The 72,089-nt window shown below is 40.4% G+C and overlaps 1 protein-coding gene across 1 annotated transcript; it reads left to right on the top strand.

The window, feature by feature from the left end:
• Nucleotides 1–42,348: 42,348 nt before the first annotated feature.
• On the top strand, nucleotides 42,349–69,455 carry LOC136874755 (general odorant-binding protein 19d). The gene is made up of 6 exons (XM_067148425.2): nucleotides 42,349–42,497; nucleotides 57,212–57,314; nucleotides 58,947–58,999; nucleotides 61,729–61,885; nucleotides 65,707–65,788; nucleotides 69,284–69,455. The coding sequence occupies exons 1-5, from the start codon at nucleotides 42,444–42,446 to the stop codon at nucleotides 65,775–65,777; spliced, it is 438 nt and encodes a 145-aa protein (XP_067004526.2). The 5' UTR covers nucleotides 42,349–42,443; the 3' UTR covers nucleotides 65,778–65,788; nucleotides 69,284–69,455.
• The last annotated feature ends 2,634 nt before the right edge of the window (nucleotides 69,456–72,089 follow it).

Raw genomic sequence — 72,089 nt, 5'->3', positions numbered from 1 at the left:
TGGGAGCTCGAGAGGTTTAAGCACTCTCTATCCCGATATGCACTTTAAAGATAGAATAGATACCAAGGGTCTTTACATTTTAAGTAAGGTTACATTATGGAAAAACTTCGGACCCGCCCCGAGAGTTAAACTGCTGAGCTAGCAAAGAAAGAAGTTATTTATCGGCCATTATCTTGTTGTTGACCGCTGCCGAAGAAAGAGGCGCTTCCCGCCCCCTGCTATGTACTTTACACACTGAAAGATGGTACAGAAGTGGCGCAGAGACCCAAAAATCAGCAGTTTATATACTCTCGCGGAAAGTTCGAGGCGTTTCAGGGAAGAAAACACCCGCCCAAAATCACTTTATTGGTTAGGGATAAGCAGCATATTCAAGTTGGGGGAAGATACATCAGATTGGTCAGAAATTAATTAAAGAAATTCGGGATTGGCTAAATACAAAACAAGGGGAAAGAGAGGGGTATACAGCCAACTTAAACAATAACAGAAAAAACATTTAACAAGAAACAAACTTTTGAAATAAAAATTTCTCCAAAAATAGTTCTTTCACATCGCACTAGGGTGCACCATTGTAGTTTTTCAGTAGTGTCCTCTAGAAGAGAAAGTTCACACTTCTTACTACCGGTAAAACAAAAATACATCAAAAGTGGCACAGTTCAAAAACTCCAAACTTCCCACGTAGTGACATCTTCTGAGAAACTTGAAAATTAATACCGTCAATAAAGTTCAGACTTCCTCCAGCAGAGGAGTTTCAACTGGCGCACATTTTAAATTGGCGGGGTGGAGGTGTACCGCCCGGTACACAAACATTATCCTGTTTCTACTATGCTTTTCATAAATCATGCACACAACTTCAAACCCTAATTCATTCATGAGTTTTAGAACCTCCATCGAGTTTCAAAAGTGTTTCTGCATTTAGTTTTGTTGCCGAGAATGGACCAGTAACATCTTTGTGGTCAGAAAGTATTAAAGGGGACATAAAAACCTCAATGGTAGTAGCTGGATCCAGCTCAGAACTATTTTCTGCCACTCCTAAAATCTTTCCAGCTTTATAGACTATGTCAATTTAGAACTGACAACGACTTCATCCGACAACAATGTCACAGTTTAATCATTGTGTTGGAAAAGTTTAGCCTTCTCTTTCAACAATGGTTCATGAGAAGGCCCAATGCCAGTGCTATTTGGACCTATTTTTGTCAAAAAGTGTCCTAAATAGACAGGATGTGGTGAAGTCATCACATGTGTATTCCTCAACATGCGATAAGCCCCAGGAAAAAAATACTAAAAAGTATCTGCACATATTAGCAACTCAGAAGTATATCTCAGTTGCTTCAGTAAACTAAGTTCCAACTGTTCTACTGCAAACTTAATTTTATTGTGTTTCATTTTTCTTTTTCACAATCTTTCACAAGCTTTTCTCAGAAAGTTCACCAAAATGAATATTCTTTTTTTTTTGCTAGGGGTTTTACGTCGCACCGACACAGATAGGTCTTATGGCGACGATGGGATAGGAATGGCCTAGGAATTGGAAGGAAGCGGCCGTGGCCTTAATTAAGGTACAGCCCCAGCATTTGCCTGGTGTGAAAATGGGAAACCACGGAAAACCATCTTCAGAGCTGCCGATAGTGGGATTCGAACCTACTATCTCCCGGATGCAAGCTCACAGCCGCGCGCCTCTACGCGCACGGTCAACTCACCCGGTGAATGAATATTCTATCACTCAGTTCAATACCACTTTCTTCATAATTACCAAGATGACTTACCAGAGTTTCGAATTTGCTCCATCTGTCACACTTCAGGCCATCCTGTCCTTCACATCCTAATATGAACCTTAATTATTTTGCAGGTAAAGAATGTTTTTAAAATCCGCTTTTACTTTTAGGTCACTCATCACTTTAAAACTCACCACTATTGATGAAATATCTTCGTCTTGAAGTTTTAAAAATGGTGGGTTCACATTTCTGCTCTTCACTTCTGTCGTGAAAACCTGAAAATTATTTATCTTGTTCTCTTCACACCAACGTTTAAACGCTTCATCGTCTCTCTGTAGCAATCGCTGTTTTCGCTCTTCAGGGTCCTTTCTTTTTCGAGGTAAACTTATGGTATTATACGAAGGCTTGTTAAATATGGTTGGATAGGCATCAGGTGCTAATTTAGGATTCTTCCTAGGGATGCGAATCGGTTCACCATTCTCAACGGGAAAAACATCTTCACGCACAATAAGCTTGGGGTCAAAAGTTTGATGCAGACAACAGTCTTATTGTTTACAGTGAAATTTTCGCGATGAATGCAACGAATCCATTTCTCTCGTAAGACTTTGTCCTTCGGAAATGTGGAGGTAGAAATCCCCGAAGAATTGCCATAATTAGACTTACAGAGAGGTACACAACACGATCGACCCATGTTCATCTAAAATATGTACATAGCATTCTAAAACCACACTAATAGTATTAACAGTAACACACGAACACAAATATAAATAAACACATAACCTATACTATACTTAGTATATTAAACTTCCAGAAAAAAAGAACCGGACGACTCCTATACTATTGAAAGCTATTGAAAGCAGACCCGGAATACTTCAGTCGCAACGATAACTTTAAACTGGCATTCACGATCAAACTGAAGTAATTCATGGCCCGCTCTCGCCGCCATCTTGCCACTAATCGAAACTTGCCTTGAGGTCTGAGTAATGGAGTTAGTCTTGGGCGGGACCAACGCACGATATCACCATTGGGCCCATCCACTCGTTCAAGCTACTCCACTCATGTTCGCTATTATTTTTTTTTTCGCTAATGGCTTTACGTCGCAGCGACGCAGATAGGTCTTATGGCGACGATGGGATAGGAATGGCCTAGGAATTGGAAGGAAGCGGCCGTGGCCTTAATTAAGGTACAGCCCCAGCATTTGCCTGGTGTGAAAATGGAAAACCACGGAAAACCATCTTGAGGACTGTGGAATTTTAACCCACTATCTCCCGGATGCAAGCTCACAGCCGCGTGCTCCTAACCGCACGGCCAACTCGCCTGGCACTCATATTCGGGCTTAGGTGCAAAACCGGCCCCCTCTCTTTTTATCGCCCGTTGCTGCGCGGCGTAAGAACTATGGAAATTACGAGACAATTAACCTGGAGTCTTCCATCCCCGTCTCCGGACTGTTCTGGAACGACTGGTCCAGATATATAAGAAGGGAGTGAATTTCCATTGAGGGCAGTTGGTGTAATGAGTTTACTTACTTCGAGTTGCTAGTTAGTGGTCGAGTGTGAACGACAGTCTGAGTTAAACGTGCCAGTCTTTTGGAGCTGAGGACTCGTTCGGTATGCCTGTCGTCGTTTATGTGCCTCTTGGTCCAGCAGCTAGAAAAGGTCGTAAAGTGTTCTGGTGCAGCGTGGAGGAAAATATCGGATTTTGGCATGGGGGTTGTGAGAGGAGTGCCACGAATATGTGTATGGACAGTGAGAGTGACGTGTGTACTCTGTGAACTGTATACCGTGACGCGACAATGAAGTAGCTGAGTGAATGAGTAATACTGTAGTTCTAGTGAACATAGTCTGTGTGTATTAATGAGAATAAGTCTGGCTCCATGGCTAAATGGTTAGCGTGCTGGCCTCTGGTCACAGGGTTCCTGGGTTCGATTCCCGGCAGGGTCGGGAATTTTAACCAGAATTGGTTAATTCCGCTGACACTGGGGCTGGGTATATGTGTCGTCCTTATCATCATTTCATCCTCATCATGACGCGCAGGTCACCTACGGGCGTCAAATAATAAGACCTGCACCTGGCGAGCCGAACTTGTCCTCGGACACTCCCGGCACTAAAAGCCATACGCCATTTCAATGAGAATAAGAGGGAGAGCGCGAACTCTGTAAATGTGTGTCCTGTTCTATGAGTGTGTGTTCTAGGTAAGCCTGTATGTTAAAATGTAAAATGATCAACTAGATCATAAATTTGTGAAGTAGAACGCTACTAGTTTCTGTACTCATTTATTTACCCCGCGTATGCGTTACAATAATATTATAGCTGTCTTTATCAGATTCTGTATAAATAATACTATATTACTGTTATCTGATTGAACATTTTCTTTACTTTTACAAATAATAATGTTATATTCTTTACGTCCCACTAACTACTTTTACGATTTTTGGAGACGCCAAGGTGCTGGAATTTAGTCCCGCGGAAGTTCTTTTACGTGAGAGTAAGTCTACGACACGAGGCTATCGTATTTGAGCACTTTTAAATACCACCGGACTGAGCCAGAATCGAACCTGTAAAGTTGGGGTCAGAAGGCCAGCGCCTCAACCATCTGAGCCACTCAGTCTGGCTTTTTGCTTTTACATATTACTGTTATGCATAAAATTAATGAACATATTATAACAAGTACAAATTCTGCACTGCACAGCAAATATAATAAACACATAATTGTCACTGTCTCCAGAAATGTAATGATGTAATTCATTAAAAAATAATACCTCATTTGGCTAAATTTCAAATAGTGGACAAATTATTTGTATTAAATGCCTTACTAGAATTCTGAAATCAAATACGCTTATGATACTTGTTTCAAGGATACCGTGGTTTACAGAGGTGAAAGTAGGTGCTGACATGAATGGGTGGATATACGAACATTGAAAGATTGATTTAAAACTTTAAAATTGGGAGTGTTTATTTCTTTTCTTAACCTTCCCCCTCCCCCCTTTTTCCTTTCAGATTCTTAACCTTCCCCCCCTCCCTTTTTCTTTTCAGATGTTGAATTTTAACAAAAAGAATTCGCTAAACGAACAAAATATATTAATAGTTTGCCAAGTAATTGATAATTGTTAGAGAACAATTTTACAGGCTGAGCTTTAAGCTCCCAATTACAAATTTTACCCGATCACTACGGCTCCTTTAAATCACTAGTCAAGGACAAGGATCTCCCAATTTCTTTTACATCACTAGAAGACGGAGCATCCAAAATATGCTATCTTACAAGAGCACCTTTGCTCCACAACATTTATCTAAGAGACTACTCTCCCAACATTATACTATTCCAATCTTCCAAGGCACCATTCAACCTTTACATTCATAGGAAGAGCGTCTTTGCTCTATAATTTTACACTTAGGAATCTATTTTCGAAAATTCACACTTTCCAGGCATATCAAAGGCACAACGTACATTTAACAAAATTAATCAGCGTTCGCTGTCTTATATGCTCAACAGTCTGAATATCTTTAATGTGAAATTAATGAAACAGAGGTTAACAGGGGTAACAAGTAGGCCTACCCATACTACATGGCTTTTGGTGAAAACAGAAGGATTAAATTACTGGCCGAAAAACCAAAATGGTGAGGAGGCAAACACTTGTGCTCCTTAAAATTTACATTAAATGCATAAAACCCTATTTGGGCTTATGGTCCGACGTTACAGAGGCTAAGCCTATACTACGGAGTTGACTAGATGCAGAAAAATGTTTAGGTTACAGAATTTACAAGAGAGAAAATGTTACAAAATCATAGTCACCTCACAATCGAGTTGAGAGGGAACAGAAGAGGGTACATCACTATCTATTCCCTGATTTCGGTTAAGTCCTTTTGGCTCGTTTGAAATTTACATTTAGAGTTTGAAATATACATTTTAGAAACTTAAGTTACATTACTCAAGATTTTAAACCTTCCCCTCGAGCTAGCTTTGAAAGACTATCAGATTTTAAAACGGATCTGCCATTACCTTGAGCTGGTGGTCCTCCCAAGGATAGACGAGGCGCATCCACCTCCCTTACGAACACACACTAGACGTAGACTGGAGCGATCATAAAGAACACCTGGTCCGAAAATGTGCCAGCTTTTATAGCCGAGGGGAAACTTCCAGAAATCTCTTGGCTAAGGCCCTGACACACCCCTAATTCTCATTGGATAATCAAATAAATACCAGGAGGTTTTAATTGGTAGAAAAATAAATGCACACAATTTTTCATTGGCCAACATCTTAAGTTGGCGGGAAGAGATAGAAATGTTGCAAACTTTAACACACCAAAAACAAAGTATGAACAATTCAGTTCAGGAAACCTTAACATACCAAATTACTCTGGAATTTTAATATTTCATCTTCACACCAGAGTTCACAACATAAGTTTATAGTAGTGACATCTGTTGAGAAATGTTCAAACTTCTTGTAATAGTCGTTTCCAGCTTTACTTTCCAGAGGCCCTTATCCAAGGCGCTTAATTTAAATGTACGGGGCGGGTGTACCTTCGGTACAACACTTATTGCTGATTAACAGCACTTATATATAAAAATACAAAGTGAATATGACAGTTCACCATTTCCATTATGTTATCACTAATTTGACACAATGTTCATATTCTCTTTTAATACTATTCTTCTTTCAAAAAAAGTTATCTACATATTAACAACATTTATGAAAATTAAAGTCAGTCAGTCCGGCCATTCTATCCGGTCAGTTTCCTTCATTTTTTAAACTGAAAGGTATTCATACACAGATTTGTCATCAGGCACTACATAGTAGGCTATAAATCACTTAACTTCCGCCTTCCTCAAATTATTTGATTTTTTCAATTTTTGTCTCTTTGAAGCAATCATATCTTTGGTTCTAATTGAGGTACAGAGTTCGTTTTGGCCTAAGAACACTCCGTGGATCAAGCTCTTTCATTTCAGCTCTTAAATACACTGACTGACAGAGCAAATGCAACACCAAGAAGGAGTGGTCAGAACTTTATGCCAATTGCAGGGTAGACTGACGTCACTGAGGTATGCTCATGATGTGAAATGCGCCGCTGTGCTGCTCACGTAGCGAACGATAAATGGGACACGGCGTTGGCGAATGGCCCACTTCGTACCGTGATTTCTCAGCCGACAGTCATTGTAGAACGTGTTGTCGTGTGCCACAGGACACGTGTATAGCTAAGAATGCCAGGCCGCCGTCAACGGAGGCATTTCCAGCAGACAGACGACTTTACGAGGGGTATGGTGATCGGGCTGAGAAGGGCAGGTTGGTCGCTTCGTCAAATCGCAGCCGATACCCATAGGGATGTGTCCACGGTGCAGCGCCTGTGGCGAAGATGGTTGGCGCAGGGACATGTGGCACGTGCGAGGGGTCCAGGCGCAGCCCGAGTGACGTCAGCACGCGAGGATCGGCGCATCCGCCGCCAAGCGGTGGCAGCCCCGCACGCCACGTCAACCGCCATTCTTCAGCATGTGCAAGACACCCTGGCTGTTCCAATATCGACCAGAACAATTTCCCGTCGATTGGTTGAAGGAGGCCTGCACTCCCGGCGTCCGCTCAGATGACTACCATTGACTCCACAGCATAGACGTGCACGCCTGGCATGGTGCCGGGCTAGAGCGACTTGGATGAGGGAATGGCGGAACGTCGTGTTCTCCGATGAGTCACGCTTCTGTTCTGTCAGTGATAGTCACCGCAGACGAGTGTGGCGTCGGCGTGGAGAAAGGTCAAATCCGGCAGTAACTGTGGAGCGCCCTACCGCTAGACAACGCGGCATCATGGTTTGGGGCGCTATTGCGTATGATTCCACGTCACCTCTAGTGCGTATTCAAGGCACGTTAAATGCCCACCGCTACGTGCAGCATGTGCTGCGGCCGGTGGCACTCCCGTACCTTCAGGGGCTGCCCAATGCTCTGTTTCAGCAGGATAATGCCCGCCCACACACTGCTCGCATCTCCCAACAGGCTCTACGAGGTGTGCAGATGCTTCCGTGGCCAGCGTACTCTCCGGATCTCTCACCAATCGAACACGTGTGGGATCTCATTGGACGCCGTTTGCAAACTCTGCCCCAGCCTCGTACGGACGACCAACTGTGGCAAATGGTTGACGGAGAATGGAGAACCATCCCTCAGGACACCATCCGCACTCTTCTTGACTCTGTACCTCGACGTGTTTCTGCGTGCATCGCCGATCGCGGTGGTCCTACATCCTACTGAGTCGATGCCGTGCGCATTGTGTAACCTGCATATCGGTTTGAAATAAACATCAATTATTCGTCCGTGCCGTCTCTTTTTTTCCCCAACTTTCATCCCTTTCGAACCACTCCTTCTTGGTGTTGCATTTGCTCTGTCAGTCAGTGTATTTACATTAGTTGATTCTGAGGAAAGTTATGAGTGCACATTCAATTTGACGTCTCATTTCTTTAACATGTTTTCTCGTTGAAGCAATGATATCTTTCGTTCTATTTAAGGTACGCAGTTCGTTTTGGTCTAAAAACCCTCAGTGGATCAAGCGCTTCTTTTGAGGCAATAAATACTTAAATTGGTAGATTCTGAGAAAAGTTATGAGTACATTTGTCTCCATGACGAAGATATTTGAAGGACCTTTTAACAGTTCGGTGCGTAGTGTTGTTCCAAGGAACGTTTAATTCAATTTCTTTCTGTGATGCATTTTCAAGTGTTTTGTTGACACAATATCACATTGGATTACCACAGCAGATTATGTGCTTTATTTCATTAACTCGAAATTTTCAAATACAGGGTCACCAGATCCATAATAGGCTGTATTCAGGAAATCTGTTAGGAATGTACGAGATTTCCGTGGATTTTTCGATGATATAGACCACTATCTGATCTGTAGTGAACTAAGTATCTCTAGGCCTAGGGTAGAGAAAGTGAAATCTGTCTGCAAACGAAGGGTAGAAAAACTCCAGGACGAGGAAATTAGACAGAAATACATGGATATGATTAGTGAGAAGTTTCGAATAGCAGACAGTAAGCAGGTTCAGGATATAGAAAGTGAATGGGTGGCATACAGAGATGCTGTAGTAGAAACAGCAAGGGAATGCCTAGGAAGAACTGTGTGTGAAGATGGGTAAAGGCGAACATCTTGGTGGAATGATGAAATGAGAGCAGCTTGTAAACGTAAAAAGAAGGCTTATCAGAAATGGCTCCAAACAAGGGCCCAGGCAGACAGTGATTTGTGCGTAGATGAAAGAAACAGAGCGAAACAAATAGTTGTTGAATTCAAAAAGAAGTCGTGGGAAGATTTTGGTAATAATAATCTGGAAAGGCTAGGTCAAGCAGCAGCAGGGAAACCTTTCTGGACAGTAATAAAGAATCTTAGGAAGGGAGGGAAAAAGGAAATGAACATTGCTTTGAGTAATTCAGGTGAACTCAATAGATCCCAGGGAATCACTAGAGAGGTGGAGGAAATATTTTGAACATCTTCTCAATGTAAAAGGAAATCATCCTGGTGGTGCTGCGAGCAGCCAAGCTCATGGGCAGGAGGAAAATTATGTTGGTGAAATCACGCTTGAGGAAGTCATTGTCATAAAGCGGCAGGAATAGATGAAATTAGACCTGAAATGGTGAAGTATAGTGGGAAGGCAGGGATGAAATGGCTTCATAGCGTAGTAAGATTAGCATGGAATATTGGTAAGGTACCTTCAGATTGGACAAAATCAGTAATTGCACCTATCTATAAGCAAGGGAACAGGAAGGATTGCAACAACTATCGAGGTATCTCATTGATTAGTATACCAGGCAAAGTATTTACTGGCATCTTGGAAGGGAGGGTGCGATCAGTCGTTGAGAGGAAATTGGATGAAAACCAGTGTGGTTTCAGACCACAGAGAGGCTGTCAGGATCAAATTTTCAGTATGCGCCAGGTAACTGAAAAATGCTACGAGAGGAATAGGCAGTTGTGTTTATGTTTCGTAGATCTAGAGAAAGCATATGACAGGGTACCGAGGGAAAAGGTGTTCGCTATACTGGGGACTATGGAATTAAAGGTAGATTATTAAAATCAATCAAAGGCATTTATGTTGACAATTGGGCTTCAGTGAGAATTGATGGTAGAATGAGTTCTTGGTTCAGGGTACTTACAGGAGTTAGACAAGGCTGTAATCTTTCACCGTTGCTGTTTGCAGTTTACATGGATCATATGCTGAAAGGTATAAAATGGCAGGGAGGGATTCAGTTAGGTGGATATGTAGTAAGCAGTTTGGCCTATGCTGACAACTTGGCCTTAATGGCAGACTGTGCCGAAAGCCTGCAGTCTAACATCTTGGAACTTGAAAATAGGTGCAATGAGTATGGTATGAAAATTAGCCTCTCGAAGACTAAATTGATGTCAGTAGGTAAGAAATTCAACAGAATTGAATGTCAGATTGGTGATACAAAGCTAGAACAGGTCGATAATTTCAAGTATTTAGGTTGTGTGTTTTCCCAGAATGGTAATATAGTAAGTGAGATTGAATCAAGGTGTCGTAAAGCTAATGCAATGAACTCGCAGTTGCGATCAACAGTATACTGTAAGAAGGAAATCAGCTCCCAGACGAAACTATCTTTACATCGGTCTGTTTTCAGACCAACTTTGCTTTACGGGAGCGAAAGCTGGGTGGACACAGGATATCTTATTCATAAGTTAGAAGTAACAGACACGAAGGTAGAAAGAATGATTGCTGGTACAAACAGGTGGGAATAATGGCAGGAGGGTTCTCGGAATGAGGAGATAAAGGCTAATTTGGGAATGAACTCGATGGATGAAGCTGTACGCATAAACCGGCTTCGGTGGTGGGGTCATGTGAGGCGAATGGAGGAGGATAGGTTACTTAGGAGAATAATGGACTCTGTTATGGAGGCTACGAGAAGTAGAGGTAGACCAAGACGACGATGGTTAGACTCGGTTTCTAACGATTTAAAGATAAAAGGTATATAACTAAATGAGGCCACAACACTAGTTGCAAATCGAGGATCGTGGCGACGTTTAGTAAATTCACAGAGGCTTGCAGACTGAACGCTGAAAGGCATAACAGTCTATAATGATAATGATAATGATAATGAATGAATGAATGAATGAATGAATGAATGAATGAATGAATGAATGAATGAATGAATGAATGAATGAATGAATGAAATCAAATACATCCGTGAGGATAGTAACGAAGACACCATACTTTGTACATTGCAGGCGGAGCCAGCGGGAACTGCTAGTCTAAAATTTATTTTCTCAAGGTGTAATGTTGCTTTTGCTGACGAAACCTACTGTTTACAGTGCACTATGTGTTCTGATATGGGATAGATCAATTTCTAACTTTCACTGACCTATCTCAGTCTCATCCTTGGCTTTGACGACGTGAAAGTGACTTGAGGTCTGAACGATGCTAATAATGACATTCCCACTATCGGCAGCCCTGAAGATGGTTTTCCGTGGTTTCCCATTTTCACACCAGGCAAATGCTGGGGCTGTACCTTAATTAAGGCCACGGCCGATTCCTTCCAACTCCTAGGCCTTTCCTATCCCATCGTCGCCATAAGACCTATCTGTGTCGGTGCCCCTAGCAAAAAAAAAAAAAAAAAAAAACATTCCTTACGCAGCCAGTCCTTGCTATAAATAGTGTGAAAATTTCCTTCATAGGGTCGTTTGGTTCATCAACTGCAGTAGGCTTGGCAGATGGGTATGTAATAACAACTTCTGTCTCGGAGATAAAAGCGACGGAAAACTACTTCACTCGTCATTTCCCTAGTATGCCGTTTTCAGTGACGTCTAGGCCATCTATAACAGCTGATGGCGATGCTTTTGAGGATCAAACCAGCCTTCGGGCTGAATACTCAACATACATACATACATACATACATACATACATACATACATACATACATACATACATACATACATACATACATACTGTACCCGTCAGAATGGTACATTGTGTTATTAAAATGAAAATTGGGGCTCAGTCGGTAAACATGAGGTATCTAGAGGTGGAACGTTCATGTTTGACGAATACTATTTTTCAGGGCAATCATATAATGTGAAATAAGAAAGTTCAGGGTAGGAAAAACGCAATTCCAAGTGTAGGAATACCATGTAGTGAAAGGTAGAAATTTTATTTTGATTAAGAGCTCAAAGGCAGTTGTAAGAACAACATTATAAATGATTATTTTGTTATTTTCAGGATTTAGGTTCATGATAGTGTTATCTGAAGTATGGAAGAGCTAACGAATGTGAATTTAAATTTTTATGGAAGATTTATTCACTCTTAAATTAATGTTCTGTTAATTTGATTTCCAGTCGCTTATCTATCTTATGGAGTTTCCAGTGGGAACCAGTCGTCGTTCAGACCTACATTCAAGTTTCAAAAATTGTTAAAGTGAGATTCACATCAAGAAAATTAATTACAGCCAAATGTTTTGTGATTGAGCAAAATATTTTGATTTCTGATCTTTGTTGTTTTGAATAAATGTTATTTTATTTGGTATTATGTGTCATTTTGCCACATGCCTACCCTTCTGCTACCCTAATGCCATTATTTTAAATTATATAAATGCCCTGAAAAATCTTCATTGGCACACACGAACGTTCCGTCTCTGAATTCCTCATGTCTACCGACTGAGTACCCGGAAATGGGGGCAATACAATCATACAGATAATAATACTTTGAATATCTTGAGATTGGTAACAAAAGTATCGATGTATCTCCATTTCTGCAACATTGTTACATCCTTTCTCACTTCTTCAATGTCGAAGAAAGTCACGTGTCTCTCACATGTTGCTCCTACACACGTCTGCTCTATTTCTACTCCACAAGAATGCTCTGCTTATTTCAACACTGTTCTGAGAAGCAAAGTCGCAAGCTTTTCGTGCAGCGATTATTCCACGCAAGCCAGTCACCTCTTTCCGAAACTCGGATGTAACAAGGCTTCAGAAAATATCTGCGGCCTTCGATTCTGCCGCTGTGAATTTTAACATGCCCGTGAACCTCGTGTAAAGACTTTTAAGATGAGTTTGCGATAATGGCTTGTGGTACATCCATTCGCATTGCATTCGAACCGGAAGCTCACTTCTCAGAACGACCAAACATGGTAAAAACACGTCATAGTACATGTTATTCTAGTGGTTATGATCGTTTTTTATACTCTTTCATATGTATACATGTGCGTTTCTTCAATGATTTTCGGATTCTCAGCCCCTTAAATAACTAACGCTATGTTCACTCTTTGTTCAAAACATTGTTTAATTAGTCATATAGTGAATTTCAGTTTCTTCATCTGATCCTTAAAGGCATATCCAATTATTTGCTGCGTAATTTATGCTGATTCAAATTTCGATTCACCGGGCGGGTTGGCCGTGCATTTGTAGATGTGCAGCTGTGAGCTTGCCTCCGGGAGATAGTGGGTTCGGACCCTACTGTCGGCAGTTCGGAAGATGGTTTTCTGTGGTTCCCATTTTCACACCAGGCAAATACTGGAGCCGTATTTTAATTAAGGCCACGGCCACTTCATTCCCATTCCTAGCCTTAAGACCTACCTGTGTCGGTACGACGTAAAACAAATTGTAAAAAAAAAAAAAAAAAAAACGCTTAGATGCTACTTTCCAAAAAATGTACCCTTTGCTAACACCTGCTTATGGATAGAGAATAGCATCATCGGTTCTTACTGTATAGATTTCGCAGAATCTGTTGATGTGTATAACCGGAGAGTGTGAGCACAACGTTGGTAGTGATAAATTAACCACAATCGGTAACAGGTCAGTACGGTCGTCATACATTAAACAGAAATTGTCGGCGGCAGACCAGTAGGGACAAATCAACTAAAACCTATCGGTGATGGACCAGGACGTATCGGTAACAGATCAGTACGGTCGGGATAAATTAACCGATTATGATTAATTTATCAATACTGCTGCATCACCGATAACCCCCACGGCACTTAATGCCCTTGAAAGGGCATTGGCCTGCCCAGCGATCGCTGCTCAGCCCGAAGGCCTGCAGATTACGAGGAGTTGTGTGGTCAGCACGACGCATCCTCTCGGCCCTTATTCTGGGCTTTCGAGACCAGGTCCGTCCTTGACAGGTTCTAATTCATTACTACCGTACTATCCAGTTACCGATAGATCCTGGTCAATTAAGTACTACCGTTCTGATCTGTTCCCGATAGGTTCTGGTTTATTGATCACTACTGGTCCGTCGCTGATAGGTTCTGATTAATTCATTACTGCTGGTCCGTCATCGATAAGTTCTGGTTTATTCATCACTACTGGTCCGTCACCGATAGGTTCTGGTTTATTCATCACTACCGGTCCGTCACCAATAGATTCTGGTAAATTACTCACTACTGTACTGATCTGTTCCCGATAGGTTCTGGTTTATTCATCACTACTGGTCCGTCACCGATAGGTTCTGGTTTATTCATCACTACCGGTCCGTCACCGATAGGTTCTAGTTTATTCATCACTACCGGTCCGTCACCGATAGGTTCTAGTTTATTCATCACTACCGGTCCATCACCGATAGGTTTTGGTTTATTCATCACTACCGGTCCGTCACCGATAGGTTTTGGTTTATTCATCACTACCGGTCCGTCACCGATAGGTTCTAGTTTATTCATCACTACCGGTCCATCACCTATAGGTTTTGGTTTATTCATCACTACCGGTCCGTCACCGATAGGTTTTGGTTTATTCATCACTACCGGTCCGTCACCGATAGGTTCTAGTTTATTCATCACTACCGGTCCATCACCGATAGGTTTTGGTTTATTCATCACTACCGGTCCGTCACCGATAGGTTTTGGTTTATTCATCACTACCGGTCCGTCACCGATAGGTTTTGGTTTATTCATCACTACCGGTCTGCCACCGATAGGTTCTGGTTTATTCATCACTACCGGTCCGTCACCGATAGGTTTTGGTTTATTCATTACTACCGGTCCGTCACCGATAGGTTCTGGTTTATTCATCACTACCGGTCCGTCACCGATAGGTTCTGGTTTATTCATCACTACCGGTCCGTCACCGATAGGTTCTGGTTAATTCGTCACTACCGTACTAACCAGTTACCGATAGATTCTGGTTAATTAACTACTACCGTTCTGATATGTTCAAAATCAAAATCTCTTTATTTGCAAATGAGGTGTCTACCTCGGTGGCAAATGGTACACTAAAATACATTATTTTCAAGCACTAAATATTAAATTAACAATAAAATAAAATTTTCCTATAATACAATAATTTACGCTAACAATTTTTTCTATTAAACACACAGCTCATCCTTAATAAATTTACATTGTTTACAAAATTCTACTTATAATATCTCCTGTACTACTTACAAATATAGCCAACTGATATACAGTATGTGGAATTACTTCAAATGATACTGTACAACTGGTATAAGATTAAAATTTACATTGCATTTATTTACTTTTTCTTTTCTTTACCCATTCTGGAACCTAAGTAGCATAACGACCTGCTGCGTCTTAACCAGAGCCCCTTTTACCACCACTTTTCAGAGTTCCCGATAGATTCTGCTTTATTCATCTCTACTGGTCTGTCACCGATAGGTTCTGGTTTTTTCGTCACTGCTGGACCGTCATTGATAAGTTCTGGTCCAGAGGGACCCGGGTTCGATTCCCAGCCGGATAGGGGACTTTAATCGCCTCTGATTAATTCTTCTGGCCCGGGGACTGGGTGTTTGTGTGTGTCCCAATACGTTCCTCTTCATATTCGGACAACACACTACACTTCCACCACCATAGAAACACGCAATAACGATTACATCCCTTCATATAGGATTGGCGTCAGGAAAGGCATTCGGTCGTTAAACAGGGCCAAATCCACATATGCGACACAGTTCGCATCCGAGACCCCCCAGGTGTGGGAAAAGCGGTAGAAAAAGAAGAAGAAGCAGCACGTACAATGATTCATATGAGGTACTTTGACACCACCAACACAGTAACTAAAACTGAGCGGGCTTTTCCTTTTAGTGAAATTCAAAACATGACTTTTACCCCGTTTACCATCACACATTTTCTAGATCTTTCTGCGGTTTTTCACAATCCTGTAAGTTATACAATATTGTCACTCTTTCATCGAGTACAATTGTTCTCATGTTTTGTCAGTATGTATTGCGTGTAAGACTTGTATGCGAAATTACTAATTGGTTTGATAGAAGACAGTTCTAGTTTTTACGAAATTTATTCCACTGAGGCTTAACTTGTAGGATTCCAGCAATATATTGCAGATATTTTAGGGTCCCGTAGTAGTCTTTATTCAAGTTGTAAAAAAAAAAGAAAAAAAACGTTGCCCCTAGTTGTGATTTTGATAAAGTGTTGTTCACAGAATTATCCCACCTGATTGGGAGAATTAAGTGTTATTTCTTCCTTTTCCCAAAACCTTTGTAGCTGTGAATCCAAAGGAAGTTCGTTAGGTAAGAATAATGTTGTGTACCTTCAGGGTTTAGGATAACCAAAAATACGAGCAAACAAAACTTGACCCAAATATGTCTCTTGTAGAACTGGATAATGATTGTGCTCCTCTTTAATCGACTATTCATAATGAGGTACGGATAAAGATACGAGCCTATAACATGTCGATTTTACTAGGAATTTGAAACTGTTCATCTGCAAACTTAATGTTTTGGGCAGTCTCTAGTCAGTGATATAGATGCGAAAATTAATATATTCTGTGATATAGGCAAAATATAACAAGTAACCCTACTGGAGTAGTTATTATCCCTTGAGGTTATACTGGCATCCATACATTTAGTTGACAATGATGCAGTATTGTGAATTCCAGAAATATGCAACTCACGACGCTAGGGGCTGAGTTGCAAACGGTGAGCTAAAGTCCGTAATGTAACCGGTCTGAGAGCCTCCTCCATCGGTAAGTGCTCTGCTGGGCATTTCATGACCTTGAATGTCCCTCGCCTTGACTAAGGCAGTAACTAAGAGCACTTGAGAAGTATGACTGCGCTTTACTCTACAATAGCTGCCTTGTTTGGAAGAACTACACGGGACCGAAGTATTTGTATTACTCTTAAGCGAGATTTATTGTTGACTCTTACAAGGTTCTAACTGTTGCTCACGCTGGTCTGTATGCGGTAACGTGTGATGAGGTTTCTGACACATTCTACAACTCCCAGCATTCGAACACTTATTGACATAATAACCAACCTATAAACAGTTCATGCACAGCGAATGCTTGAGTATAAATGACTTTCGGTCCTTAAAATTATCACTGCACTTGTACAGGGGATGATCACCATGCCAATACAAACGATAATTATTTTTACCAGTGGCAACAAGGCATGCATTAGTGTGGCGAATGCTCTTGTCAGATTTACCTTTACTAGATTTAAACTCACGTTGAATATTGACAGGGAAATTTCTAGGCTGTACACTATCTAGAACCTGTCTTCTCTTTTCGAGGAAATGAAATGAATCCTTGAGAGTTGGGAAGGGATGGTTACTTAGTTTGCGTTCCCAGGATGTGCGAGTAGTTGAATTTAGACTTTCTACAATGATTTGAGACACTATGACATCTCCCTGAAGTGTTTCAATACTAATTGCTTCTAAAGCGTTCATATTATTTGCCACCGTGTTAATGAATTCTGCTATTTCACTTGAAGACTCATTAATGGACTTCAAGCCTAAGAACAGATGAATGTCATTAGTGGCCATTAATCTTTTGTTATCATACCTATCACGGAGCAGGTTCCAAGCACTGTCAGAATTCATGCTCGTGATATGAAGTTTGGAAATAAGACGTTCGGCTTCACCTGACAATGTTGATTTTAAATATTGAAATTTCCTGTTTTCCAAATAAGCTCGATTGCGTTTAATTCACAGTGAACAACGGGCAGCCAAGTAGATCCCACATCAGCACGGAGTTATAATCTCCCTTTCCCTCTACAACACACTGCGATTCCTTGTAGATGTGATACCGTACCCGGTGAATAACAACGGTTGATTGGGCTGGCAAAAGGCTCAACATTTTCGTGAACCACTCTTCGATATTTTTTTTTCCGATTTCAACAGCTGCAGAAAATAACACGGCAAAGAAGTTGTGTGCCACTGCTAAACGGAGAAAGAATGGAGCTATAATTTGGAGCAAATTAGTTTTGAGACGTGTTCACCTATTCATCTCTATAGAAGTTTAAATTCGAGTATCCGAACTTTCAGGTGCTGCCTGGCCGAGGCGGTAAAGGCGTCAGGAAGTCGTAAAATTTAAGAAACGAGATGTCCACTTCCGGAGGTGCATATGGCCCTGAGGTTCACTCAGCCTACACCAAGAATGAGTACCAGGTTAATTCCTGGGGGCAAAGGCAGCCGGGCGTAGAGCTAACCACTCTACCCCATCAAGTGCCGAAGTTACGAATAGTGGAAGCCTTTATCTTCCACTCCTCCAAGGGCCTTCATGGCCTGTACCGAGGTGACTTTTGCTTTGCATCCGAACTTTTGAACCCGACAGTAGACTGGAGAGTGGTACGGCATGTATAAACGGAATTGTCCTTTTTAAAATGATTATATAGAAATATAAGAGAAGTCTACGACCTAGGATATTTTCTCCTCAGTACACGCAAATCTGTAATATGTTACGTGTGTGAGATAATTTGCTGATATAGTCTTTTTAAAAGTTCATCCCGTTTGTCACTTCTGTTCAACCCCTATTCATTGGATTATCCAAAAACACAAAAATATATGTTTCTTTATTTTAAAAGGAGATTCCAAATTTCATTTTTCATGTCTGTAACATCTTCAGTTTTTGAGATTTAAGTCTCCTCTTAAAAGTGTTTAAACCCTTTTCCCCATTTTCACCCCCCTTAATGGGATTTTCCGAAAACAAAAAAAAGTTTCTTTATTTTTAAAGGAAATTCCAAATACCAATTTATACATCTCTAAACTTTTAAGTTTTTGAGATATAGATATCCTCATTTTAAATATCCCCCCCCCCCCATTTTCACCCCGTTAGTGAAAGAATATCCAAAAATCCTCAATCAATCAATCAATCAATCAATCAATCAATCAATCAACCAATCAATCAATCAATCAATCAATCAATAAATCAATCAATAAATCAATCAATCAATCACTACTGATCTGTATTTAGGACGAGTCGCCCAGGTGGCAGATTCTCTATCTGTTATTTTCCTAGCTTTTTCTTAGATGATTTAAAATAAATCGGAAATTTATTGAACATCTCTCTTGGTAAGTTATTCCAATCCCTAACTCCCCTTCCTATAAACGAATATTTGCCCAAATGTGTCCTCTTTAATTCCAACATTATCTTCACAATGTGATCTTTCCTACTTTTAAAGACACCACTCAAAGTTATTCGTCTAGTGATGTTGGATAATCCAATGAATAGGGGTTGAACAGAAGTGACAAACGGGATGAACTTTTAAAAAGACTATATCAGCAAATTATCTCAGACACGTAACATATTACAGATTTGAAACCTGGTATTTGGAATTTCCTGTAAAAGTAAAGAAACATTTTTTTCGGAAAATTCACTTAAGGGGAACTGAAAAAGAGGGTGAATTTTTAAAATTAGCATATCTACAGATCTACATATATCTCAAGAACTTAATATGTTGCAGACGTGAAAATTGGTATTTGGAATCTCCTTTTAATAAGGAAACACGTATTCTTTGATTTTCGCAAAAGACCCTTAACGGAGGGGTGGGGTGTGTGAGGTTTGAAAGATTAGTTGAATTATTTGTATGAGAATGTACATTATATATACACACCAAATAATCTAAAGATGTTAAAAACGAGAAAGCAGGTATTTGGAATCTGCTTTTAAAATAAGGAAACACGCAAACACGCATTTGCGATGGCGGGGGAAAATCAACTTGGTAGAGGGGGGATGAAAACGGAGATTATTTCCTTTTACGAGGATACAAATATCTCAAATACTGAAGATGTTACAGAAGTGATAATTGGAATTTGGAAGCTCTTTTAAAGAAACGAGTACTATTTACTTTGGAAAATTCACTTGAGTGGGGAGTGTGAAAGGAAGTAAAAGAATTGAATACTATTTCTGGAGAAACTTATATCCCAAAACTGAAGGTTACAGACGTGGAAATAGGTACTTGGAATCTCCTTTAAAAATAAATAAACACGCATTTTTTGGGTGGGGTGAAACCAACTTAACGGAAAGGGGTGGAGTGATGAAGGAGTTGAATTATTTTCATGCGGATATTTATATCGCAAAACCTGAAGATGTTACAGACATGAAAATTTGCATATGAAATTTTCTTTCAAACTAGAGAAACACGTAATATTTTGTCTATGGAAAATACACTTAAGGGGGTGAATTAATTGAAAAAATAGTTGTATACTTTGTATGAAGATACTTATATCTCAAAAACTTAATATGTTACAGACGTGAAAATTAGTATTTGGAATGTCCTTTAAAAATAAAGAAACGCGCATTTCTGGTGGGGGAGGGGTCGGTGAAAAAGGAGTTTAATTCCTTTTTATGAACACACATATATCTCAAAACTGAAGCTGTTACAGTCGTGATAATTGGCATTTGGAAGCTCCTTTATTAACAAAGAAACAAGTTTTTATTGGTTTTTCGGAAAATTCACTAATGGGGGGGGGGGAGAGTGTGAAAGGAGGTGAAAACATTTAAATCTTCTTATGGAGAAACTTATATCTCAAAACTTAAGGTAGCACTCGTGAAAATTTTTACTTGGAATCACTTTAAAAAATAAAGTAATACGCATTTGGGGGGGGGGGGGTGTTCAACTTAACAGGCTGGGGTGAAAAAGGAGTTGAATTATTTTTATGAGTATACTTATATCTCGAAAACTGAAGATGTTAGAGGCATGAACATTTATATTTCGAATGGTCTTTCAAAGTAAAGAAACATGTGTTCTTTTGTCTATGGAAAATCCACTTAAGGAGATGAATGAATTGAAAAATTCGTTGAATTCTTTGTGTGAGGATACATATAACTCAAAAAATTAAAAATGTTGTCCGGCTACATGCCTAAATGCTTAGCGTGCTCGCCTTTGGTCACAGGGGTCCCGGGTTTGATTCCCGGCAGGGTCGGGAATTCTAACCATCATTGGTTAATTTCCCTGGCACGGGAGCTGGGTGTATGTGTTGTCTTCATCATCACTTCATCCTCATCACGACACGCAGGTCACCTACGGGAGTCAAATCAGAAGACCTGCAACTTGCGAGCCGAACCCGTCCTGGGATCTCCAAGCACTAAAAGCCATACGCCATTTCATTTCAACTAAAAATGTTAAAGACGTGAACATTGGTATTTGGAATCTCATTTAACATAAAGACACACGCACTTTTGGGGAGGGGGAATCAACTTAACGGGTAGGAAGAGGGGTGAAAAAGGAGTTGAATTACTTTCTTGAGTATAATTATATCTCAAAAAACTGAAGATGTTTCAGACGTGAAAATTAGTATTTGGAATCTCCTTTAAAAATAAAGAAACACGCATTTGTTTTTTTTCTTTCGGAAAATCGACTTAAGAGGTGTGGGGTTGAAACTAAGTAAATAAAGAGTTGAAATACGTTTATGATGATACTTTATCATAAAAAGTGAAGCATTTACGAACGTGAAAGTTTATATTTTGAATTTCCTTTCAAAATAAAGAAACACTTACTTTTGTTTGCGGAAAGTCCACTTAAGGCGGGAGAGGGGTCGAAGGAAGTGAGGAAGAAGAAGTTGAATAATTCATATGAGTATACATTTATCTCAAAAACTGAAGGTGTTACAGACGTACAAGCAAGAAAACTGGTATTTGAATATCCTTTAAAATTAATGAAACACGTATTTCTTTGCTTTCGGAAAATCCAACTGATGGGCTGAAAAGAATTGGAAAAGCAGGTGAATTTTTAAAATGAGTACCGGTATATCTACATTATATGTCGTCCAGCTCCATGGCTAAATGGTTAGCATGCTGGCCTTTGGTCACAGAGGTCCCGGGTTCGATTACTGGCAGGCTCGTGTATTTTAACCATCATTGGTTAATTTCCTGGAACGGGGGCTGGGTGTTTATGTTGTCATCATCATTTCATCCTCATCGCGAAGCGCAGGTCACCTACGGGTGCCAAATCAAAAGACTTGCACCTGGCGAGCCGAACCCGTTCTGGGATCTCCCGGCACTAAAAGCCATACGCCATTATATTTTACATTATATGTCAAAAACTTAACATGCTAGAGATAAGAAACTTGGTATTTTAAAAGTCCTTTAAAAATACAGGAACCTGTACCTCTTTGTTTTCGCAGAGGGCACTTGACAGGAGGTGAAAAGTAGTGGAAAATAGTTGAATTACTTTTTATGAGGATTCTCATATCTTAAAAACTGAAAATGTTATGACGTGAAAATTGATATTTGGAATCTCCTTTAAAAATATAGAAACATGTATTTATTTTTTGACTTGAGAGAAGACTTTTTCTCGCATGTACAGTTCTATGTTGCATGGTCATTTTAGTCCCAAAAGGTAATACCACAAACATGGTTTACAAAGAAATTCTGGGGTAAATGAAACTCAATTTTCGGTGAGTTTTTATACTTTGGGAATTTTCAGATAGTCTCTTAGTACAATGCCGAGAAACGATTACTCTGATCAAATTACGAAATACACGCGAACGAAGCCGCGTGTAATTGCTAGTATAGATATATGAGTGGGGAGGGACTGCGATCGAAAAGTTACGAGACACACTGGGATTGCTATAACTTGATCTGGGTTTGTATGTGATCTTTTGGTATATCTCTTAATACGCACAATTGGATATGGAGAGAGAATTTCTTCTAAAATGTCCTTCTCGCTTAACGTGGTGTCGACATTTCTGTTTTATGTATTAGGAAGTTTGGAATGTGAGCTTCCATATTCCTTTCTTTTAAAACATCACATCGTACAATACAATTTGCAGATCCTGCCGTTCGACCTACAATTTTTAAACATTTTTTTTTCAATAGAGCTGATGTCAACCACTTCCTCTTTTAAGGCATTGTTATATTGGGAAAGCAGTTTACCTATCGACATAGGGTGTAGTTGGCCAACTTCACTGTCCAAACTTTCCACGAAAATACAATGCGGTCTTATGTCTGTGCGACTATAGCTATTGTCTTTGCTTTGATAGGTAGGCGCTCCCTTGTCACAACTAGGCTTATTTGAACTTGATTGATTAGTTACTGTAACGTCTTAGAACGAGGGATTACTAAATGTTGAAGTACTGGCGTCTGACATATCCATGTCTATCAACTTTCCTACTTCGTTTATGCTACCATTCGACTGTCCTACCACTTGTCCGCAAAATCGTTTAGCTGGTTGATTACGTACATCTACACTGTTATCCAGTAAGTCATTTCCGTGATGAGGAGAATATACGTTATTACCTTCAGATGCGAGTCTCTGTTGTAGTGAGGGGCTATTAGTGCCCGTGTTCATAACTCTGTGATGTTACTGGTGTTGGTCCTGCTGATGCTGCTGCTGCTGCTGCTGCTGCTGCTGCTGTTGATGCTGGTGTTGCTGTTGAGAATAGTATGTTAACTGTTGGTGATCATAACTGGCAGGTGCTGGTTGAAGTTCTAATGTCCCGTTCGAAAGAGTATGGTTCACTGAGTCTAACTGCGAGTCTTTCATATAACATGTCTCTTATGCCAACTTTATGGACTGCCCCGTATCTATTGTCGCGGCCACCAAATTAGGCGGGTGAGGAAAACTGCGCTGTCGTCAGATATGGGAACGGCTAAGCGACAGATGGTCGAGAGTCGCTTACCTCCGAGCACGGACTGGCAACGCTGATCGTGCAGTGCTGTCTAGTTGAAGCCCATCAGCTTCGGGCCACCTTACCCGAGTCATTCCCTGTCATGCAGCTGTTGAGCTCGCACCGTAAGTGCAGTTAAAATGGATAGTGAATGTGAATTGATTTGGGCTCAAGTCAAGAGAGAAGTAGCAGAGAGGACCAAGACATTCAAAACAAAGGACGTAGAAAAACTCACGTCAGAAGCTATCGACCGTGTGACTGCTGCAGATTGGGAAAAGTGCTTCAATCGCGCGTAAAATCTTCAAACAGACGACTGGGCCAAGGAAATAGTAAGGGACGAAAGAATGGAGCCATTCATCACCAGTGTAAATGACGACTCGACAGATAGTGAGATGTGTGATGAGAGTGACTAAGAAATCTTAGACTGCCTTAAAGCTAGAAACCGATTCTTAAGTCATTGTAAATTAATGTTAACCTATTCTTTAAAGTAGTTCTTTTTCCATATTACTCAGTACAATATACAGTATTCAAATATTTAAAGTTATAATGTAATAAAACTGATACGGATTAATATGTAATCCGAAAATATTTACGGCGTCCTGCAGCCAGTGCTGGCGCGCGCGCCCCGAACTGCCTCAGCCAGCGACATTTACATGATCGCTTTCCGGGCCATTTTCCAGGAAAATTACAAGACTAACGGAAAAATGTTTCAGATAAAAAATATAAGTGAGGGAATTTTTTTTAAATTTTTCCCGCAGACAAAATTTTATTGGCTGAAGAAATCAAAACTTGGCCGCTTACTGAAATTTTCAATACATGATTCTACGGATTTAAATTTACTCCTTCAATATTTTATTTTTAATAATTATTTGCAGTGGTTTATATGTAAAGTAGTTATACCACTGAAAAAAACAGTTTTTTCTGAAGGTTGTAGTATAATTTGTTTTGAAACATTATATGAAGTAACACCAGGAGCTTGAGAGAGAACAACTTGCCTCGCGCTCCGAAATGATGTGTTCAGTTAGACATTTCTTCGCCTGTTGCTACATAACCTTGGCAACAGCGTAATTTTTCTGACCCGCCTAATTTCGTGGCCGCGACAATAGAGGATCAGCCATTGTATAGTATTAACTAAAGGATACTAAACTTGTCCGCAATTCACTGTATTAAACTATAAACTATGATTATTTCATGCCTTTGCTGGCAGGACCTAGTGTTTACAGTGCACTATGTCTTCTGGTATAGGCTAGAGCAATTTTGTTACTTTCATTGATCTGTCTCTGTCTTATCCTTGTCTTTGACAATATGAAAGTGACTGAGGTATGAGCGATGCTAGTAATGCCATTCCTTATGCAGCCAGTCCCTGCTATGAATGGTGTGAAAATGTTGTTCATAGGATCGGTTGGTGCATACATTTCAGTGGGCTTGGCAGACTGATATGCAATAGCAACTCCTGGCTCGGTGAGGAAAGCAACGGAAAACTACGTCACTCCTCATTTCCCTAGTACGCCTCTTCAGTGATGCCTAGGCCATCTATGACAGCTGACGGCGGAGCTGTTGAGGATCCAACCAGCCTTAGGGCTGTGGACTGAACATACACATATGATTATTTCACTAATGAAACGTTTATGTCCGAAGATGGCTTCACTGCCCCACTGACAAGCCTCATTAACTATAGCAGAGTTGAGCTATGTTACAATTTGCCTGTCCGGCTGTTCACTACCAACTGGGGTGCAATTAAATCACAGTATTTGCTGCAATAGTTGGCATTCTACTAGCTGTTGCAGCTCTAGGAAATTACCTCAGTATTGTTGAATATTTTTCAAAACGGACGAAGAAGTTTCTACAGGAGTTCAGAATACTTGGAAAGGTGTCATTTAAATTGCATATACTGGGCTTAAAAGTGAATAATAATAATAATAATTGTTACGGAGATATCCGTGGTAGTTAGAGGTGAAAGAAGGTGCGGGCTGGAATAGGTCTCAACTACAAAATTAAAGTTAATTTAAAACTTTAACAAAGTTTATATTTCCTTTTCAAAATCAACAAAAAACAGAGCATAACAGGTACCAAGTAGCAGATCAACAATTAACAAATTACAGCTCATTACAAAATTTGGGCTTCGAGCTCCAAGTTTACTTTCTGAGCTCTCAGCTCACGATCACAATTGCTAAAGGGCAGAAAACCCCTAAGTACAAGGAGCACTTGCTCCTAATTACAATGTTAAGGAAAAGAGCAGACCCGCTCTCAATTTGACAAGCCTCTCAAAGGCCACAACAACTTTCACCTCAGACTGCTCTCAAGGCACACCAGGAAACAGGGGTATTTGATACCGACCCTACAGGGCCTTTACACGAGGAAAACAAAACATCAGGTTAAGTTACTGGCCCATAATACAAAATTGAATGGAGGCGATAACTAGCACTCCTACACAATGTTTTGTCTAAAAACGTATGTGGCGCTAGGCCGATAATACAGGAGCTAATCCCAATCTATGGAGGTGACTAGTCGGCAAAATAAATTTAAGACTTTAAGAAGGAAGAGAAAAACGGTTACGAAAACATAGTCACCTCAAATTCACAATGAAGGGGAGTTCGAGAGGCTGAAGCACTCTCTATCCCTGCTTTATAGTAAAAGAGATTAGAAATTTTTACATACGCAGAAGGAAATTTACATTTTAAAGGAATAGGTTACAGATTAAAGGCTTCGAACCCTCCCCGAGAGTTAAACTGCTGAGCTAGCGAGAAATAAAGATGTTAACAGGCCATTGCCTTGTTGAAGAACTTCTGCTTGAAGAAAGAGGCGCTTCCCGCCCCCTGCTACATATTCACACACTAAGAGAGATGTTACTGAAGTGGCACCGAGACAAGCAAATCAGCAGTTTATATACCCTCGTGGAACATTCGAGACCTTTCATGAATGATAACAACCCGCCCACAAACATTTATTGGCCAACAGCAAAAACTAATACACAAGACGAGGAAGAAACACCTTATTGGTGGAAAATTAATTACGTAAATTCATGATTGGTTACATTCAAAACGGGCGGAAAGAAAGGATTTATATTGCCAACCCACAAAACCACAGAACAAAATTTAGTAAAAATAAAACTTAGGAATACAATATTTCTTGAAGAAAGTTCATTCCATTGCACCAGAGTGTGTTACCATAGTTTTGGGTAGCGACATCTGTTAGAGAATGTTCAAACTTCTTGATACGGAGCAAACAAACACAAATCAAAATAGACAGAGTTCAGAACACTTCAAAATTACCAAATTTACAGTAGTGACATCTTCCGAGAAACCGTAGAGTTAATACAGTTTGTTAAAGTTCAGGCTTTCTCCTGTAGAGAAGTTTCAACTGGCGCAATATTTGAATTCGCGGCGTGGAGGTGTACCGCCCGGTACAATCATAATAAACATAATAATAATAATAATAATAATAATAATAATAATAATAATAATAATAATAATAATAATAATAATAATAATAATAATAATGTTATTGTGTTTACGTCCTACTAACTACTTGTTCTGGCTTTTTGGAGACGCGGAATTACCGGAATTTTATCCCGCAGGAATCCTTAACGTGTCAGTAAATCTACCGACACGAGGATGACGCATTAGAACACCTTTGAATACCACCGGACTAAGCTAGGATCGAACCTGCCAAATTGGGTTCAAAAGGCTAATGTTTCAACCATCTGAGCCACTCAGCCCGGCACTTAAATTTTCTGAGACATTAAAGTCAAGAAGTAAGTATAAATAACCACCTAATCGATACTTTATTAATGCCTCAGGCAAAATTGAATAAAATTAAAACTTACAGGACATGTTTCGACCACTTAGTGGTCCTCTTCAGCTGTATAAATAAAGAACTGAAAAGAAAAACATTGACAATAAGCACAAATAAAAGTTCTTTGGAGACTCCTTTGATAAAAATGGAGGTCGTCAGAATAGGTCATCTTGCCTTTCGTTCTTGTTTGGAAAAGATGTTTATTCTGCGCTGTCTAGAGTGTCTGTCTTTGAGCGCGACCTGGTGAAGTAACGATGTGATACAGTTTGACAGTTCATGGAAAGCTCTGGAGAGAAGGGAAGTAGAGTTTCATCGTCATCTAAAATAACATGTGAGGGAGGAGGGAGATTGGGCTGTGCTTCTGCGATGTCGTGTTTGATTATATCTCTTGTTCGTCTAGTCTGTTTCATGTCTACCCATTCTAAGTATTTGCTAATATTCTCATATAAGATGTTTTTATGCTCGTTGTTTTCGTTGAGATTCTCTTCACCGTTTTCCAATTTATCAAGAACGATGTGGATGTTTTCCACAGCCCAATCTCCCTCCTCCCTCACATGTTATTTTAGATGACGATGAAACTCTACTTCCCTTCTCTCCAGAGCTTTCCATGAACTGTCAAACTGTATCACATCGTTACTTCACCAGGTCGCGCTCAAAGACAGACACTCTAGACAGCGCAGAATAAACATCTTTTCCAAACAAGAACGAAAGGCAAGATGACCTATTCTGACGACCTCCATTTTTATCAAAGGAGTCTCCAAAGAACTTTTATTTGTGCTTATTGTCAATGTTTTTCTTTTCAGTTCTTTATTTATACAGCTGAAGAGGACCACTAAGTGGTCGAAACATGTCCTGTAAGTTTTAATTTTATTCAATTTTGCCTGAGGCATTAATAAAGTATCGATTAGGTGGTTATTTATACTTACTTCTTGATTAAACATCGATACGGTCATGAAATGGACAACTTGTAATACATTAAAGTCAGTCAATGAAGAGTTAAGACCAGTCTGCATTGTACATTATGACCGGGCAACTTGGTCGTGCAGTTACGGGCGCGCAGCTATGAGCTTGCCTTCGGGAGAGAGTGAGTAGGAACCCCACCGTCGACAACCCTGAAGATGGTTTTCCGTGGTTTCTCATTTTCACACCAGCCAAAGGCTGGGGCTGTACGTTAATTAGAGCCAGGACCGCTTGCTTCCCACTCCTAGGCCTTCCCTACCTCATCGTCGCAGTAAGACCTATCTGTGTCGGTGCGACGTAAAGCAAATCGTACATATATATTACATTATGATGCTATGTGTAGTACAGTATATATAATATTCCCAAACATGTGGGAAGCAATTGGAGGATGCATGGTACACCCCAAAGTCCCTCCGTCAACCGGTACGAGCTACGCCTGTTTTATAGTTTCTAGCAGGGGGGATAGTTTGTGTTTAGGATTAAATTTGGAGTCATGCACGCGTTACAGACATTGCAGTACTTCAGCGGCGTATGGAATAAGGCTTCGATCACATTGGAGGCACGCTTGTGCAAGTAATTTGGTGGCGCGCGCGTGCGCAAGCGTGTACATATAAACAAAATCTGCAGGAGAGCGACAGAAACAAGTGGTGACTTGTCCATGGCCGCTCATACTGCCCGCCACAAGCAAGTGCACGCTTACGCAAGCTTGATTCGACTCCACTTCGAAACAAAAATATTTGTTTTGTAATTGCAAGCATGCTTGATTTCAGTTGATTTCTGACCATCGAGGCTTCTCTTCAGGTGATACACACTTTCGGAAATTAGATTGCCTCTTTATTCTAGGTGTTGTGGCATAATCCCACAAGTAGCTTTTCAACTCAAGTATAATTATTATTTAGAAATATTCTGACATACACCAGGCTCCATTTCCTTATCTCTTATCTGTTATGACTTGAGTCAGCCTTCCTTTCAGAGAGGAAGCAAATGTAGTAAATATAATTATCTATGTCAAATGTACCCGACTCTGTATTGGAATGTATTTGTATTTGTACTGGTTAGTTGCCGACAGGCACTATCTGATGTTAGCATAACGACCCTAAGTGGTTAGTTCACTTATCATAACGACCATTGCGGTCTTTTCGTTCTAAAAGGAACTTCACAATATACTGTATTAGTATCTAAGACAAACAGGTCATTAGGGCAGGCCGGAGGCCAGTAATCATCCTTTGAAAGAGTATTTAAGCTTAAGGAAAAGTATATGATTTGTCAGTGCACCATCATAATATCTGCTATGTACTTGTAGCTGTGCACTGGAGGACTTAACTTCACCTCTTGAATAAACCTATCTACTTTGAAACTTCAAATCTTCGACTTCTTATTTAAAGCTTCTCCATGTGTCTGAAGAACTGCGACTACGTTAGGTAGCCTACACTTGGCAGCCTTAAATAATCTATCTTCTGTAAGACTTCAAATTTAACATCTTCTTTGGACTCGAGTTAAGGCTCAGGTCCGAACCCAAGTAACCATTTTCGGCAACAGTATCAAAATTGATTAGTGTCACGGCTCGCTACGCGACATAATCTGGTGGCAGCGGCTTGGATCAAAGAAGATTTCTACATAAAGAACTTGGTTAAATAAGCAGTCACAACTTTCAACATTTTTTCGGCGATCTACATCGAGGTGTCTGGTCGTCATCACTTCACTGGTCTCTTTCCTCCTGAGAGACCGGGACATCTTTTCTTCCTCTAACCGGAGGCCGACGCAGCCCGTCCGTCTTCTGGCGTCGAGAAGGTCAGAACTTCTGATCGAGTACCAGTTGGGGTCCTCGAGGGGACACTGCGCAACCCAGCAAGCCTGCAGCTATCTTTCTTCGCGGTGGTATTCGACTTCAGTGGCAGCTCCGAGGAGTGGCTTTCTCCCTTACATATTTCCAAGTAAGTCCTCAGCATTGTTGTATCTGGCATTGTGTTAGAAGTGATAACTTGTTAAAGAGCAGCAAATAGTAATAGCATTAATATGCCTGATAATTTAGTAGGAAGTTCAGCTCTCAGAGCGGATGAGCAAGCAATTCAATATAGAATAGTATCAGTCGATACAGCGGTCAAGTTATTGAAAACCACCTTCAGTGGAAACCCAAATGAATTACAGGAATTTATTGATAACGTAGAAAATGCCTATAGTATTTTAAATCCTAGAGACCATTCAACTTTCTTAAAATTTGTGTTAGCCCATATCACTGGAGATGCAAAAACTGTGCTAAGTTTTCGCACAATTCCAGAGGAATTCCAGACTTGGGAAACTATTAAAGATAAATTAGAATTAAATTATTCGGTCCAAAGAACTCTTGATTTTTACGCAAATAAACTATTTACGAGTAAACAGCAACACACAGAAAATGTTACTCAGTGGGGAAATAGAATCGAAAAAATGACTACAGAGTTAAATAAAGCTCTTACTAGGCAGATGATAACTTGGACTAATGAAATGCAGGATGGAGGCAACAAAACAATTTCCTTATTAAGTAAATGTTGTTTCATACAGGGAATTAGTGACGAGTCCGTAAAGACTATTACGAAAATCAAATCGGAAGATAAGCCTTTGAGTCAATTAATTGAAATAGCAGTAGAAGAGGAGAGTGCTAGGAAATCTAGAGATCATTTCAGGGCATATAATGGAAACTTTAAGAAAACTAGCTTTTCGGGGAGCAGCGTAAGAACCCCAATGCAGAATGGAGGTGGCACTAGTACATCTTCTACGCAGGCAAGACGTGAACCAGGAGTTAACGCGGCAGCAACGATTACTTGCTACCGTTGTCAGAAAACTGGTCATGTTGCAAGGGAATGCAAGGGCAAACCTTTGCGTGTGAAGTGTAAGAGGAGTGGACATGTAGCCAAAGACTGCCTTAGTACTAGCAATCAGGGAAACTAGCAGCTGGACTGTCTGAGCGACCCAGCTACAGTCCAACTCCACAAGTTAGTAGAGGCTGCAACCTAAACGAACAAAATGAGGTATTAAACCTAAATGTTGATAATGAGGTATTACACCTACGGGCAAGTGAGATCCCAACTAAGGCCGTCAGTGCCAATGTTGATAATGAGGTATTAAACCTACGGGCAAGTGAGATCCCAATTAAGGCCGTGAGTGCCAATGTTGTTAATATGAAGGCCGTCAGCGCCGATGTTGTTAATAGGAAGGCCGTGAGCGCCAATGTAATTGAAGGAAGTGTAAAAATAGATAATCCATATGTAGTACATGTGTTGAATGACCATTTCACAGATGGTTATGGGGAAGCATTAATAGACACAGGGTCACAAGTATCTTTAGTGAGGGAAGTGAGTTTAAGAAACATAAGAATTAAACCTGTAAACGTATCTTTTCAAAGTGTAACTGGTGAAGTATTTCCAGTAAGAGGTGTGGTTAACTTGCGTGTTAATAATGTAATTAATGAAAGAGAAGTGCCATTTTATGTTGTTGAGAACTTGCCACATAATGTTGACATGCTGTTGGGACAAGATTGGTTAGAGATTCATAAAGGTGAAATTAGAATTCCGTGGAAAAAGGATTTTGTAAAATTACAAGCTTTGAGTGAGACAGTAGTTCAGTTTCCAACACTAGAACAGGGAACACGACACTGCCAAAAGCAAATGATAGGAGAAAATGTAATGTGTGCAGACAGTATAGTTCATTGTGATGAAGGTAAATTCTGTTGTTTAATAATCAATTGTAACGAAGAAGAAACCTTGATAGAAAAGGTACCAGAATTAACAACCATTAGCTTAAAAGAGAATATTTCAGTAATAAACGTAAAAGATAGGAAGAATTTATTATTAAGTTGCGTTTTTCACATATAAACGAAGACGTGGATGAATTGAAAGAAATTTGTGTTGAATACAATGATATTTTTCGCTTACCAGGCGATAGGCTGACAGAAACGAAATCAACGGTACATTCGATACCGACCCCTTCAATATTACCGGGCAGGGCAATAAACCTTAAGAATTATAGAATTCCAGAGCAACATCAAAAGGAGGTAGACAAACAAGTAGAAGAAATGTTAGAGCAAAATATCATTGAACCCAGTAAATCAGGTTGGAATTTCCCAATTTTAGTAGTGCCAAAGAAGCTTGATGCTTCAGGTGTTAAGAAATGGAGAATTTGCGTGGATTTTCGAAATTTAAATGAGATCACTATAGGAGATAGTTACTCCTTACCTAACATTCAAGACGTGCTAGATAAATTAGGAAGGTCAAGATACTTTTCAGCACTAGACTGTGCAAGCGGATATTGGCAAATACCAATAGCTCCGGAAGATCAATGCAAAACAGCTTTTAGCACCCAGAGAGGACATTTCCAGTTCAAATGGATGCCTTTTGGTTTGAAATCAGCTCCCGCGACATTTCAAAGATTAATGAACACTATTTTAAGTGAATTAGTGGGATTACGTTGTCTGGTTTATCTTGATGATATCATAATTTTCTCGGAAACACTCCAAGAACATCACGCTAGATTGCGACAAGTATTTCAGAAATTAAGAGAACACAATATCCAATTAGAACCTGATAAGTGTGAATTCCTAAAGACAGAATTACAATATTTAGGTCACATTGTAACAGCTGATGGAGTAGCTCCAGATCCTATGAAAATTGAAGCTATAGTAGGATTCCCTACTCCAAAGACACAGAAGGACGTTAAATCATTTTTAGGATTAGTAGGTTACTACAGGAGATTTGTACGCCAGTTTAGCAAAATATCAAAACCACTTAATGATTTGCTAAAGAAAGATCAAAATTGGAAATGGGAAAAAGAACAAGAAGAAGGTTTTCAGAGTTTGAAAGACAAGATAACGAAACCTCCAGTTTTAAAGTTCCCAGATTTTACTCAACCGTTTGTATTAACTACAGACGCTAGTAACTATGCATTAGGAAGTATATTAAGTCAAGGAGAAATTGGTAAAGATCAACCACTAGCATTTGCAAGTAGAACTTTAAATAACGCTGAAATTAATTACAGCACAATTGAAAAAGAATGTCTAAGTTTAGTATGGAGTTGTAAACATTTTCGACCTTACTTGCTAGGAAGAAAATTTACTATAGTTACAGATCACAAACCATTAACTTGGATATTTAGTGTGAAAGATCCCAGTTCACGTTTGTTACGATGGCTATTGCTCTTAGAAGAATATGAGTTCGATGTAGTGTATAAAGCAGGCGTTAAGAACGTAAATGCTGACGCACTTAGTAGGTATCCTATTGTAAGTAGTATTCAACCGGCGAACCAAGAAATTTCAGAAGAAAGGAAAGCAAAACTCTTAAAATAAATGCATGAATGCCCCATAGGAGGACATCAGGGAGTACGGAGAACATATGAACGTTTGAAACTGTATGTTTCATGGCCTAATATGTTCAGAGACATTGAATCTTACATTCGCAAGTGTTCAGTTTGTCAGTTAAATAAACAAACACTTCCGAAGGTAAAAGCGGATTTGCAAATAACAGACACACAGGATAGGCCGTGGAGTAAAATATATTTAGATATCGTCGGGCCATTCTCAGTTTCGGAAAAACAAAATAGGTATCTCCTGACATGCCAGGATAATTTAAGCAAATATGTTATTGGAATTCCAGTTGAAAATATGACGGCGGAAACGATAGCTCTCAAATTTGTGTATGAAATAGTTTTAAAATATGGAATACCAGACCAACTCTTAACAGACTGTGGAACACAGTTCATGGGTGATGTGTTCACAAACTGTTGTAAATTATTAAAGATTAAGAAACTTAAGACTAGTGTGTATCACCCAGAAACCAATGGTAGCCTGGAACGCTCATACAAAGTCTTAGTTGAATATCATCGATGTTTTGGCAATAAATTACATAACGATTGGGATCAGTGGATTCCATTTGCGTGTTTTACGTATAACACTTCTCCGCACAGTGTTACAAAATTCACACCGTATGAATTGTTGCTTGGTAGAAAGGCTAATATACCAGGACAGTTACAGCAAAATCCTCAACCGTTGTATAACTATGAAAGTCTAGTACATGACATTAAACAGAAATTCCAGACAGCATGGCAACAGGCAAAAGAAAGATTACATGTAGCTAAGATTAAGCAGTGTGATAAAATTAATGAGAATAGAACGGGAAAACAGTATGAAGTAGGAGACTTAATATTGGTTTATAATGAGCAAAGAAAGAAATTAGACCCTTTATGGAAAGGTCCATATGAAGTTAAGGAATTAAAGGGAACAAATGTAACTTTAATTAAGGTAGGCACGACAGGTAGAAAAGTAATACAGACTCACATTAATAGAACGAAACCGTATGTTTCAGATCAGAACGAAACATGACGATGTGGATAACTCTACTACTTATTATTTGGTGGTGGACAATTCGGCAAACAGCAGCAGAGCTCGAACCGACAGACCTCAGCAAAGGTTCACAAATCACCCAGATCACAAGTCAAACAGGTGATTACTTTGATCACATCGGGAATATATATTTCTATCCTACAGAATGGAATTTTATAACGTATGTAGACTTAAGACCTGTTAGAGATTTATGGAAGGAAACAAAAGATAGAATTAACTCTTTAAATGATATATGTAACAAATTAAGTAATGAGACTTGGTTTGTATATACTGATTGTAGACCCAGTACACCTTATTTTCAATCTAAGAGACGAATTGTGGACAGGTTAAAGAATATATTAATAGATTTAATTGGAAAGGATACGAGCTTTAATAGACGTAGGAGAGATTTATTCAATTTTGGAGGTAAGATTTTAAAATTCCTTTTCGGAACAGCAACGGAAGATGAAGTAGCTGATAACTTTGAACATATAGAGTCAATGGAAAAAGACCACAAAGAATTCTTAAGAATAGCTTCAGAACAATTACTAGTTTTGAAATCAACTATTATTACTATGAATACAACTTTAAAAGACGTGTCGGATAATGAACGTAAATTGACGAATGCTTTACAGATATTAAATAAATAAATTAAAGTGCAAACTGCAGAATTAAAGAAGGAGATTGATACTAGTCTCGTATTAAATGAATTAATTAAGCAAATTGAGCGAGGAATTGAGGAATGTCAACACACGTTTGACTTATTAATAGATGTATATTTGCATGCTCAGGATGGTATTCTCCAACCTCAAATTATAACGATTCAAAAAATTAGAGAACTTCTAATGGAACAAGCAATGCCAGAGTCGACGATGTTTCCACCTTTCACTTCTTCCGAACTCCTTTCCTTGATACAGCCAACTATCTATACTCAAGGATCATATTTGGTGTATTCTGTAAAAATACCTTTGGTAATGGAAACAAAATTTATATTACATAAAGTAATACCCTTTCCTGTTATGATGAAAACTAATGTAACAACAAAACTGTTAAATGTACAGAAAGAGTATATATTTGTAGACATTTTAAATGAAAAATATGGGTATATTACTCAGTATGAGTTGGATAAGTGTATCCAACCAAATGAAAATAATTATGTATGTATAGAGAAAAATCCTATTAATACCTATATCCCTAATGTGGAATGTGTACCCACATTAATGCATCCTAATACTTTTCAGGTACCCAGTGTTTGTACTTTTAATTACTTACCTTTAAAGCAAGTGATGTGGTTACCACTTCACAAGAGTAATTCATGGTTATTTGTAGCACCTCAAATGGAGTTGTTTACAACAATATGTCAAGATGGAGAAAAATACTCCAATCGATTACAAGGTAGAGGTATACTTACCTTAAGAACAGACTGTAAAGGTCTAGGTAGTAAAACTACATCATGAAACCAATTTAACAAAAAATGATATCCTTCCATTTGTAGATGTTGACATCGATTGTTGTCTAACCCTTCCTCAACAAGAAAATATGAAAAATGTACCTTTAAAACTTCCTTTATCAAATATTGTATCATCATTAAATGACTTGAAAATTGCTAGTTTTAAAATAGATGAAGTAGATAAATTTATAGAAGAGCAAAAGCTTAGAGAAGAACAGAGAAATTATTCTTGGAAAAGAATTGGTACTTCTTGGTACACCTATGTATTATCAATAATAATGTTAATTGGCATTTGGTTTTGTGGATGCTGTTGTTGTTCTTGCTGTCTCAAGATAAGCTTTTGGTTAATTAATCAATGTTCTCCAAGAAAATGGTGGAAAGAATCAAAGGAATTTTGTCCTAGAATTCATATTACAAATAGTCCTGTACATCAAATTAATTTATCATTAGAGAATATTCCAATGGAAAGGCAAAGTTTAATGGAAATGCCAAGGTTCTTAAACCAACCATTGAGAACTAATTCAGTAAGACCATTGCCTTCAGCACCAGAACTAACAGAGTTAGAGAAACATAACGCAGAAATGGAATCTGATCAGCAACTAAGGAGATCAGAAAGGCTTAAGAAAAGAGAACTATGGTCCATGTACAAAAATTAGCATTTTTAGAAATGATAATTTTCGTCCAAAAGGGGGGAGGTGTGGCATAATCCCACAAGTAGCTTTTCAACTCAAGTATAATTATTATTTAGAAATATTCTGACATACACCAGACTCCATTTCGTTATCTCTTATCTGTTATGACTTGAGTCAGCCTTCCTTTCAGAGAGGAAGCAAATGTAGTAAATATAATTATCTATGTCAAATGTACCCGACTTTGTATTGGAATGTATTTGTATTTGTACTGGTTAGTTGCCGACAGGCACTATCTGATGTTAGCATAACGACCCTAAGTGGTTAGTTCACTTATCATAACGACCATTGCGGTCTTTTCGTTCTAAAAGGAACTTCACAATATACTGTATTAGTATCTAAGACAAACAGGTCATTAGGGCAGGCCGGAGGCCAGTAATCATCCTTTGAAAGAGTATTTAAGCTTAAGGAAAAGTATGTGATTTGTCAGTGCACCATCATAATATCTGCTATGTACTTGTAGCTGTGCACTGGAGGACTTAACTTCACCTCTTGAATAAACCTATCTACTTTGAAACTTCAAATCTTCGACTTCTTATTTAAAGCTTCTCCATGTGTCTGAAGAACTGCGACTACGTTAGGTAGCCTACACTTGGCAGCCTTAAATAATCTATCTTCTGTAAGACTTCAAATTTAACATCTTCTTTGGACTCGAGTTAAGTCTCAGGTCCGAACCCAAGTAACCATTTTCGGCAACAGTATCAAAATTGAATAGTGTCACGGCTCGCTACGTGACAGTGTTTTTTCAGTATATAGTAGAAAGTGTCTGGTATCACTCTGAAGTATTCAAAAAACTTACCAGGCTGTCTAAGCAAATCGTTGAATATTCGTGCATACTCTCCAAAAAATACTCTTTTACCCACTCTTCCCTGATTTCCTGCTCATCCAAAAATAAAAACTTTAAAACACCATTTTCCAAAACAATGTCATCATCGTCTGAAATCTCCATTTCGACTGACCTGTTTGTAATAATTAACTTGCACCAAATACTCTATTTGCTTGCACCTGCTTGCATTTAGTGTGAGCACATTGCTGTTCACGCCAGCTTGCGCACGCGCGCGTCACCAAATTACTTGCACAAGCGTGCCTCCAGTGTGATCGAAGCCTAAGTTTGCCATCGATGCCTGGAGTGTTCGAACGTGTCCGACAATTGAGTACCTACCTCGCTGGAAATGTGGCAGGTCCCAACTCGCCATCTAGCTGCTTGTTTCTTGTTCCTTTTTTTTTTTTTTTTTTTTTTTTTTGCTTTTTTTAACGAGGAATGTACTGTGTTGCTGTCTAGTAACAAGTTGAGGAACCTGTTTTCAACGTGAGATGTGTCGTTCAGTCGTAAACTTAAGTGATTTATTCTGCACTACCGCTTGCCGCGCTCTGTCCCAACGGAAGAGTGGCATATCCCAACCAGTTTTGAGTATTTGAGTCCGTAAGGAGGGGAGTGGCGAACGCTGTTGATGTCGAGCAGAATGAAGTTGCTTACAGGTAAAGCGAGAAAATGATCACGAAATCGCCAGGAGTCGGTGAAGAATAAACAAAACACTTGTAGAAACAAGGGGGAGCAATATGTAAGTGAATCGAGCAACCAAGTGTTAAAGAAGAGTACGGTTTATTTGGTCTCCTTGGTTATTCATTCTCCTGCACTAAGGCCAATGCCGGGGCAGTTCCTATTATAGGTCACGGTTCCACCCGCTTCACCTTCCCCACAAATCACATCACCGATACAAATCTCGCTGGAATGAGAGACGGTGTTACTCTGCCTGAGTACGGAATGGAAGCTTTTTAACCCTTGGTCTTCTGAAACCGAATGCCCGAGTGGGTATGCCAACACTGCAGCCCCCGATACTCCAGCAGCCACTGCACCAAGCTGTCTAAAAAGAATGACCTACTGAACTTCTGTCACTGACTCCTCCTGTTTACATGAGTTTTACAAGAGCCTTTAGACTGTTGCTGACATAACTGAGTCTGATAATGTTGAACTTATTGATAATAAACAGAGTATGAGTAATTACACATAGGCCTGTACCAAGTGAGTTGGCCGTGCGGTTAGGGCCGCACAGCTCTGAGCTTGCATTCGGGAGATAGTGGGTTCGAAACCCACTGTCGGCAGCCCTGAAGATGGTTTTCTGTGGTTTCCCATTTTCACACCAGACAAATGCTGGGGCTCAGCCTTAATTAAGGCCACGACCGCTTTCTTCCCCCTCCTAGCCCTTTCTCCTCCCACATCACCACAAGACCTATCTGTGTCGGTGCGGCGTAATGGAAATTGTAAAAGAAAAGAAAAAACATAGGCCTGTACTGCTGTCTTAAGTTTACAAGTTAAAGGAAGCCTTTGAGATGTGGTGTTGGCGTCGGCAACGGATAAATTGGGTGGATCTAAAGAACAACACTAAGGTGTTCAATATTGTCCAAGAAAAGAGACAACTGTTTATCCACATTAGGAAGAGGCAACTTTCTTGGATGGGACATAGCCTTCGACAAAGGAATGTGTTGATGGAAATTCTGGAAGGTAAAATACCGGGCACCGAGCTCGATAGCTGCAGTCGCTTAAGTGCGGCCAGTATAAAGTATTCGGGAGATAGCAGGTTCGAACTCCACTGTCGGCAGCCCTGAAAATGGTTTTCCGTGGTTTCCCATTTTCACACCAGGCAAATGCTGGGACTGTACCTTAATTAAGGCCACGGCCGCTTCCTTCCCACTCCTAGCCCTTTCCTGTCCCATCGTCGCCATAAGACCTATCTGTGTCAGTGCGACGTAAAGCAACTAGCAAAAAAGAAAAAAAATACCGGGCAAACGTCCTCGTGGAAGACCAAGAAAGATATTTATGTTGACATTTCTTGTGAATTCAGAATGCAGGAGCTATGCAGACGGAAAACGTACCGCACAGGATCGACCCAGTTGGAGAAGACTCGTCGCAGGGGCAAATCAGTCGTTAGACTAAATTACTCAAAAAAGTGGGACGTAAAGGAAAGCAGCAACAATATTCTAACACTTCAATATTATCTATGGCACTACTGATTTGCGGTAGTATTTTTACACATCCTTTCTTTCCTCTAAAAGAGTTTGACATATCGTCGCTGTCGGGACAAAACCTCCTATCTGAAATATTTTAGCTTAGAACTTTGGCCGGAAAGGTTCTGTCATCTAAGGTGCAAGGTTGTGTGAATATTGTCAAGGCATTCTCGCTCTTCATAATGTATGTGCTTCGGGTCAGTATCTCTCCTAAAATATTATCACATAGGAGGTTTGGTTCCGGCAACGACGATATGTATGTGCTCTACTTCCTTAATGAATTTACATTAACTTTCACTGCAGATATCTGACAAATGCATTGAGTTGGGATCTGCCGTTTTTCCCATGAGGTACTCAGTTAATAAGGTGGGATGTGCATGGTGGACATTTGAGCTCTTCTTGTATTAGAATGCAGTGTCTATGGCTCTAGACAAACATGGTGATGGCTACTCTATACGTGATGTGCCAGGTAAGGCTATTGCCGATACTTCTCGTACGAAGCTGTACATAGTAAACGATCGACCGCAGAGCTCATGTTCATAGGGACTTTTTGTGTTGTTTTCAGGTGTACTATCCACCCGCCGATTACTTCTCACATGTTCTGAACACCCTGCATGATTACATTCGAAACCGTTTATTGCGACGTCGCTTTTATCGACGTATTGGATATAATGGCGAAATCTTACGGTCCCGTCTAAATCCCGTATACATATCGTATAAAACGACGTATTTTATTGAAATTTTCTGAAAAGTATCGGCTATAAAGTCCAGTGTTGATTTTTAATTTATTGCGTCTTAGGGGATTGCTGACAACAATGTCACGCTTATTATTGTAGATTTCAAATCAGTCTGCCTGTGAAATAGTTAAGGCAAGCGTCGCTGTTAAGATGTCTTAGAGGAAAAGGACCCTCTGTGGTGCAGTGGTTAGTGTGATTAGCTGCCAACCCCGGAGACCCGGGTTTGATTTTCGGCTCTGCCACGAAATTTGAAAAGTGGTACGAGGGCTGGAACGGGATCCGATCAGCCTCGGGAGGTCAGTTGAGTAGAGGTGGGTTCGACTCCAACCTCAGCCATCCTTTAAGTGGTTTTCCGTGGTTTCCCGCTTCTCCTCCAGGCAAATGCCGGGATGGTACCTAACTTAAGACAACGGCCGCTTCCTTCCCTCTTCTTTGTCTATCCCTTCCAGTCTACCCATCCCCCCTCAAGGCCCCTGTTCAGCATAGCAGGTGAGGCTGCCTGGGCGAGGTACTGGTCATCCTCCCCAGTAGTATCCCCCGACCCAGAGTTTGAAGCTCCAGGACACTGCCCTTGTGGCGGTAGAGGTGGGATCCCTCGCTGAGTCCGAGGGAAAAACCGACCGTGGAGGGTAAGCAGATTAGGAAGAATAAGAAGAAGAAGAGTAGGACGGTGTTTAATATTGATAGAGTCGCGCATTATATGGCGATTAGAAAATGGGGAAACAAAAATGAGCATCGCGAAGGAATTGGGTGTATCACACCAAACGATTTCTACAATTTGGAAGGATAAATAAAAAATACAGTCTCTTTTCGAAAAAAATCTTTAAGTGTCGGGTAGGCCAGGTTATCTGAATGCAAAGATAACGAAGAATACTTAGATGGTTTAATCAGCAAACAATGTCCTGACCAATGAAATCCTCGCAGCCCTACTCCATAAATAACACCCCCTCCCCCCACCATAGCGCAACAGCTCCGAAGGGCCTTGCCCTACCAAGTGACCTCTGCTCAGCCCGAAGGCCTGCAGATTATGAGGTGTCGTGTAGTCAGCACGACGAATCTTCTCGGCCGTTATTCTTGGCTTTCTAGACCGGGGCCGCCATCTAACCATCAGATATCTTCTCAACTCTAATCACGTAGGCTGAGTGGACCTCTAGTCAGCCCTCAGATCCAAGTAAAAATCCCTGACCTGGCCGGGAATCGAAACTGGGGCCTCCTGGTAAGAGGCAGGCAGGCTGCCGCCACACCGCGGGCCCGGCCCCACTCTATAAATAAGTTACTATAAATACAATATTTATTTCACTTATGATTTTTTAAGTTTTAACTTAATTTTTTAATTAATCATGTATGTGTGCAGCCTAAAACGTATATATATGACATATATAGCAGCAACAACAACAACAAAACTGGTTTGTGCGACTGTCGGCTATAACGACCGTTGGTTGGCAGTCCCTTCGGGGTCGATATAATCGATTTCGACTGTATTTGGGATTGGAAATAAGATTAGTATCCGAAGAGGTGAAAAAATATTCTATGCCAGCATTTAACAGGGATAATTAGTGCAGAGAGACGTGACTAAATCTTGCCCTGATACGGGAACGAATCACTCATATTCGGCCTCCTAGTCCACGCAGAAGGGTATAGAAACGGGGCTAAATCTTACTGGATCCACAGTTGTAAGAATAGCTGGAAGTAACGCAATTTGAAGAACGCTCAGAGGGAGTTCAGAAATTCGCGCATGCTGTCAGCGAAATGACTATACTGCGGTATTATTATCGCCTTTTTGTTCTTCCTAAGAAGAGGAGCAAACAGGAATGCAGATGAGAGTTTAGGTCAATCCAGCTAGAAGAAGGGTACGTTCACCTCCGGTAGGGAGGTTAGCGAACTAGCAGTTTGCGTGTGCTGGCCAGTAGGAGGCTGGGTATATAAGAGCTCACGTCAAGCAGCAGCCTACTTCTGCAGCTCGCCAAAGCCCTCTGTGAACACTACCACCATGAAGTGCATCATCAGCATCGCAATCCTCGCCACCGCCGCCATAGTCATTCAGGTACGTTTAATTCGTTATATACGCCTTTAAACGTTTTAGTGACCATTATTACACAAATGAGGACGAAAGCAAGAGATTAAGTACAAAATCGATCAGTTTCAAACATATTAACATTTTTTTCAAAATGGAAAAAAACTACATTGAAGTTTCGCTTTGCTCAAAAACGAGAGCTGTTGCGTTTCTTCATGAAACGATTTCAGGAATCTTATATTATCCCAATTGTTTGTAGGAAATATCCGCATTTGCGGGGGAACAGTAAATACAAATCTGACCTTTTCTGCTTCATCTTCACCTTCATCATCATCATCATCATCATCATCATCATCATCTTCTTCTTCTTCTTCTCCTAGAAAAGCGTACTTTTACATGTAGGATATTTAACACTTACTTGCTGATAGACGCAATGGACTCTGAGACATTTTATAAAAATGTGATTACATTTTGTTATAATTATTTTCTCCTAGTTTCCTTCTTTAAAATGGACATAAAAGATGTAATCGGTTGGAAGCCATGCATATGAGGATCAATTTGAAAGAACATTCCAACACAGGTCATAAAATTAAGACGTAACAGCTGAAAAGGACATGAATGGATGATTTGTCAAATGAAGTGCATCTACATCCTCAGATTTCTTTTAATGAGAATGCATTCTGGGAGCAGATTTAGTTATGAACATTTTTGTTGATATTCACAATCTTAATTTTTAATGATTTTGGAAAGGTGAGGATGGCCCCGATTGAATAAGCCCTACGTCGTTATATAATTTTAATGCTCTTAAACCTTAACTTCTTATTGATGTTACAAATTGTGTTCATCCAACTCGAAAGGTAATTCACACAAACATCGAGACAAAGAGAAAATTTTTTAAAATATTTTCCATGAAGTATGTTATAATTATTTCAACTAGAACATCCATTCTGGATCGGAATATCGAGTTTTATAGAAATCCCAATTCCTTTAATAGATGTGGAACATATTACGTATGTCAAAAATAACCTGACCAAGTCAGGAGCACGTACGGGAGGGAATCACGAAAGATCAAATACACATTTCAGCTCAATTTTACCCGAAATATGTCATGGTTGTCTACAGTTCTGCAGTATTCACAATTCAAAGAAGGATGGTTGCATAGAAAATGAAGCTCAACATTTCGACCTTTGAGCCGTTCATTAGTCCGCCTACAAAAACGAAGGAAAGGGAATTTATGTACCAAGATACTGAGTATGCAGTACGGGTCGTGATGCTGTAAGCTTGCATTCGTGAAATGGCGAGTTCCAACTCCAACGTCAATAACTCTGAAGGTGGCTTTCTATGGTTTCCCATTTTCACGTTAGACAAGCATCGAGGATGTATCTTTACATATAATCGTCGAAAACCAATCCAAATTAGTGCGACGTTCAAAACATAGTAAAGAAAAAAAATTTAATACACGGCGTAAAGAGAACAGGGGATGGAAACCACATATGAGGATCGCTCCGGACATCTCATTGTAGGTTGATACTAGCTAGGAAACTATTTTGTTCTATACTTTGCTCGCCTTTTCGCACCAATTAGAGCATAGTATCACTAACTCTCTTAGATGCTCAACAGGGATGCAAATAGCAACAAATGTCTCGCATTAATGCGAGGACAAATGTAATATTTCAGAATAAAAAAGACAAAACAACCGCTCACAAAAATTACCCACTCTAAAGGCTATGCAATGTCTGCAACAGTGCAGTTCAGAAAAATAATTCTTTAGACTTCTGTTTACCTCTAGACCTGTGTCTACAACAATTTATCATCTCTGTGAAAACTTTAAATAACTTGTAATGCTTATTTGAACTGCCCTATCCCATAAAAGTGTTAGAACTAGAAGAAAATAGTTTAGATACGAAATTACGTTTTTATTTCTTATAAAGATTAAATTAGATTAGATATGAAATATTGTTTTTTTCTCATTGTAAATATAATATATTAGTCTAGTTTAAATATTAGGTTATTAGACTGATTTGAAACACTGAAAAATAAACACATGTAAAAAGTTGCCACTGTAATTGGGATAATAAATCCTTTTAGTGCGCGTAAATAAATAAATAAATAAATAAATAAATAAATAAATAAATAAATAAATAAATAAATAAATAAATAAATAAATAAATAAATAAATAAATAAATAAATCACATTTAAAAGTTCAAATTGGGACCACAATTTTAGATACAATTTTCACGGAAGATTTCTTTAGGAATTATAGCCCTTCATGAACTTTACCTCCAATAAATACAAATGTATCCAAAAAGTATTTTACACTATGTTTCCTCAAAGGGAAATTACACTTTCCCTCAAAAATTTGGAGTTGGTTAATGCCATACTAATATTTTTCTTTTCTAGTTAGTCAATAATTAATGAAGGGTATTGAGACTGATTGTTCCGTCCAGATCCTTGGCTGGATAGTTGGATCAGAGGGCCCAGGTTCGATTACCAGGCGGGCCGGGTATTTTAACCACTTCTGCTTAATTTCTATAGCTCTAGGGTTAGGTGCTTGTCCTCTTCTTAATACACAACACATAACAGTAAAAGTCAAGACAGAAATACGTAATAAGGTACTGCATACATTTCTCCACATATGATTGGTGTCAGGAAAGGCATCTAGCCGTAAAACTAGGTATAATCAACATAGAGTGCTGACCCCAAACAGCTGGTAAAAGGCCACGGAGAAGACGGAGTTTTTAATTGTGTGAGGTCTTATGCCTCCTAAGAAAAGTGTATGGTAGGTATCTAAAAATAAGTCATGTGAGTTTCAGAAACTGAATGTTACCTGACAGCTGATTGGCAGGGGTGCAGCCATGTTCAAATAGCCATTTAAAATACATCTACTTTGAAGGAACATACATGTTTCATATATTTTTGTATTCAGGAAATACTATTTTATCCAAAGAAGTCAAAAATCAAAATGTACATTTTCGACAATGTTTCGCTCCAGGTACTCTTAAAATAGCAATCACCACCACCAAATCATCATCATCATCATCGAAAGGACGAGGGAGAGATTTTCTCGTCAAGATGACCCGTTTCAAACCTCGGTCAATGCATGTGGGATTTTTGAAATGAAATCTAACGACTTTGTTGTTCGGATTCTACGTAAAACTGGCTATGATCACAATATCAGGTCACGTAGATTAGAAAGCTAACTTGCTGTCTGACTACTAAATCTACCTTATGCAGTATAGTTTGTTCCATCTTCATCTACGCCGTGCCCCATGTACCGCACATGTATGGAATATGACAGTACTAACAGATAGCTGTGAGTTGTGCTAATGACTAACTCACACATCGGTTACATAATGCAACTGCATCATAGACGATATTTGAAGAAATACATACTCTAGACATCCGGAGTTATTGTAATTTGTGCTGATTCAGTATCCTGAATCATGAGAGATTGGATATCAAAATTTTCAATGGCCTTGCTTAAAGCACACTAACGCTGGGATGGATGAGAGATCAGGTTTTAACCTTCAATCCTTGGAACTCCAGGTTCGATTACTGCTCGGGTCGAGGGATTTTCAATATCATTCTCTTGGCTCCGAGACTGGGTGTTTGACTTGTCGCCAACTTTCTTGCAACTCGCATATCACATACAATACTGATGTCTATGCTTATTGTTTAAAGGGCCTAACATCTAGGTCATCGGCCCAGCACACAACACTATCCTCCAGCATGCTAACACGCAGCTTCCGACACACAGCAGACGTAGTCCACCAGCCTAGCAATAGCCACACGAAATTCTTCTCCTTCTCATTATTATTATTATTATTATTATTATTATTATTATTATTATGACTTTCTTTATCTGTTTACCCACCAGAGTTGGTTTTCCCCTCGGACTCAGCGAAGCATCCCACCTCTACCGCTTCAAGGGCAGTGCCCTGGAGCGTGAGACTTTGGGTCGGGGATACAACTTAGGAGGAGGACCAGTACCTCACCCAGGCGGCCTCACCTACTATGCTGAACAGGGGCCTTGTGGGGAAGGGGGGTGGGAACGTTGGAAGGGATATACAAGAAAGAGGGACGGAAGCGGCCGTGGCCTTAAGTCAGGTACGATCCCTGCATTTGCCTGGAGGACAAGTGGGAAACCATGGAAAACAACTTCGAGGATGGCTGAGGTGGGAATCGAACCCCGCTCTACTCACTTGACCTCCCGAAGCTGAGTGGACCCCGTTCCAGCCCTCGTAACACTTTTCAAATTTCGTGGCAGAGCCGGGAATCGAACCCGGACCTCCGGGGGTGGCAGCTGATCACACTAACAACTGTACCACAGAGGACATTATTATTATTATTATTATTATTATTATTATTATTATTATTATTATTATTATTATTATTATTATTATTGAAGCATTTGAAATGAAGTACATATGGAGCAATCATTCTTTGAAACGATAACCAAGGTATAATATGATTTTGATCTTATGAAGAGAATGGATGGTGCATCCCTGGGAACAGCTAAGGACCGGCTGAAGAGAAATTTGAGGACAAGAATCCATGGAGTTGGCCAGCTAAACCTGCACTTCGGAATACAAGGTTTTGAGTGGCAAATCATCTAGGACGAAGAGGAAACAAGAAAAACAAATACAACTGCTCGTTTATTACATCGTAGAAGCGCGCGGCTGTGAGCTTGCATCCGGGAGATAGTAGGTTCGAATCCCACTATCGGCAGCCCTGAAGATGGTTTTCCGTGGTTTCCCATTTTCACACCAGGAAAATGCTGGGGCTGTACCTTACTTAAGGCCACGGCCGCTTCCTTCCAACTCCTAGGCCTTTCCTGTCCCATCGTCGCCATAAGACCTATCTGTGTCGGTGCGACGTAAAGCCCCTAGCAAAAAAAAAATATATTACATCCGGCCAAATGGATTCTGTTCACGACGACGACAACGACGATAATCTGTATGTTCTTTTTTAATGTTGGCAGAGTTGCTTTAACAACATTTATACGGATTAGATGTGACTCACACTTCATTTTAACTTTAACTCTTAGGTATGACTACTGTAATTAGAGAGTGTATAATAACCCTCAAGTGATTAGCGGAGAGTAATGAGTGATAGGTAACATACAACAGTAAAAATTTACACATTAAACGCTGTCACCGACCTCAATTGATCGCCAGACCTGTTTAGAAAGTTGACAATATCACAGTTTAAGGGAGAACTCCTCCCTCAATATGGGTATTAGTAAGGTAACGTATAATTCAGTGAAGACCTAGCCCGTCTTATGAATCCATTTTACTTCCGTAATTTCCTTGCTTAAGAATGAAGTACACATGAACAAATGTATTTACCATTACTTGGGGCATGTTAGTCGTTTCTTTTGTTATTTGTTTTTACGTCCCACTGATTACATTTACAGTTTTCGAAGACGGTGACGTGCCGGAATTTTGTCCCGCGTAAGGTCTTTTATTTGCTGGTAAACCAAGCGACACGAGGCTGACAGATTTAAGCATTTTGGTTGGTGGTGAAACGCTGAAGCCGCGTACAGATTTAGCAACACCGCCTAGCAAAGCCTATTTGAATTCGGCCGCGAAGTGATGTGATTGGCTAACTTCAGCAGCTGATAAAATGACAACAGAGCGAGATATCGAATTATTTTTCAAATTATTTATCAGTATGACCAACCCTCTAATGCTCACACACCCTGTTCACGTTGTTTTCGACCACCCTGTATAGAAGATTAGAATGACAAGAGAATTTAACCGAATGAACGACTAACGTGATCACCAGGGTTCTTTTACATGCCAATAAGAACGACATCTACAATACCCTTGGCCGGCATCGAACCTGTGATTTTGGATGTAAGAAAGTAGCATGAGAATCACTTAAACCCGGTGCCAGTAATGGCGCAAGTAGGTGATCCTCCTTCCATAGTACGCAGTGGCTGAGGGGGATTTGTGATATACGCGTTCTAGGTGCGTTTCTAGGCATTGGGGGAGACAAATTTTGTATAACTGAGTGGTTGTTTCGTTAATAATATTTTTGAATTCTTTGAATAATAAAAAGAGACATTGCCATAATTTTCGCTATTTACTTTTAATAATAATAATAATAATAATAATAATAATAATAATAATAATAATAAGCAAAGTCATCTCCGAACAGGCCATGAAGGCCCTTGGAGGGGTGGAAGGTGAAGGCTTCCACTATCCGTAACCTCGGCACTTGATGAGGTAGAGTGGTTAGCTGTACGCCCGGCCGCCTTTGCCCCCAGGAATTAACCTGGTACTCATTATTCGTGTAGGATGAGTGAACCACAGGGTCATACGCAGCCCCGGAAGTGGAAATCTCGTTTCTTAAAGTTTACGACTTCCCGACGGGGATTCGAACCCAAGTCCTTCCGGACGAACCGAGCACGCCCTAACTGCCTCAACCAGGCAGCCCCTAATAATAATAATAATAATAATAATAATAATAATAATTGTACCGGGCGGTACACCTCCACACCGTTTATTTAAAAGTTGCGCCAGTTGAAACTCCTCTTCTGGAGGAAGTCTGAACTTTATCTACGGTCTTAATTTCCAAATTTCTCAGAAGATGTCACTACCTGGAAAATTTTGAGTTTGTGAACTGTGTCATTTTCGACGTACTTTTGTCTTGCTTGTATTAAGAAGTGTGAACTTTCTCTTCTAGAGGACACTACTGAAGATCAACAATAGTGCACCTAGTGCGGAGTCAAAGAACTATTTTGTTGGAGAAAATTTAATTTCAGGAGTTTGTTCTTTGTTAAATTTCTTTCTGTCATTGTTTAAGTTGGCAATATTTACCCCTTTCTTCCCCTTGTGTTGAATGTATCCAATCACGAATTTTTTCAATTAATTTCTGACCAATCTGGTGTATCTTTCCCCAACTTGAATCTGTTGCGGGGTCCTACCCAATAAAATCTTTGTGGGAGGGTGTTTTCTTTCCCCTAACGCCTTGAACTTTCTGCGAGAGTATTTAAACTGCTGATTTTAGGGTCTCCGGGCCACTTCTGTTCCATCTTTCAGTGTATTAAGTACATAGCAGGAGGCGGGAAGCGCCTCTTTCCTCGGCAGCGGTCAACAATAAGGTAATGGCCGATTAATAAATTTTTTTCTTTGCCAGCTCAGCAGTTTAACTTTCGGGGCAGGTTCTAAGCGTTCCCCTATGTAACCTTTTCCTAATATGTAACTTCTCTTTTCTTCTATTCTCTTGTAAAGCGACATACTGGGATAGAGAGTGTTTACCCTCTCGAGCTCCCACTCACATTGTTTGAGGTGAACTTATTTTTCGCAACCTATTCTTCAGTAATGTAAGTTAGTAGTTTCTTAAGTCACCTCTGTAGTATGGGAGTAGCCCTTGCATCAGTGGCCTTAGAGCCAAAATAGGTCTTAAAGACAAAGTGTATTAGGAGTGCAAGTTCGCCTCCTCTCAAATTGTGATTTTAGAGGTCATGTATTAACCTTCTTGTCATTTAACAGACCTCAGTGTATTGGGTATTTTGCCCCTGTGTATATGTCCTTTGAGGACGGCTTAAAGGTGGAGTTCGGAGTGGCCTATGATAGGCTTGTATTTTAAGGGGAAGTTGCCCTTTTTGAAAATTGTGTTTCTGCCTCAAGGAGGCTTTTGGATGTAATTGGAAGCCGGTGTTTCTGGCATGTTTGGGGGTTTTCGGCCCCTTTGTTGTATGGTGTTCATTGTAAGGTTGGGCTCATGGCTCAAGAATTATGTTTCTGACCTTTTGAAGCCCCAAATGGGGTACCTATGTAAATGTAATTGTCAATCGTGTTTCGGCTACTAAGTACCTGTTCTATTTGTTGTTACCTAATTTTGAAAAGAAAATATAACCTTGTTAAATTTTAAAATTAATTTCACTTTAGTAGCTTGAGACCCCTTCACCACCCAGCACCTTCTTTCATGCATAACTACCACCAAAACACGGTAACAATAATAATAATAAAATACTAATGTTATTGATTTTACGTCTCACTAAATACTTTTTAAAAGTTTTCTGAGACGCCGACGTGCCGGAATTTTGTCCCGCAGAAGCTATTTTTAACGTACCATTAAATCCACTGACACGAGGCTGACATATTTGAACACCTTCAAATACCACCGGACTGAGCCGAGATCGAACCTGCCAAGTTGGGCTCGGAAGACCAGCGCTTTACCGTCCGAGCTACTCAGCCCGGCTATTTGCTTTTAGACTGACACAACACCTGTGTGGTATGCGTGTGTAACAGTTAAGAAAACCGAGCTCGATAGCTGCAGTCGCTTAAGTGCGGCCGGTATCCAGTAATCGGGAGATAGTAGGTTCGAATCCCACTGTTGGCAGCCCTGAAGATGGTTTTCCGTGGTTTCCCATTTTCACACCAGGAAAATGCTGGGGCTGTACCTTAATTAAGGCCACTGCCGCTTCCTTCCCATTCCTAGGCCTTTCCTATCACATCGTTGCCATAAGACCTATCTGGGTCGGTGCGACGTAAAGCAAATAGCAAAAAACAGTTAAGAAACGCGCATTTAATACGCGTCCATTTCAATATAACAGCTTTATTTCTCGAAATATGACTACTGGCTGCGGTGTTTCCTTCCTTTCCTTCTTTCTTTTTTTCTCTTGCTATTTGCTTTGCTTCGCACCGACACAGATAGGTCTTATGGTGACGATGGGAGAGGAAAGGCCTAGGAATAGGAAGGAAGCGGCCATGGCCTTAAGTAAGGTACAGCCCCAGCATTTGTCTGGTGTGAAAATGGGAAACCACGGGAAACCATCTTCAGGACTGCCGACGGTGGAATTCGAACCCACCATCTCCCGAATGCAAAGTCACAGCGATGCGACCCTAACCGTACGGCCAACTCGCTCGGTGTGTTCCCTTCTTTAATAACCATAATCTAGAAAAAGAAACACTTTATCTGACATCTACTAAGAAACAAGAAACGAGAACTTCGAAGATTTGATTGATGAGTTCGCTACCGTCAAAGTCAGATGAAAATATCTATAATTGGTATATTTATTTTAATTTTAAAAGTAAGGTTAAATATTATTTTTATGGTATAGAATATTTTATCGTCATTTCAAGTACATGGGCATTCTTTTTGAGAGCAAGTGCTGTAATTGTGCGTAAGAGAATTTTTTTTTAAAAATCCACCACCGTACAATGATAGAGGAAGAGCGAGATCATTCAAAACAGTAAAGTATGTTACTGTGAAGTTTGAAAGTTTGGTAAAGCGAGCCAATTGAATTTGCGTTGCGGCAGATTCACCAAAAAAAGGAAAGAAAAGCAGAACTTGCTTGCTACTTGCCCGCCTCCGGCTGTAGGAAGCAATTAGGTTTAATAAGCAGCAGCCGAAACCCGTTCTGCCAGTCATGCGCAGGTCAGTGCTCTCCATCTGGACCATATATTTGCACGTGTTTTTTAATGGTCGTAATGAAACCTGATGTTAGAATAAAATGTTTCGTCCGTGTGTAGTTATCATCCTCAAGTTCATTCGAATAACCTTGTAACCCAAGGAAGCACTCTTGAGATCCTGCATCGATCAAGGAACGAGAAATAGCAGTTAGCGTTGATGTAGTAGACAGAAATGGAAGGATGAACTAACTGCCCGATACTAACATTTGGGGTGTTGCGTTCCATGACATGTTATTTTAATGTTAAACGTATTCCTTGAAAATAAAATAATCACTCTTGCCAATCTGCGTAAATAATGAGACGTTGCACGTTCTTTACAGCAATGCAATATCATTAATAGAGAAAGTAGCCTTGGCTGAATTTTTCGCGTTGTGGCCTTCAGTTCAGAGGATCCTGAGTTCAATTCTAGATCGGAAAGGGTACTTAAGACATGCCTGGTTAATATTTCTCTCTCAGGATTGACTATTGTGTTTGTCTCAATACACACCCTCTCATTTACATACAACACACCACCCTGTCGATCACGTAATAATTGAATTCTCCCCCTTCACATAGCGTTGGCCATTCGAACGTAAAACTGAGCCCAGATCAAACGAGTGACACAAATCGCGCCCATGACCGTGGTAAAAAGAGAACAGAGAATGCTTTTCGCTACACTCACAGTCTAAGGCAAGAGGACACACTGAACAGCTTGCTACAATTTAGCATCTCAAGAAAGATTAATTTTTTAGTCACAGATGGACGAGCTTAGACGAATTCAGTGGAGCAGTCTGTTATCCGTTGTCATAATTTCGCGATAGCAGGTTCGATACCAACTAAGGTCGTTGGCATTTGGTGGTATTTAAATATAATATCTCCGTAACGTTAGTCTCGGGCACTTAACAAACTCCTGCGGGACAAAATTCCGATGGTCTGGTATCTCTGAAAATGAAGAGTCTATTGAGATAACGTTGACAAGTAACGTTATTATTAACACATTTGTGAAGAGTCTACGAGACAGCAGCACCCATTTCTCGTTCGGGAGTTTTATTCTGAGCATAGGTCACAGTCAGTTCCTTCCACCTCCTAATTCAGTTGAATTCACCAATCTTCATCACCATCATTCACTTCATATTTAGCTCCTCAAATGAGGTTGGTGACAGGAAGGTCATCCGGCCGTAAAAGACCATGGCTTAAAGTATCATCTCATCCCATTTCCGACCCCGAACCAGAAAATATGTTGTTTCACTGTAATATACGGTAGAGGTTTTGAGCGGGCCGAGATTCTTAGGCCTGTCCCGATCTGAATCTAAGCCAAGCCCCAGAATAGGTTATAACTTACCACAGAGTCAGGACGGTTTTTTTTTTCAAGATTTTGTTAAGAATATGTTTCAAACAAACAGTAATATGTAAACTTCGAGCTAGGAGTGTGAACAAGTCATTATATTAATATATCGACAGAGTGCCATGGCAGCAGACAGATCGGATTCAATATGAAAAATGAGAGATAAAGTTTTCGACACCTCTTTTACCACATTGCTTGATAATTCTGAAATAGTTTCAGTAAAATAATCCTATAAGGAACCCTTGTATCGAGATGGTAAATAATTCCAACGGAAACTACAATAATTCTGCTATTCTGGGCATATTTTTCCCATACTGGTAATATTGTATAACTAAGATTAATTCTAATTTACAGATCAAAGATGCCATAAATTAAATTGTTTGTCTTTCTAACATGCCTGATACCAACAAACATTAGCCAGTTTAAGCCCGAGCCCGTAAAAACTTCTATTTATACGGTGCTATAGTCGAATCCCAGTTAGTGATTTCCTCACGAACACCTATTTTCAAACTGAAAATATCCTTAAAACACTGTCATTCTAACAATGGAAGAGGCCGCAGTTCAACAATTTACATATTTAGAGATATTTACAGATTTTATTACCTAAATACTGCTTGGCTTAGTAACATAGTGCATATATAAAAATCACACGACACTTAATAATAATAGTAGTGTTATTTGCTTTGTCCCACTAACTACTTTTACGGCTTTGGAGACGCCGAGGTTCCGATAAATCTACCGACACGAAGCTGATGTATTTGAGCATCTTCAAATACTACCGGACTAAGCCAGGATCAAACCTCCAAGTTGGGGTCAGAAGGCTAGCGGCTAAACCGTCCGAGCCACTTAGCCCGGCACAGGGCACCTGTATCCTTCACTGAATTACTTCGAACGCAGTGATAATGCTTCTAGGTAGTACCATAAACGTTCAGTTCCTAATATACTATATAATAGAACCCCTGAACTCCATATTTCGCGGTTCAAATACTGCGAGTTCACTCCACGGAAGCTTGATGGCTAAACCGTTAGCGTGCTGGTCTTTGGTCACGGGCGTCCCGGGTTCTATTCCCGGCAGGGTCGGGAATTTTAACCATAATTGGTTAATTTCGCTGGCACGGGGGCTGGGTGTATGTGTCGTGTCTATCGTAATTTCATCCTCATCACGGTGCGCAGGTCGCCTACGGGATTCAATCAAAAGATCTGCATCTAGCGAGCCGAACTTGTCCTCGGACACTCGCAGCACTACAAGAAATACGCCATTTCATTTACTCCACGGAACAACAGTACTCTCCTGGATGGTAGGCAACCCACCTCTCGCGAATCCAGGTAGAGCGCGAGCCGGCTTCATTGAGCTCCCATTACATACTTGTGGCGGGGTGGAGAGATGTAATTCTTATAAACTCTCCCCCTTTCCCTATCAGTGTCAACACCAAATACAGAAGCCTCAGCCTAGGAAAAAGCATCTCTCTGACTTACGTGGCTGAACGTCGAGCGAGCAAGTTCAAGCTGGTTGAGGGACGTGATAGCTGAGTGGCATTGTAGAAATGAAATTCCAGTTTTATTTTGTTTTGTTTTTGTATCTGGTCTTTACATTATAGTCATTAACAGGAAGCAGTTTTACGTGGCTGTCGATATCGTGTTCATAGTCACGTGATCTCCAGCTGGAACATTTCTCTTCAAAAATTCCACTTTCATTGGTCGGGATTCTAACGACGGTCGTCTTCTTGGTGAGAAGCCAATGATGATGCCATTCGTCAGTCACGCTCCACCCATAGTCATTAGTAGTATAATGATTATAAATTTTATACAATTGGTTAAAACCATCAGTTTTTGCGTAGAACGTTTTTACATTTTTTCCACTTGTCAAGGATACTCCTTCAAAATCATTTTTGCCGTCATATGGCAAGATAATTATTCGTGATTTCCCCCGATTACAAAATTATGTTTTGTCCAATTTCCTCTCGTATATCCTAAATGCCTACCGTCATCCATCTCTTGACACAGACCAGAGCAAAGTGTAGCTTCCACCGAAGTCCCAATCTCATCCATGGCTGTGACAATATGGAAGCTGTTGGGGTACGGGTGGTGCTGAGTGGTGGTGGTGGTGATTATTGTTTTAAGAGGAAGTACATCTAGGCAACCATCCTCTATATAACACTAATTAAAGGGAAAATATGGAAGGGATCCGACACTTCGAAGAATAAAGATATCGGCCAAAGAAAGACAAGGGCCACGAAGGGCGTGAAAATCAAAGACTCCCTAGCCCTCGCAAACCTAATAGCGTCGGGGTCGGAAAAGAACAAGAATTGACCAAGAGAGGTCGGATAGGATAGATGAAAGTGAGGAGCCTGGCACAAGTAAGTAGAAGCAATGCCAGGACTCAGCTAAGGGCCCCGTGGTCGCCAACCCACGCTCCAAAGTTCAGAGCCCCTGGGGCCCCTTTTAGTCGCCTCTTACGAAAGGCAGGGAATACCGTGGGTGTTATTCTACCGCCCCCACCCACTGGGGGTGGTGCTAAGTAATGACATTCGGAGCACAACTAGTGCCTGAGTGTTATAAAAGTTGTTGCTCATAAGGTTATTCGTGCTACAATAGCACTATCTGGCCCAGTGAGGAAAGCAATGGCAAACTACCTCATTCTTTACAATTTGTTTTACGTCGCACCGATATAGATAGGCCTTATGGCGACAATGGGATAGGAAAGACTTAGGAGTAGGAAGGAAGCGACCGTGGTCTTAGTTATGGTAAAGCCCCAGCATTTGCCTGGTGTGAAAATGGAAAACCACGGAAAACTATTTCCAGGGCTGCCGACAGTGGAGTTCGAACCCACTCTCACCCGGATGCAAGCTCACAGCTGCGCGCCCCTAACCGCACGGCCAACTCACCCGAAACTACCTCATTCCTCATCTTGCCTAGTACGCCTCACTTTGATGCTGCCATTGGATTTTGTGGTTTTCCTATAACTGCACAGCCTTTGGTGGTGCTATTTGAGGATCCAATCAGCTTCTGGGCTGATGACGTAACAGACAGACATCCTAATATTGTGAGGAAAGCATTTCCTGCGGGAAACTACCTCCCACCTCATTTGCCTAGAACGCCTCTTCAGTGACGCCTAGGCTGATGGTAGATTTTCTGAAGATCAAGCCGACGCAACACACATACAGTATTTGCCTTCTTGTAGACCTATAATCTAGGTTAATACAATGAGCACTCAAAATGCCGATAGATGACAGCATTTCCTCTGCATAGACCTTACTATTCCCCTTCGAATAATGTCAAAATATTTTGACTATAGCCTTAACAGTAATATACAAACATTGTCATATACCAAGCGAGTGACTCGCGGTTTTGATCCACGCATGCATTCAGGAGATCGTGGGTTAAAACCCCATTGTCGGCAGCCCTGCAGGTGGTCTTCCATAGTCTCCCATTTTCTCACCAGTCAAATGCTGAGGCTGTACCTTAATCAAGGCCACGGTCAATTCATTCTCACTTCTATCCCTTTCCTGTCCCATCGTCGCCATAAGACCTATAATTGTCCGTGTGACGTAAAGCAAATAATAAAATAAACAAATATCTAGATCTAAGAACTAAGACCTCATCTCATTTTATTTAGCCGTGGCCAATACAGAAATTGCGTAATGAATTTTTTGTTGGCCATCTCCGTACAGGTCCTTGGAGTGGAAGCCACAGGCCAAGTTAGCTTTATGCCCTTTGCTCCCAGGAATCTGCTGTAGACTGAGTGATCTTTACGGTCGTATCTCTCCAAAACTAGAAGCCTTCTTTCTATCCTTTTCGAATTCCTGACAGAGATTCCAATCCACATCCTTTCGGGTGAAACGAGTACGCTTACACTGCCTCGGCTGGGCAGCTACCACTGGTGTGATATATTGTTAAATTAAATAGCAAACATTTTCTTATTTGGACATGCCACCTCATGTTCAGCATCAGATATAAATGATTCTGGATTAAATAATATCCATATTTGTTACAGGCAGAGGATGCAATCCCACCACAAGCAGATTCAACACCTTCGTTTCAGGACAAGATAAGGCCGGTGGCTCATAAGTGCAACGGAGATTCCAAAGCCTCAGACGGTAAGAAAAAGTGATATTTTGAATACCTATTTTACACATATCTAAATACTCGACCTACTCCGAATCACTGCCACACGTTAAATTTTACATCAAGTAACTAAGTGTAAGAACTTACTGTATACTGAGATCGGAAGCTGGGAAAGTTTTCCTATTTTCTTCCTAGAATTTTATTATTATTATTATTATTATTATTATTATTATTATTATTATTATTATTATTATTATTATTATTATTATTATTATTATTTAAATTAATTGAGCCAACCGTGGGTTATGAATGCACCAGTGGCATAACATATTTTGTTCTTCGGCTTACACGTCTTTTATATGTTCGCCTAAAGTTTATCAACGCCAGGCTTCTTCTACTCTTTCTCATTGAGACGGTGGTATTTTCGAACGGCCCTTGAGACTTGAACCTCGTTAAGATGGCTCATGGGATGTGCTAGTTGACGTATAACGTGCTCAAATGACCGCAGTAGTCTGTGTACCTCACAACGACACACGAACGCACCCCTATTCATTGGTCAATTCCAGTGGCTCGGGTAATGGGTGTGTGTGCCGTTTCCAGCATTAGAATTCATCGTACCTACAGCACCATCCTCGCCATCCTCCTTTCGTACTCTGCCATATGTCTTCTGTAGGTGTACGAAACATAACAGTAACTGTAGCTTAAGTAAAATATAAATAAATAAATAAATAAATAAATAAATAAATAAATAAATAAATAAATAAATAAATAAATAAATAAATAAATAAATAATAAAGAAAATCTCTGAACTTGTGAAACCTGCCGTAAATCATGGGTCAAGTTACCTCTTGACTTCATGCATTACATTATCCTTGATAAGTTTCAAGTAGACCTCACTTCAATGAACGTGACGTTACGAAGTTTGGCAGACTGCCGGAATTTGCTGTAGTGGCAATGGCTGGTTCAGAATAACGACTCAACTACGCTCAATCTCTCCCACAGGAAATAATAAAACCAGTGCCGACAAGTTAGAATGGTTTTTTTTTCTGTTCACAATAAAAATAGGTTAAAAGAATTACTACACCATACCAACGCATGTATAATTTCACCTCTTCCTAATGTTGTCGATATTTTTATTGTATGATGTATGTGGTATTTGTCGATTTCACAAAAGCTTATGACTCTACTGACCGCCCAACACTCTTCTCAGTGCTGTGAGAACGAAGAGTGGATTACTACACACGCACCCTCATCGAACAGACTCTCACAGACGTCTCCTCCACCGGGCGAGTTGGCCGTCCTGTGACCTTGCATCTGGGAGATAGTGGGTTCGAACCCCATCAGCCCTGAAGATCTGTGGTTTCCCATTTTCACACCAGGCAAATACTAGGCCTGTTTCTTAATTAAGGCCTTGGCCGTTTCCTTCCCACACCTAGGCCTTTCCTATCCCATTGTCGCCATAAGACCTATCTGTGTCGGTGCGACGTAAAACAACTTGCAAAGCGATAAATAAAGAAAAAAGAAAAATAAATAAAATAGAGTTTACGCGTCATAGCAGTAGAAAATCGACATCCACACGTATTGTACAGGATGATTTTTTTTTATACTAATGCTCAACATTTACACATAACATTACTTATGTCCTTGTGGTCTTATTTTTTCAGATGACGTGAATGCTGTCGTGAACAGGGAGGAACTTAAGACGCAAGAAGCCAAGGTAAGAAATTCTCAGATCTTCGAATTTGTATATTAGATACTGCCGCGGCTCCTTTTCATTAGCACGTGCATCATCATCATCATCATCATCATCATCATCATCATCATCATTTCCGGCTCCATGGCTAAATGGTTAGCATGCTGGCCTTTGGCCACAGGGGTCCCGGGTTCGATTCTCTGCAGGGTCGGGAATTTTAACCTTAATTGGTTAATTTCGCTGGCACTGGGGCTTGGTGTATGTGTCGTCTTCATCATCATTTCATCCTCATCATGACGCGCAAGTCTCCTACGCGAGTCAAATCAAAAGACCTGCATCTGGAGAGCCGAACTTGTCCTAGGACACTCCCGGCACTAAAAGCCATGCGCCATTTCATTTAATTTCATTTCATTCTTGTTTAAAATATGATCATGGCTTAAATATACGCTCACTTGTGCTATTTATTAACAACTAATCGACATGTTTAACCTTACCACCAACACATGTTAGAATTTTACAAATAACATTTAAAGAATAATAAATGTCCGCCTTTGTGGTGTAGTGGTTAGTGTGATTAGCTTCCACCCCTGTCTGGGTTCGATTCCCGGCTCTGCCACGAAATTTTATAAGTGATACGAGGGCTGAACAGGGTCCACTGAGCCTCGGGAGATCAACTGAGTAGAGGAAGGTTCGATTCCCACCTCACCTGTCCTCGAAATGTTTGTATTCACTGCTATGTGTTTCTGTGGTGGTTGGTAGTGTGGTGTGAACAGCATACAGTATCGTATCGTATCGTCGTATCTTTTGCAGTGTGTTCCTGAAGCTAGTATTATGCGAATGAAACAATGACGTCCTTACAGTTTGCGAATGCTGTTTGAAGCACCAATTTCCTCCCCTTTTCGTTACTTATTAAACAGATACATACACACATGTAACGAATCTAAAGCAAAAATAGAAAGAGATCAATTTCCATACAATTGTAAAATTATGAAACAGAGTGGATCGCACCAGGAAGGACACCAACAGTGTTTCGTTATTTTTAAAAAGAATGTGAAAAATATAAAATAAATAAGCACTTATGAAATAATGGAGGGTAGGATAAATGTCTGTCATAAAATATACAAAACTGTTCAAACATCTAGGACAAAGAAAGGTCACAGTTTGAAAATTGGGTATATACACTTCTTAGTTTTAGTTATGTTGATTATGCTAATAGACAAATGAAATGTAATAATAATAAAATATATCTGTGAAAAACAATTTGGATTTCAATAAACGAATACGCTCTGCTGAGGTTTATTTAACTATCTGCTTTACGTCGCACCGACGCAGATAGGTCTTAAGGCGACGATAGGATAGGAAAGGGCTAGGAGTGGGAAGGAAGCGGCCGCGGTATAGCCCCAGCATTTGGCTGGTATAAAAATGCGAAACCTACGCGGCTGTAAGCTTGCATTCGGGAGATAGTGGGTTCGAATCCCACTATCGACAGCCTTGAAGATGGTTTTCCGTGGTTTCCCATTTTTACACCAGGCAAATGCTGAGGCTGTATTTTAGTTAAGGCCACGGCCGCTTCCTTCTAACTCCTAGACCTTTCCTATCCCATCGTCGCCATAAGACCTCCCTGTGTGGGTGCGACGTAAAGCCACTAGCAAAAAATGCGAAACCACGGAAAATCATCTTCAGGGCTGCCGACAATGGGGGTTCGAACCCACTATCTCCCGAATAAAAGCTCCAACCTGCGCAGCCCTATATGCATGGCTAACTCGCTCGGCCCCTCCTGAGTTTCAGGTAAATGAAATGAAATGTCGTATGGCTTTTAGTGCCGGGATATCCCAGGAAGGGTTCGGCTCGCTAGGTGCAGGTCTTTCTATTTGACTCCCATAGGCGACCTGCGCGTCGTGATGAGGATGAAATGATGATGAAGACAACACATACACCCAGCCCCCGGACCACTGGAATTAACCAATTAAGGTTAAAATCCCCGACCCGGCCGGGATTCGAACCCGGGACCCTCTGAACCGAAGGCCAGCACACTGACCGTTCAGCCAACGAGTCGGACTGAGTTTCAGGTGATTTAGAACTAGGGAATGGAAGCATACATACATACACACATACATACATACATACATACACAACATAGACCCCAATCAAACTGACTGTATTGGGGTTACTTGCGATAAGAAGGCTATTTATCTCAAAATGAAATTAACTTTTTCGTGCTACTTCTTAAAGATGACTAACATTCAGCCCAAATTATAGGAACAAGATGAGAATATTATCGGCTATATCATTTTCTAGAATGTATTACGCAATTTACTCTTTTTTGTACCAGATTCTTAATTTAAATCGTGCATTACTGTCAACAACTCCCGTTGACTGCAGTTTTCAGCACCCCATTTCATGTGCAAAGACCTATATCAAGCCATTGCGATTGCTCTTGCAGAACATTATCAGCGGCTTAATAAATAGCCGCAGTCGTTTAAGTGCGGCCGGTATCCAGTATTCGGGAGATAGTAGGTTCGAATCCCACTGTCGGCAGCCCTGAAAATGGTTTTCCGTGGTTTCCCATTTTCACACCAGGCAAATGCTGGGGCTGTACCTTAATTAAGGCCACGGCCGCTTCCTTCCCACTCCTAGCCCTTCCCTGTCCCATCGTCGCTATAAGACCTATCTGTGTCGGTGCGACGTAAAGCAACTAGCAAAAAATAATAATAATAATTAATTAATTAATGTCGTTTTATTTCTATTTGCAGTGCTTACAGAAATGTGTGTACGCTTCGATTGGAGCGATCAAGGACGGCAAAATCGCTAGCTACGAGGATGGGCTGAAGATCTACAAGAAGCTGTACGAGAACGACAAGGATAAACTGGAGAACGCAGAAAAGGCGGTCAAGGACTGTAGTAAGATAGGTGAGTTCTGTCCAAGAACGCTCAAATCCTACACAGTTGAACATCGCCGGCAATTTTAGAGAACTTTAAAAAATATTCAAATAGTTTCCAGAATGACCGATGATTTTATAAAATCATCAATATTTAAGAAAAATCACACGGGAACGTTTGCACTGTAGTTATAGGCTATAACAACTTTAGAAGTGAAGTTAAAAGTGAACATTGTCGTGACGTGTACAGGTTCAGTAGAGCACTTCTGCTGGGTTCAGATGTGCACAAAATGGGGTTATTGAAATATTCATTAGAAAGCAGAATTGCATATTATTCTCCATCACTGGATTAATTAGAAGACGGAAAGGTACTACATATGAATGCCGTGGGTATTATACTGTGCTGTATTATTGAGAATCTCTTTGAAGAATGCCACAGTGGGTTTATAAATATATTAATAATTAGCAAATGTACCCGTGATTAGCTGGGGTATTCTACATTGTATACAGATGTCGACGTAAATTACTCTATACGCAGTGAGAAAAAAATTATTAAACTGTATGTCTCTTAAAAAATATTCAAGTACCGGTAGTTTCCAAAATCACCGGTTATTTTATAAAATCACCATCAGTTTAAGAAAAACCGCGCGGAAGAAACACCATGGGGAGGTCCCCATACGTTCCTTCAGATGTAATGTGCACGTTCAGGAATTTTGATGATAATTGCAGGCCACGTTTCCTACTGCCATTCACAATCAAATTCAGGAGATTCTACTATAACGGAAGGCTCACTTGCCTGCTGCCATTCACAATCGAGTTGGGATTTTTTCAATAAATTACAGGACACTCTTCCTAATGACATTCACAATCGAGTTGTGGAGTTTTAATTATAATGGCAGCCACACTTGCCTAACACGCGCTACAATCGAAACTGGGAGTTTTGATTACAATGGCAGGCCTCCTTGCATACTAAAAATAAAATCCATAGATCTCTAAATAAGCTCCAGTTATTTATTTTATAATACTGGCTTTACCTCCCACTAACTACTTTTCGGTTTTCGGAGACGCCGAGGTGCAAAGCTCCAGTTAATGGTACGTTGTGTGACTTAATCGGCGAAACCACAGATGGCGAAGGAAAAATGCACGAAAGAAATAGTGTATAGTATCACTCAATGGAAAGAGAATCCAGGATTTGGAGATTAGCATTCGCGTTCATACGGAGAAATTATAGAAGAAAGTAATACAGTTATGAAAGTTGGCATTAACTGAAAATAGGATAATAACTGAGGACAGCCGGATAGGACAAATATGTAAATACCATGCGGATGTATTGGAAAAACGAAATGTCCCTCAATAAATTCTGGAGTTACGGATTTTAAAAAGCGGTAACAGAGGAGAAGTTTAGGTGCAGGGATTCTCAGGTAATCAGATAAGAAGACGATTTATGGTGTTATTACTTAAGCCTAAAAAAGGCAAGACAGAGGCAAGAAATTAGAACAGAAAACGTAAATAGAAAAGAAATACAGAATTTTTTTTTAGCAAATCCCAGAAGACACCTTACGGTGTGAAGTAATGGGTCACAATCCGCGGTACTGTTGTAAATATTAACAGCCACCCTTAGTACTATTCGAAGACGATTATAACCTCCAGCAGTATTCCGCAAATATCCCGTAGAATGGCAGCTTTATCTCTCTCTCTCTCGCCTTCTACCCAACGAATAATCACGAGTTTACAGGAATTATGATTAAAATGGCATTACGTTACTTCCGTGTCGGCAAGCAGCCAGACACGTTGCCATGGTAACCGGTAGGTTCGCTGTCGGTTTGCGAGGGTGTCACTCACTCAACGCAAACCATGAAATCCGCAGAAATTTCCTCCGTCATTTGAAGAGTAAGTGAAATTATGTAGATAACAAAAATTTTTTAAAATGAACGGATGTTTCACATATAGTCTGCAGAGTTCACAGAAAATCAATAATGTATGAGAAAATACCACATAACTCGTTTGACTCCCTATAAACCCCTAGTCTGTTCCGTGATTTTTAAATCATATGCATATCAAAACCTGCTCCTGGATGAGTGTACTCTAAATATGAAGCTTGGTCGTGATCTATCCAGCCGCTTCGTCGTGATGGTGGAACAGACGCACAAACTAAAAACCACGGATACGGTCTTGAGTTGACCTAAAACGGATAAATATGCGAAAACTTGGCAAAATAAACGACTTCATTTATCTAGGTGGTTAAAGAACATCGGCTGTTTACTGATCCCGTATCAGTCAGCGGTTCTGAAACTCTTTACAATTTACAGCTAGAACTGCCTTAGTTATTGGGCAGAATAGTAGACCAGCTTTCTTATATTGCACGACTTCGCAGCAAAGATTGTATCTATCTTTACCTCTACGTCTGCGAATATTTATTTTAAACTGAATCAGGGTAAAAGCTCTACGCGCACACTAACAGACGTATTGTACAAATACCAGTGATGTTATTGGCTTTACGTCCCTACGTCTCTGCCGAGACGAGGTTGACGTATTTGAGCACCTTCAAATACCACCAGACTGAGCCAGGATCGAACCTGCCAAGTTGGAGTCAGAAGGCCAGCGCCTCAACCACCTGAGTCACTCAGCCCGACAAGCGTGGAACTAGAAACCACGTGAAACGATCTTCAAGGATGACGACAGTGGGGTTCGAGACTACTATCTCCCGAATGCAAACGGATAGCAAGGGCCACTTTCTCATGCAATTAGAGTCTGTGTCACTAATCCTCGGACGTAGATCAATCTCCAAGTTAGAACGAAATCTGAGGCCCCACACTTTTGACCTCCCCTAGTAAGTAGTGAGGAGCCATCTGACGGTGGGATGGAGTCCCTGGTCTAGAAAGCAAAGAATTATGGCCGAGAGGATTCGTTACGCTGACCACGCATCACCACGTAATCTGTAGACATTCAGGCTGAGCAGCAATCGCTTGCTAGGCCAAGGACAATTAAGGCTGTAGCATCACCATGGGGAGGGGCTGAATGGGCAACGTCGTGATCTTCGTGGATAACTGGTCACAAAGAATAATGGATTTTATAAACTTCCTTCAGCTTATTTCTGGGGTCGCTGCAGCCCCCAGGCTCATTTTTGTTTTGGCCGGGGACTTTAAAGCCGGATGCCCTTCCTAACATCACGTGACTTTTGAGATGAAAATCTCAACTGAAGATCGACCGGGATTCGAACCTCAGCCTTCCGGGTAGGAAGCCAGCAACTAAGTTACTGAACTAATCACGCCCCCGGATTTTATGTATGTGTATTATTTCTCATAATTCCTCACTACAAGCAAACATACAGTCTATAAATTATCGAAGTCATAGGCTTGCTGATCGGGAGTGGCGACAATATCAAGAAAATTCGTGTAGTTCTACAGAACGTTCTTTCTTTCTTTCCTTTTTAATTCGTTTACCCTCCAGGGTTGGTTACTCCCTCGGGCTCAGCGATAGATCCCACTTCTACTGCCTCAAGGGCAGTGTCCTGGAGGGTGAGATTTGGGTCGGGAGATACAACTGGGTAGGAGGACCAGTACCTCGCCCAGGCTGCCTCACCTGCTATGCTGAACAGGGACCTTTCTCACACTCCGGAATTTTGGGAAGGGATAAATGACATACGGACAGAGTTGTGTTGCAGTATTACATGCCTGGACAAATGGTGGTGGTGGTGATTATTGACACCTTGTTGCATGGAGAATATATCGAAACTGGTTGTCCCACCCTTCCTGCTATCATGTTGTTCTAAATAAAATATTTTCTCCTTCCTACCTTGTTTACTATTAACCAAAATAAAATAGAAACTAATATTGAGTATTTCTATTCCAGCGGAGGAGAATGCATCAAAGGAAGAATGTGAATTAGCAGCAATCATCCAGGAATGCTTCAGGAAGTACTGATGGAATTAAGGGTAAGTTGTCGTTTTAGCCTGTAATAATTCACTAGATAAAGTGTCCGTCTACGTAGCGTAACCTTTAACAGCCGTCCTTGAGTTCGATTCCCGGGCCAAGCCGATGTGCACATACTACGGATGTTATCGAGTACAATCCTTCGAATTCCAACGGCCTTATGTTATGGATTTGAGAGTGGTAGCGCTCTTGAATGAACTCATTAAACATTCCCAACCATGAATGAATACATTACGCACGTGGAAGAGTACTGAATAAAGTGCAATCTTCCGGTGACAACCTAGGCCTCCCGTTAGCTCAGCTGGAACCGACAGTGAATTCATGAGCTGCTGGATAAAATGTGAGCTGGTTCGAATCACCAGAAGTGCTACTTTCAATTGTTTTTATTTCATCTTACTTCGCGGACATGTTGTCTTGCATAAATGTTTTCAGCTACTGGTAAAGCCAAGAAAAGGGCCGTTTGACGATCAGGTCTGGACGGGAACAGTATGGCCGATGGAAAAGACTTACGGTACGTGAACACAAGTTTGCTAACACAGTATGTGCACATTCGGGCACGCCGTTGATTCGATACTCTGACTTGCTGGAGCATGTTAGGATTTATGGATCTGCAGGCCTCCATAATTAGATTTCGAAGGCTCTCAGGATCTTCTGGATGTTGTGCGTAGACTATATGTTTTAAATAGCATCACAGAAGAAAGTACAATGATGCGATTGGGCGGACCAGGGAACGGTCCTCCCTTCCCCCCCCCCCCCCCCACTAACCGAGTTGTAGCATTCAGATGGTTGCAAACGACTGCTAAATTGTGCGGTGGATCTGCGTCATGCTAAAACCACATGGTAACACACTGTTCTAGTGGAACATCCTCTGACAACAGTGGTGATTGATGGCTGAGAAAATGTAGGTAGCGAGCTATTGTCAAATGGGTCTCAAAGAAATGTGGGACAATTAGGTGGTTACGCAAAATATCACACCAAACATATACCCCCCATCGCACTTGAAAGGCTGCTTTTCTTATCCAGTGGAGATTGTCAACTCTCCAATAATGTATGTTGTGGTGATTCACGGTACCATTATTCTGAAACTGTGATTCGTCCGAAAACAAAATTTTCAGAACGCACACCTGATCATTTGCCAAAAGTTGACCCAAGCTCCGAAATCTGCCCCGTGGAACTCCTGGTGTAGTTGCAGGTGATGGGGATGAAAGCGGCTGCCATGCGAGATACTGTACATACTAGAGACGACTGGCTGATATAAGACTGGTGTGCCGCTGCCCGTGTACTGGTACAGTATGAGGATAGCGTTCAACACAACCTCTTAGCTACGGTAACTCTTGAAGTCACAGGTGCCTCTCTGACTGGAGGCAGTCCGAAGAGTGACCCTATTACTGTGGCTGGTTGACGTCTGTGCGGAAATCTCTCTTGGTAAATGCGTTGTGCTTGTAGTGCTTTCGCTCTTGATTCACCGTAAATGAAGAGCATATCGACGTTCTCATCCGCTGAATACATAGCGAAGGAATGAACAGCACCACCAAGACCACATACTACAGTACTTGAGTGGGGACAGTTAACATCCATATCCCAATAAAACAGTGTACTATTGGTCAAATGTGGCACGAACAGGCGTGTGTTTGATAGCCAAAGCTCCGATTGCACAGCAAGAAACGAAACAAAATTCTACAGGAGATTCGAGCCATCAGCGACCAGCGCGAGGGACAATTTCTACATTGTTTAGCTAACAGAGCCATGCCGACAACACCTGGCAACGTGTCTACAAATCGTACATAATGTGCATTCACCAACACCAACTCCTTTAATACTTCAGTATAGTTTTCAGCATTCCACTCATATTTTACAATGCCTATATCCCAATAAAATAGTGTCATTTGGTACAGTCCGTTAACAATATCGTTTGGTAGATAGATACATTTTGTAACCACCGGATATATACAGGCTTTCACAACAATGTTGTGATTACGTCATCTGACACCATCTAAACTTATAGACTAGTTTCCTCTGCAAGTTTATACTTCATGACATGGTACAATATCACAGGTAGGCAAAGGAATTTAGACTTTCTGTGCTCTTGGAATTTGAAAGGTGGTCGAAGATCTGAGATTGTCAGTAGAGGTTGCTTTACCGAAGTGGTTAAAGCGTGTTCGGTTCACTTGAGAAGATATGGCTTTGATTCCTCGTCAGGAAATCGAAACATTTGGAAACGAGGTGTTCTTTTCTAAAGTGGCACATTGCCCTGTGGTCCATTAACCCATACTAAAAATGAGTACCCGGTTAATTCCTCGGAACAAAGGCGATCAGGCATAGGGCTAACCAATCTGTCCCCCTTGGTGCCGAGGTTTACGCAAAGTGCAAGATTTTACCTTCCGATTCTCCTACGACCTTAGTGGCCTGCACGGAGATGGCTTACAGTAGTATTATTATTTGTCAGCATATTTTATCGGACAGCAAATATTAAAATTATGATATTGTTCCATGATGAGTTTATGATGAAATAAATTGCACCAGTAATGTTTGATCCATATTTTCGTTTGTTGTTGTTTATTATTTCAAGTCCAGTTTCCCTGTCCTAATCTTAAATAACGCTGAATTTAGAATTTGAACTGCATTCTACAACCTGATTTAACTGTTGTGTGAATAACACTTCTTGGAAAACGCAGACAAATATATTATTTTAGCTTTTTATATTCATTCCCATGAGCTAAACAAAATTATGACTGGGAAGGATGTTATTGTAAATGAATGGTTAGCGAACGTCAATGAATCGTTCTTGGGTGAGACATAATTCATGGCAACGCTGTCCAGGAGTTCAAAGTTTGGCAGCTTAAACCTCTAACTCTGATGGCTCGCACTATGTTCTTAACATTAGTTATTTCATTGTCATATACGTAAAGATATTTGTATGTTAACATTATTTTTTCTTTCTTTCTTAATCACTTTACCCTCTAGAGTTGGTATATACCTCGGACTCAGTGAGGGTCCCAATTCTACAACATCAAGGGCAGTGTCCTGGAGCGTGAGATTTGAGGTTGGGGGATACAACTGGAGAGGACGACCAGTACCTCACTCAGGCAGCCTCTCCTGCTATGCTGAACAGGGGCCTTGTGGGGGTGGGAAGATCGGAAGGGATAGACAAGGATGAGGAAAGGAAGCGCCTATGGCCTTAAGTTAGGTATCATCCTGGCATTTGCCTGGAGGAGAAGTGGGAAACCATTTCGAGGATGGATTAGGTGGGAATCGAACCCCTCTCCACACAGTTGACCCTCCCGAGGCTGGGTGAACCCCGTTACAGCGCTCGTACCACTTTTCAAATTGCATGGCAGAGCCAGGAATTGAAGCCGGGCCTGTGTGGGCAGCAGCTATTCACACAAACCACTACGCCACAGAGGCAGACCATATTTTTTCTCCGAGGTTAAAATCTTCATATCGTATCATGAGTTATATTTTACTGTTAATGTGATTCTCAAACTGTTATGTTGCAGGAGACGTCGTCCCGAACTCGAGTAGCAGCGAGTGGACCATGGCTGTTAGTTTAGTTGCCCGCCACTGAAGCTTCTCTAACTGTTGTTGTAATACTGTAGTCTGTCATATGATCGTGAAGGATCACAAATATTGTTTTTTAATAAATAAATAAATAACATCTTGTGTGTTGGATGTGAGGTGTTGTGTCTGCTGGGGAATTATTTATGCAAGATCCTATCCATGTCAACGAAATATCCATATCAACTAGACTGATAACTAAAAGGTTTCTTTCCAGAATGTACAAACAAGGAAAGTGTGGAAAGATTTCTACTTCAAAATGAGTATGAAATCATACGATTTTTGCAATGTTCGTTTTCACAAGTGTGTTACATACCATATTTTCTACGAAAGTGACCTAATTATACAGATAAAATACAAATTTATGTATGCTAGAATTGTGTAATTATTTTATTTTACTTTATTTTATTTTATTTTATTTTATTTTATTTTATTTTATTTTATTTTATTTTATTTTCGGATATCGCCTTTTAGAAATATGTATTTGTTATATATATCTCCAGAAACCTATGATCCTATGAACCAGGTAATTTAATTCAGATGGAAAATATCACGGCACATTGGGCGACCATTCCTGTCGTACAGTTAAGAACGTTTTAATAATAATACTACTAATAATAATAATAATAATAATAATAATAATAATAATAATTGTTACGTGAATTTCCAGGATTCAGAGAGGGAAGGAAGCATGAGAGGTAAATGGTTGGAAAAAGCATGAACCAAAGATTAAATTTTGACAACTATAATTAATTTTCTTTTCCTTTCTTTCTTAATCCGTTTACCCTCCATAGTTGTTTTTCCCTCGGTCTCAGTGTGGGATCCCACTTCTACCCCCTCAAGAACAGTGTCCTGGAGCTTGAGACGTTGGGAAAGGGGATACAACTGGGGAAGGATGACCAGTACCTCGCCTGCTATGCTGAACAGCGGCCTTGTTGGGCGATGGGAAGATTGGAAGGGATTAGGAGGGAAGAGAGAAGGAAGTGGCCGTGGTCTTTCCTGGAAGAGAAGGAGGAAACCACGGAAAACCACTTCGAAGATGGCTGAGGTGGAAATCGAACCCCCGCTACTCAGTTGACCTCCCGAGACTGAGTGGACCCCATTCCAATTCTCATAACACTTTTCAAGTTTCGTGGCAGAGCCGGAAATTGAACCCGGTCCTCCGGAGGTGGCAGATAATCACACTAACCACTACACCACAGAGGCGGCTTTTGTTTTCTTTACTGAAGGAAAATATTTTCAAAATTAACAGCAACACTGATAGATTTAAAATTGATAGCAAACGGACAAGCTTAAAACCTTGATAAATTCACAACCAGGGGAGTAAAGACACCCATTTTACACAAGACTTAAAGTCGAAACCAGATCAATAGGTCTTATTAACCAATCGCTTGTTAACTATAAAATAATCAACAAATGTATAAATATTCAATGTAGTTAGCAACTTGAAGAAAGGTAGCATGTAAAAGTGTGGGACAGTAGTTATATGATGCGATGGACAAGTTAATTGACATAACAGGTTTCCATCAATAAATTAATTAAACATTTATAGATCACACGGAAAAGTTAATTTAAACAAAAACTGAAACAGAAAAAAATGTGAGAAAAATTGCCAAACCTTGAATTTAGTTGAACTGTCTTGAAGAAAGTCTTTATCGATGACACTGTAACGAATACATTTTTTGCAACTGTTGGTGTCAATATACTGGCTCGAAGATATCAAAAAATAGTTCATAAATTTGTTGAAACTAGTTAATCCAATGTTATGTAACTTCTTATTGTGGAGCACCTTCTTGAGGAGTCTACATGAGTATGGATGAAATTAAAGAGACCAAGACATTGAAAAGTGTTTCTTAGCTTGAGCGGAGAAAGCCATGTTATCTTCTAGTAGAACTTGAAGAAAGTTAAAAGATGAATAAAATAACGGCTCCAGCTAGACTACTAAAACTGCTGGTACATCATGTAGCCATCTTCTTGAAATTGTTCCCACGACCTACGATGAGTCACGGAAATGAAGTTCCAAATTTTCAAAGCATGATACATGGAGTAAGTTTCTAAGAATAGAAATGGATAAAATTGCAGAGAGACTCTCTCTATAAGCTTTCCATTTTTCAAGAAAGTACGAGTAACTGGTTCGTCCTAGTCAGTTTTCAGCGACCAAAGTTCATGCATTAAGTGTTTAGCAGTAATTACAGCAGGAGATAAACACTGCAAGGGTTCAAAATTCTTAGCAATTTCAGACAAAATTTTGCCTTGTCGCAGAAGTACAGCCATTGCTAATTTTGGTTTATAAATAAAGGAATTGGATTTAGGGCACCAGTGTAATCCCAATGCCTCCATGGGAGTTTCATTCTTAAAAAGCTCTACCGGATCAATAATTTGATTTTGAGTTGGAACGTTAGCTAGAATTTCGATAGAGTTAGAATCCAGCGTATGCAAGTTGAAAGCACCGCCGTTTTGTAACTTAACAAGATCTTGAACTACACTTGCTTCCTCATCTGAGGTCGAAAAGGATGGCAGAAGATCATCATTTTATGACGTCGATGTCTTTTGAGCTTGTGGATGGTATAAGTGACCATCGAGCTGTGCCAAATGATGAAGCGTCAAAACGGCGAGAAAGGATGACGGTTTTAACCCATACGTGACCGTTTTGAGACGGATTTCCTTGATAGATTTTGTAGGATCATTACATCACATAATCCTCTGAAAATCACGTTGGGTAGGGTCAAATAAAAACGTGCCAACACA

This window comes from Anabrus simplex, chromosome 5, assembly GCF_040414725.1.
Source record: "Anabrus simplex isolate iqAnaSimp1 chromosome 5, ASM4041472v1, whole genome shotgun sequence".
Lineage (NCBI taxonomy): Eukaryota > Metazoa > Arthropoda > Insecta > Orthoptera > Tettigoniidae > Anabrus > Anabrus simplex.
Note: the sequence above shows the minus strand (reverse complement) of the source record. Positions and strands in the feature narration are given on the sequence as shown.

What these genes read in the sequence shown, in the direction of transcription:
- LOC136874755 (XM_067148425.2), top strand. Translation starts at nt 42,444, where the DNA reads ATGAAGTGCATCATCAGCATCGCAATCCTCGCCACCGCCGCCATAGTC. An exon ending in CCGCCGCCATAGTCATTCAG is followed by an intron (nt 42,498 to 57,211) that starts GTACGTTTAATT and finishes TATTTGTTACAG; the next exon opens with GCAGAGGATGCAATCCCACC. An exon ending in CAAGGACTGTAGTAAGATAG is followed by an intron (nt 61,886 to 65,706) that starts GTGAGTTCTGTC and finishes TTTCTATTCCAG; the next exon opens with CGGAGGAGAATGCATCAAAG.